The sequence below is a fragment of the Medicago truncatula genome, chromosome 6 (genome assembly GCF_003473485.1).
Source record: "Medicago truncatula cultivar Jemalong A17 chromosome 6, MtrunA17r5.0-ANR, whole genome shotgun sequence".
NCBI classification, from domain to species: domain Eukaryota; kingdom Viridiplantae; phylum Streptophyta; class Magnoliopsida; order Fabales; family Fabaceae; genus Medicago; species Medicago truncatula.
Window position 1 is genome coordinate 26,915,963 of NC_053047.1, and position 72,089 is coordinate 26,988,051.

Below are 72,089 nucleotides of genomic sequence, written 5' to 3' on the forward strand. Positions count from 1 at the left end.
GGAATTGTGGAATTTGGCTTAAGAATGGTATTTTAGTCATTTTAGACTCAAGGGTATTTTGATCATTTAGTGAGTAAGGGTAAATTAGTCATTTTTATTACGAGTAATTTTTAATGTTTTAAGTGGGAATGATTATTTTTACTAAGTTACTAATTAGTTTGGGTAACTATTTAAGAGACGGCAATTATTCGTTATTTTGATGGTTTAAGTGTGTAGTAACTTTGGTGAATTAGTTGGTAAGAATATTGAGCCCATTAAGACAACTAGAGACTAAGCCCATTTGTGTAGTGACTATATAAACACTTGTTTTGTGAGAATATTAGGTTATTACATTCATTCACTCGTTTTTACAAAACATTTTGAGATATAGGTAGAGAGAGAAATGGGATCTAAAGGAGAAAAGAAAAGCTAGAGAGAGAGAGCTTGGGATTGGAGGCTATGATCTAAATGGAAGCTAGGATTTGGGTTCTTGAAGATTAGGGGTAAGGGGGATAATCTCTTTTCACTAATTAAGCTATAATCTCTTAATTTCACTTATGGGTTTAAGTGCTTTTGTGATAATTGTGACTTTTTGTGTTTTTGAATGATGAAATTCATGCTCTTAGTTCATGTTAATTTAAGGGTTTGATAAACTTCATAAAATTGATGTATTATGTGCTTAAAACTCATGGGTAAAGAATGAATTTTTGGATAAATTTGGCCTCATTGGTCATGAACTTGTATTGGGCTCGGTACTCTCGCCCGGCCTCACTAACATTGTAGTTAAAACCCTCCAACAAGAGAAATCGTCTGATCTCTTCATGGGGAACCGGAGGGGTAAAGTGACCACTATTTTGTTTATCATGAAAGTCATCAAGGTCATCTGGTTGGTCTAACTCAAAAGGATTGCCAAGGTAGGTATTAAATGTGTCACACTCAAAACGGATAGTCTGACCACGAACAAAAGTCTCAAAGGTGACGGGACCGGTGTGTGGGTTTTCAAGGAGGGCATTAGCGTAAAACTCACACACAAGCTCAACATTGATATCGGTTAGAGGGCTGAGGAGCCGTCCCCACCCTTGATCGAGTAAAAGTTTGGCTAAATCCTTGAATGGTCCCTCAGGGCTGATGTTGAAAACTCTCTCGCACCACATGGACTGGTTAAGCAATTCAATATATCTATCCTAATAGTATTGAGACCTAAATCTCTCCCTTTCAAAGGTTTGGCTTCTAGGTGGAGGTCGGGGTGCGGATGTTTCTCCTTTCTTGCGTTTACCGGTGTTGACGGGTTTCTTTGAAGCCATACCTGCAAAACAGCCAGGAAATACCATACACAACAAAATAAACAATTAAATATTAGTATGGAAATAATAAAGAGCAATTGGAGTGTCAGAGGCTTGATTCACGAAAATTGTTTCAGGTTCTGGTGCCACTCGCCTCGCGAGCAGTTTTACTCGCAATGGCGAGTTGAGATAAATTTCTAGTTTTCCAGATGAACACTCGCCATGGCGAGTGATGAATCTCGCAGTGGCGAGTTGCTCAAAAATTTGCAAAAATCCACTCATTTTTAGAATTTCTTCAGTTTTATGATTTCCTAACCCTAAAGATAGTATTTTCGACCCTGGTAATGATACAGAGATGAACTAAATCATGCATTTGCTTTAAAAACTTTGAATTTGTTCCACAAACCCATTTTATTTGAAAATTGTTCAAAAAAGGGTTAAACAAAAGATGTGGATTGGAATGAAAAGGGCCACGAAATTGTGCATGATTCTGTTTCATCTCAATCATATGGATGTCATTTCCACAGATTAAGAATTTACTATCTACTACCCTAGGGTTTACATGCATTTATGAATTAAAGTTTAAGCAGGAAAACAACAAACCTGAATTGAAAGAAATACAAGTGCAGATATGATATGATTTCCTACTTTGAAACTGGACTTGAGTTTGACTTGATTTGTGTTGAGGATTTTTGTTTTAGGGTTAGAGTTTGTGTTTGAGAGAAAAAAATGTGATATGGTTGACGAGAGAGAAATGAAAAACCGAAAATAATGAGTAAAGGGTTGGTAATGAGTGGTTGAGGGAAGTTAATGAGGGAATTAGTGGCTTTGGAATTTGTAACTGTCAGAACTGTTGTTACTCGCCTCGCGAGCATATTTACTCGCAGTGGCGAGTTCTTTGGTGGTCAACGCAGTCAAATTCCAATTGACTCGCCATGGTGAATGGTTGTACTCGCCTCGCGAGTAATGACAGTTCAGACTTTGCTTTCTTTTGGCTTCTGATTTTTGAATGGTTTTGGTACGCACATGACTCCTACACCTAATATGCATTAAAACTGTAATTATACTTACAAAATTGGGGTGCCTCCCAACAAGCGCTAGGTTATCGTCATTAGCTCGACGCCTTTTTAATTAAGTTCACGGATTGTCAAGTGAAATTGTCGACCTAAGCCGATCAATCTCACCTCCAAAATAGGGCTTGAGCCTCTGCCCATTCACAATCCAACTAGCTTTAGTAATTGGATCTTCAAGCTCCACTGCACCATATGGTTTAACCTCTTTAACCATGAAAGGTCCGGACCATTTAGACTTTAACTTGCCCGGAAAGAGCCTCGATCTTGATTGAATAGCAGCACCATCTGTCCAGGCTTAAAGTTTCTCTGCACAATCTTTTTATCATGGTACTTCTTGACCTTTTATTTATACAACCTTGAGGATTCATAGGCTTGGTTTCTCATCTCCTTGATGCATTTGAATATTCCGTCTTTCACCGGCTTTCTCTTAATCAAAATTCAGAAACTTGAGTGCCCAAAAAGCTTTATGTTCGAGCTCTACCGGTAAATGACATGATTTCCCATAAACCATTTGAAATGGTGTGAGACCTATAAGAGACTTGTATGCTGTCTTATAAGCCCACAAGGATTCATCAAGCTTCGCCGACCAATCCTTCCGAGATGTTGAGACTGTTTTCTCCATAATTCTTTTAATTTCTCGGTTTGAGACCTCGGCTTGACCGTTGGTTTGAGGATGGTACGGTGATGCTACCTTGTGTTTCACACCATAATGATCTAATGCCTTAGCAAGCTGTGTGTTGTAGAAATGTGAGCCTCCATCACTTATCAAAACTCTTGGTGTTCCGAACCGGGTGAAGATATTCTTTTTAAGGAACTTTACCACCGTCTTGTTGTCGGCTTTTGGCGACGCGACGGCTTCCACCCACTTTGAGACATAATCTACGGCTACCAAGATGTATTCATTTGAGTACGATGATGGAAAGGGGCCAACAAAATCAATACCCCAGCAATCAAACACTTATACTTCAAGAATACTTTGTAGAGGCATTTCATTCCGCTTTGACATTGATCCAATTCTTTAACATTCATCACAAAACTTGGAATGAGTGTAAGCATCTTTGAAAAGTGTTGGCCAATAGAAACCGGATTGGAGTACTTTTGCGGCGGTTCTTTGTCCATTAAAGTGACCTCCATAGGGGGAATTGTGGCATTGCCACAATATTTTCTTTGCCTCTTCATTATCAACACACCTACGCAAGAGGTTATCCGCTCCAATTTTAAACAAGTATGATTCATCGCATACATAGTGATTAGCTTCATGGAGAAATTTCTTGCGTTGTTGCCAAGTATAATCTTCAGGATTGAATTTTGTTGCTTTATAGTTTGCCATGTCGGCAAACCATGGTCTTTCTTTGATAGCTAGCAACTTTTCATCCGGGAATTCTTCAAGAACTTCCGGTTCATTCTTGGTTACCTCTTTGTTCATGAGCCTTGAGAGATGATCAACTACAAGATTCTCTGTTCCTTTTTTATCTTTTATCTCTAAGTCAAACTCTTGTAGTAGCAACATCCATCGGATGAGCCTTGGTTTTGAGTCGGACTTAGTGAGAAGATACTTGATAGCTGCATGGTCAGTGTAAACAACAATTTTGGAACCTACGAGGTATGAACAAAACTTTTCCAATGCATATACTATTGCGAGCAACTCTTTTTCAGTGGTAGCATAATTAATTTGTGCTTCATTTAAAACATTACTCGGATAATGTTTAGCATGGAAAATTTTGTTCTTGCGTTGACCTAGCACGGCACCAACAACATAATTGTAACACCTCGTTAACACAAAACAATTAATAATAAATAAAATAATCATAGTTCATCAAACAACGGGCATGTCACACTGCTTTTCAAAATTTCTTAAATAGAATATATAACTATTTAATAAACATCATCCTTTATAAAACATCAATAATTTTATTAAATATTTTTCAATAGGTAATCCTGGCATAAAAGCCTCATCAAAATAATTCAAACAACAATAAGGGCTACATCAGCATGTTCCAAAATATGATACATAAGGAATGAAAATAAACAACTAATTCCCATCCCGTTACGTATCAGAGCCCTAGACACTTGAGCCACCATCTACTACTCAGGATCAACTGCAAGTTACTCATAGGAAGGGCAACATTTCCAAGCAGAAGGGGTGAGATTCACAACAATAATAATAGATATATAATTCATCAATTGAATCTAACACCCTAAAATAACAATAATTATTCAATATACATATATATTTCGTAATTAACAACATCATCAATATATGGCAATTTCAACCAACAACAACGACTCATGTAACTACACGACAACACCACTAAGACTCCTCAACAATGCGACTATGCACATGCATGCGGATCTCTTTTACAGGGCAGAAGCCCTCACCGAATTTTGAATGGTTAAAGCATTCTCAGGGCATAAGCCCTCACCAATTTGAACAACAAGGTGTTCCAGGACATGAGCCCTCCCGCTTTGAACGACAAGGTGTTCCAGAGCATGAGCCCTCACCGCTTTATGTTTATGCAATGGACTCAACAATGCATATATATAATATGACTTACAACCCAACAATTTAACAACATGTATGATTTAATTCGATATAAACATACATCACAGTCATCAACAAATCATCATAATTAATCCAACAATTCCAGAAAATACAAATTAATCATAATCATGCTCCTACATCAAGTTCATTCATTTCTATTCAATTAAAGAACAAACATCTTCAGGTACTGGGCAACTCGCCTCGCGAGCTCATCTGCTCGCTATGGCGAACTCAGGAAATGGGTTACTCGCCGTGGCGAGTACGAGGCAAACGAGAAAAAGGGTGCTCTCGGGAGTTTTGACATTTTTATCACTAAATCCTCATTTTTAAGCTCCCTATTCATCTTTTTAATCTAAAAATTGTCCTAGTCCTCTCTAAAAACATTCAGGCACTCAAAACTAACCATCTTATACCTTATAACAACAATCTGAAAATCATGATCTCTCACTCACTTACTCGCCATGGCGAGTGGTTCTGCTTGCGAGGCGAGCTATGAAGATTGCTCACTCGCGAGGTGAGACAGGCTACTCGCCGGGGCGAGCGATGAAGGTCTGTACGGGCAGAATGCAGGTTTTTCTCAAAAATCCCAATTTCCTCAATTTCACTCCCCAAATCAGTTTACAGATGTGTAATGAAATGTTGTATGCAACCAAAACCTATTTCTAACACGAAAACAATGATTCCTACACTCAATTCACCCAAAAACCAAAGAATCAAACCTAAACTCAAAATCCCCAATTTCTACCATAAACCTGTTAAACCAAAATCAGAATTATAATCTACACTATTGAAAGCAAACCTCACCCTCACCTTAAATCGAATGAACAATCTCTACGAATTCTGGTTCTCTTGGCTCTTCTCCCTTGTTCTTGGTTTTTCTCCCAAAACTTGTTTGTACGTAAAAGCAGTTCTGACTTCTCCCTTTTCCTAACTCCCAAACTTAACTCCCCTTTATTTCATTTAACTCCCTCTTAATTCTATTAATTCTAATTTAATACCCAAACTCCAAAATAATAATAATTCCCACTTATTCTAATTAATACTACAATAAACCATATAATAAAATATAACACACCACATAATCAACAATAATTATTTAAAATCATATAAAAGACTCTAAATAAATCATAAATAAATAAAATAACGACTAGGGCGTTACAATAATCACTAGCATAACACATTAATTCAAAGTTTATATTCCAATTTGGAGCTGTTATTATTGGTGCGGAGGTCAATCGCTCCTTCAAAGTTTCAAATGCATTCAAACAATCATTATCAAAGAGAAAAGACTTATCTTTGTTGAGCAAATTGCTCAATGGCTTTGCTATCTTTGAGAAATCTTTGATAAATATCCGGTAAAACCCGGCATGACCAAGAAAGCTACGGACCCCTTTGACATTCACCGGTGGTGGGAGCTTTCCGATTACATCAATCTTCGCCTTGTCAACTTCAATGCCTCTTGATGAAATCTTGTGACCAAGAACAATGCCCTCGGTCACCATGAAATGGCATTTTTCCCAATTAAGTACAAGATTGGTTTCTTTACACCGCTTCAGCACGGTGTCCAAGTTGTTCAAGCGAACATCATAGGATGATCCAAAAACAGAGAAATCATCCATGAATACCTCAATACTCTTCTCAATCAAGTCGGAGAATATCGCTTGCATACATCGTTGGAATGTTGCAGGCGCATTGCATAAACCGAACGACATTATTCTATATGCAAAGATTCCAAAAGGACATGTAAAAGCCGTCTTCTCATGATCCTCCGGATTGACTCTGATTTGGTTGTAGCCCAAATAGCCATCAAGGAAACAATAATAAGCTTGACCGGAAAGGCGTTCAAGCATTTGGTCCATGAAAGGCAATGGGAAATGATCTTTTCTTGTAGCTTGGTTAAGTCTTCGGTAATCAATACACATCCGCCACCCGGTGACGGTTCTTGTAGGAATGAGCTCATTCTTCTCATTTTTGACTACCGTCATGCCACCCTTCTTCGGCACTACTTGCACGGGACTTACCCATGCACTATCCGAGATTGAATAGATCATGCCGACTTCAAGCAACTTAACCACCTCCTTGCGGACTACCTCTTTCATTGTTGGATTTAACCGGCGTTGAGGTTGGGCCACCGGTTTGAAGTTCTCTTCCATGTTGATCTTATGCATACAATAGGAGGGACTTATGCCTTTGAGATCCGACAACTTCCAACCTATCGCTTCTTTATTTTACTTAAGAACTTCAATCAACTTGTCTTCTTCATTGCTTGATAGAGAGTTGCTAATAATGACCGGTTTAGTGTCGTCTTCTTCAAGGAACACATATTTAAGATGTGACGGCAAGACTTTAAATTCATTCTTTGATTCTTCAACCTTTTCTTTCTCTTTTAACTCCTCCACTTTTGCTTTCTTTGGAGGAATCTCCTTCAAGGTTTCCAACTCTTTCAAGCATTCTTCTATCTCCTTTTCGTCATCCGCACTAAGGACACTAAGTGCGTCGATGAGCACTCTTTCAAGGGCTGTAGGTTTATGCAATTGTTTCCTTGTGTCCATGATAACTTCATGCATTGCATCCACCTTAAAACAAGCTCCTTTGTCTTTGGAGTGCTTCATTGCACTATGGAGATTGGAATTGATCTCTTCATCGTCAAGCCGCACCTTCATCAATCCATCATCATAGTCTATCATCATTCGTGCGGCGAGCATGAATGTTCTACCAAGAATTAGCGGCATTTCATCTTCCTCTTCTATGTCCATGACCACAAAGTCAACGGGAAACACAAATTTATCCACTTTAACTAAGACATCTTCGGCAATTCCCATTGGTCGTGCCACAGACTTGTCGGCTAGTTGTAGAGTCATCCTTGTTAACTTCATTTCTAGGCCACCGACTCGTTTGACAACCGAGTATGAAATAAGATTAATATTTGAGCCTAGATCAATTAAATCTTTACCGACATTGACGTTTCCAATAGCTACCGGCAATGTTACTCTTCCGGGATTTTTTTCTTTCTTTGGCAAATGTCTTTGGATGATTGCGCTACAATTTGCATCTAGTTGAATTGTTTCATCATCTTTGTAGCGACGCTTCTTAGACAAGATCTCCTTCAAGAACTTGGCATAAGTTGGCAATTGTTCAAGAGCTTCGGAAAAAGGAAGTTTGATCTCCAATCGCTTGAAAATATCAAGGAATCTCTTGAAATGTTTTTCCAAGTCCTTCTTCGATTGAGCTTTAGGATATGGAAGCTTATGAGCCAGCACATTCTTGTCCTTCTCCACATCCTTTTCAACTAGAACTTCTTTCTTTTTTTGATTTTTTTCTTCTATTTCATTTTTTTATATTTTTCGACTACACCTCTATTATTTACATCTTCCTCATTACTATGTACATCTTCCTCTTCCTTCTCACTCTCCACCTCCTCTTCATTGTCAACAATATGTCTCTCCACCTCCAAATTATTTCCAATCCCTTGCCCAATCACCTTGCCGCTTCTTGTGGTAATGGCTTTACATTGTTCATTCTTGCCATTGTTGGGATTGTAACGCCCTAGTCGTTATTTTATTCTTTTTAGAATTAGTTAGAGTCTTTTGTGTGTTTTTAATTAATATATGTGATATATGTGGTGTGTAGTATTTATTTATATAATTTATTTAATATAAATAGAATAATATGAATAATGGAATTATTTAGGAGGTTGGGGAGTAATTAGAAATTAATAGTAATAAGGGAGGTTTTAATGAAAAAGGAGAAGTTATAGTTTTGGGGAGTTAAGAAAGAAAGTCAGAAAAACAGTTTAACGTAAAAACAAGTTGGAGAGGAGAAAAGCTAAGGCAAGAAGAGAAGACCAAGAGAGAAGAACTTAGGAACTGATTTGCTGTGCTTTTTGTCTTTGCAATTCTAAGGTAAGGGTGGGATTATCTTTCAATAGTCATAATATATAATTTCTGAAAATTATTCAATTGAACTGTTCTTAAGGTAAAATTGGGAAATTTAGGGTTAAGGATGATTTTGAAAGAAAAGGTATAGGGATCAGGTTTATATTGTTGTACTTTGATGTATAGTATGATTTCTTAATCTATGTTGTTGATGCTGATCGTAATTGGAATGAAAATAGAATATGATGGATGAATTTTTGGAAGCTTTGCATGAATGCTTGAATGAACTGAATTGATGTTGTTGATGTTTAGTTTTTCCGTTCCTTGATGTCTGGTTGTGTATAGGACTCGTAAACATTTCAGGAAAACGTTTTGGGTGATCAGGGGATTAAAATTGGGTTTTTGGAGTGAGGAGAAGTCTGAAAATCGTAGCTTTTACCCTGCCCAGATGATTGGTCGCTTAAGCGAAGCATCCGTCGCTTAAGCGAACATTCACGTGAACTACCCAGAATGTGATTTTACCCGTTCGCTTAAGCGAACAGTGAGCGAACTGGTAAGCGAAAATTAAGTTTGATTCTGCCAAGAATTCGCTTAAGCGAGCCGTGAGCGACTCGTAAGCGAACTGAACCCAGACCTACTGTAAGCTGGTCGCTTAAGCGAACTAGACGTCGCTTAAGCGAACTGAGTGTTAGACAGCCTTTTCTGAATCTTGCTTCGTACACTAGGGGACCCTTTTGAGTACTTCTAGGTGTTTCTCTTAGCTTGTGTAACTTTGTATAGACATGAAATCCTACTTAAAATTCACGATGTTAATTAGTTGGGTATTTTTTATGAATTTGAAGATGTTGATGTATTTGAATCCAGTGAATGTACATGTTGCATGAAAAAGGTGGTGAGTCATATAAGTACATATGCATTTGTCGTTGAGTTGTATGCAGATATACACAAGTGGAGTCAGTTGCATAAGCATAAAAACGATGAGGACTTCGGTCCTGGAACGCTTTGTCGTTCAAAACGATGGAACACTATGTTGTTCAAAACGATGTTAACGATGAGGACTCATGTCCTGATAAAAGAATGCTTTAACCATTCTATAACGATGAGGGCTTCGGCTCTGTTGTGGTACCACATGCATAGTTGCATTTGTTGAGGAGTCTTAGTGGAGTTGTCATGTCCTGCATGAGTCTTAGAGGTGGAGTCGGGTTGTTGCATGAGTCGTTTGTTTACTGTTTTTATTACTGTTGGATGTTGAAGTTGCTAATGATGCTATACTATATTTGATGAATGATTAAGATGATAGGGTGTTAGATTCATTTGTGTTATTATATATTATTATTATTGTTTGAGAATCTCACCCCTTCTGCTTGAAAATGTTGCCCTTCCTATGGGTAACTTGCAGGTGATCCTGAGTAGTAGGTGGTGGCTCACAGTGTCTAGGGCTCTGATACGTGGGATGGGATTTTTTTGTTTGAATTCTTTCCTATGTATCAATTTTGAAATATTGCTGATGTAGCCCTTTGGTGATTAAATTTTATGTTGAAATGGCTCTTATGCCAAGAATATTTATTGGAGACTTATTGATGTTGCAAATAAATCCGCTGCGAGTTTAATGACAATTTTATGAATGACGTTTGATTAAATAGATTTTTATATACACTCTATTTAGAAAATTTTAAATGAAGAAATGTGGCATGCCCGTTGTGATTACTCTGATTATTGATGTATTATTATTATTATTATTTTAATTGATTTTGGGGAACGGGGTGTTACAATTGGTATCAGAGCAGGTTGGTCCGTCCGACCGTGTAGTAGAGTCGTGTTGAGCCACCTAGGATAGAGTGTTAACTCTAAAGTTGTCTTTGTTGTTTTCTGATTGGTATTTCTTATGTAGAACCTTGAGATGGCCGGTCGTAACGATGCTGCTATCGCTGCTGCACTTGAGGCTGTTGCTCAAGTTGTTGGACAGCAACCAGCTGCTGCTAACGGTGAAGTTAGAATGCTGGAGACTTTCCTGAGAAACCATCCACCAGCATTCAAGGGAAGGTATGACCCCGATGGAGCCCAGACATGGCTGAAGGAAGTAGAGAGGATCTTCAGAGTCATGCAGTGCTCTGAGGTGCAAAAGGTGCGGTTCGGGACACACATGCTGGCTGAGGAGGCAGATGATTGGTGGGTAGGCCTTTTACCTATGTTGGAACAAGACGGAGCGGTGGTGACATGGACTGTATTCAGGAGGGAATTCCTGAATAGATACTTTCCGGAAGATGTCCGAGGGAAGAAAGAAATAGAATTTCTGGAGTTGAAGCAGGGTGACATGTCTGTCACAGAGTATGCTGCCAAGTTCACGGAACTTGCAAAGTTTTATCCTCACTACACTGCGGAGACAGCTGAGTTCTCCAAATGTATTAAATTTGAAAATGGTTTGAGAGCTGACATCAAGAGAGCCATTGGATATCAGAAGATCAGAATTTTCTCAGAATTGGTGAGTAGCTGTAGAATTTATAAGGAGGATACAAAGGTTCATTATAAGGTGATGAGCGAGAAAAGGTGAAAGAGTGGTCTTAGGACCAGAGATTGTTCAGCAAACTACTGAGAAAGTTCAGATGATCCAAGAGAGAATGAAAGCGTCGCAGAGTCGACAAAAGAGTTATCATGATAAGCGTAGGAAAGATCTTGAGTTCCAAGAAGGAGACCACGTGTTTTTGAGAGTCACTCCTATGATTGGTGTAGGACGTGCTTTGAAGTCAAAGAAGTTGACCCCGAAGTTCATTGGTCCATATCAGATATTGGAAAGAGTTGGAACGGTGGCTTACCGAGTGGGTTTACCGCCGCATCTTTCGAATTTGCACAACGTTTTCCATGTGTCGCAACTTCGAAAGTATGTTCCGGATCCATCTCATGTAATCCAAAGTGACGATGTGCAAGTTAGAGACAACCTTACGGTAGAAACTTTACCGGTGAGGATTGATGATCGTAAAGTGAAGACGTTGAGAGGCAAGGAGATACCTCTCGTGAGAGTCGTTTGGATGGGAACGACTGGTGAAAGCTTGACGTGGGAGCTTGAGAGTAAGATGCTGGAGTCTTATCCAGAGTTGTTTGCTTGAGGTAAATTTTCGAGGACGAAAATCTTTTAAGAGGGGGAGAGTTGTAACGCCCACTTTCGTTTAATCGTTTATTTAATCGAGTTTAGGTGATTATATTATATTTATATAATATATGCATGATTTTGGTATGTCTTGATGATTTATGATGATTTGATTGATGACGTGTTAAGTTATGAGATTTGGAAGATTTGATAAGAATAGGAGAATTATTTTATTGTTAAATAAAATAAAGATTTGAAAATAATATAAAATATTTAGTTAAGGGTTGTTTTGATATTTTAGATAGTTTTGGGGGAGAAAGTGAGATAAGATAAGTTATTAGAAAGAGGTATAAATAGGGAAGACCTAATATCTTTAGAAAACTATTGTACGTGAAAACTTTTGGAAAAAGGGAGAAAAGCTTAGAGAGGAGCAACAGACCAAGAGTGCTGCGATTTTCTTCAAACAAGGTAAGGGTGAGACTAATGATTCAATAGCATTGATCGTTGTAATTCTGATGATTAATTGACAAAGTTAGGATTGATTTAGAAAAGTTTTGGAATTAGGTCAAAACCCTAAAAAATTGATGATCAAACGGTAAAACTTGTTTAGATTGATGTAGAAACCGTCCTTTAACCTTAGAACATGTTTAGGATGGATTATGGAATCAAAATTAGGCTTTGAACCATGTTGTGTGATGGATTTTTGAGAAAAACCCTAGTCTGCCCGTGCTTCTGTTCATCGCTCGCCACGGCGAGGGATGATCCTCGCCTCGCGAGTGATGAACTTCATCGCTCGCCACGCGAGCCTCTTCCCTTCTCCTTGCGAGTTGTTTGGTGCAACTCGCCATGGCGAGAAACCCTTCCTCGCCTCGCGAGCTTAGGCAGAGTGCATGTCATATTTTGTGTTTCGACATTTTTAGTTGGACCTTGGCTGCCATAGAATGCCTGAACATACCTAGTATTGATTAGGAATGAATGTAGGATCAGAGGGAACCCAGAACAACATTAGTTTGGGAGATGAGTGGTACTCGCCATGGCGAGTAAGAACTCTCGCCTCGCGAGTACAACCAGGATGAACTTGTTTATGTGTTTATGCGATCTGTGTCGCACTTGTTGATCAAGAGTGAACCCCTAACTGGTAATGAGACCTAGTGATGTCGTTTAATGCAGACTATAGAGTTGTTTAAGTTATATTAATATTAATTGGATATGAACTATTGTATTGTATATTCATGCAAGATAAGAAGATGTGATAATGATACAAATTATGTGTTTTGATATAATGATATCATCTTGTTATGTGACCTGTTTATGCTGCTTTCGTTATTTAACTAAGTGCATAAGTTTATGATGAAGTTAGCTCCAAATTATTGGATGCATGTTGATATGTTGATTACGATGTTTTGGTTCATAAGTGTCCATGCATAGCATCTCATTGAGCTTAGTCCTCACCACGAATAATAGGAGCTTTGTCCTCCGCACGTTTTATAGGAGCTTTGTCCTCCGCACGAATAAAGTATATTAATACTTATGATGACGATTGGTACCACATGCATATAGGGAGTCTAAGAGCATTGTCACATTGTCATGATTAAGATGCCTTGTTGATGATGATTGAATACGTGATTACGTGATAAGTGTTTACCAATTATGTGATTTTGTTCATGATAATTGGATGTATGATTATGTGTAACTGTTTAGCAATTATGCAATGTTATTTAAGGAATGATTATGATGTTAATTTATAATTCGCAATTACATTGATTAATGTTATTTGATTATGAAATCTCACCCCTTCTGCTTGAAAATGTTGCCCTTCGTATGGGTAACTTGCAGGTGATCGTGCTTAGTGTGCAGTTTGCTTTCTTGAGTTGGCCTTGCCTTCACTGTGTCGTCTAGGTCGCTCTGATACGTAACGGGATGGGGTTTATGTTTATGCATGCTTCATTCTCTTACGTGACTATTATGTTATTTTATTATGTTATGGATTACGATTATGAACTATTTGATGGGGCCTGCGTGCCAAAACGTTTTATGAATTATGATTATGATTTTCCGCTGCAATGTTTAAGATATTGGTTAAATTGTTATTTAACTGTTGGATTACGTTATATGTGATATCCCGTTGTTTGATGTTTACTCTGATAAATGTTATGTTTTAAGAATTTTTAAATATTGGGAAAACGGGGTGTTACAATTGGTATCAGAGCAGGTCGATCCGTTCAGTCAATTAGAGAGTCGTGTCGAGTCTTAGTAATATTTATATTACTATCTTATGTTGTTGTTGCTACTTTTGTAGAATCTCGGAAATGGCTGGAAGAAACGATGTTGCGTTAGCTGCTGCTCTACAAGCTGTTGCCCAAGCTGTGGGACAACAACCTAACGCAAATGCTGGTGCGAACGCTGAAGCTAGGATGTTGGAGACGTTCATGAAGAAGAACCCTCCAACTTTCAAAGGAGGTTATGACCCTGATGGAGCCCAGACGTGGCTTAAGGAGATTGAGAGGATTTTCCGGGTTATGCAGTGCACTGAAGATCAGAAGGTGCGGTTTGGTACTCATCAGCTAGCCGAGGAAGCTGATGACTGGTGGGTTGCTCTTCTGCCTACCCTTGGGCAGGAGGGAGCTGTTGTGACTTGGGCTGTTTTCAGGAGAGAGTTCCTGAGAAGATACTTTCCGGAAGATGTTCGCGGGAAGAAGGAGATGGAGTTCCTTGAGTTGAAGCAAGGAAACATGTCTGTGACAGAGTATGCTGCCAAGTTCGTGGAACTGTCAAAGTTCTTCCCGCACTATACTGCTGAGAATGCTGAGTTCTCGAGATGCATCAAGTTCGAGAACGGTTTGAGGCCCGACATCAAGAGGGCGATTGGGTATCAACAGCTGAGAGTTTTTCAGGATTTGGTTAATAGCTGCAGGATCTACGAAGAGGATACGAAGGCTCACTACAAGGTAGTGAATGAGAGAAAGGGCAAGGGACAGCAGAGTCGTCCTAAGCCGTACAGTGCCCCTGCTGATAAAGGGAAACAGAAGATGGTCGATGTTAGGCGGCCTAAGAAGAAGGATGCTGCAGAGATTGTGTGTTTCAATTGTGGTGAGAAAGGCCACAAAAGCAACGTCTGCCCTGAGGAAATCAAGAAGTGTGTCCGGTGTGGCAAGAAAGGTCATGTTGTAGCTGATTGCAATCGTACGGACGTTGTGTGCTTTAATTGCAATGGAGAGGGTCATATTAGTTCACAGTGTACTCAGCCTAAGAGGGCGCCGACTACTGGTAGAGTCTTTGCTTTGACTGGTACTCAGACAGAGAACGAGGATCGTTTGATCAGAGGTACTTGCTATATTAATAATACTCCTTTAGTTGCTATTATTGATACTGGTGCTACGCATTGTTTTATTGCTTTCGATTGTGTTTCTGCTTTGGGTCTTGATTTGTCTGATATGAATGGAGAGATGGTTGTCGAAACTCCGGCTAAGGGTTCGGTGACTACTTCTCTCGTATGTTTGAAATGTCCTTTGTCTATGTTTGGTCGTGATTTCGAAATGGATTTAGTTTGTCTACCTTTGAGCGGTATGGATGTGATTCTGGGTATGAACTGGTTAGAGTACAACCACGTTCTTATTAATTGTTTTAGCAAGTCAGTGCATTTCTCTTCCGTCGAAGAGGAAAGTGGTGCGGAGTTTTTATCTACTAAGCAGCTGAAGCAACTGGAACGCGACGGTATCTTGATGTTTTCGTTAATGGCTACTTTATCTATTGAGAATCAAGCAGTGATTGATAGGTTACCGGTGGTGTGTGAATTTCCTGAAGTTTTTCCAGATGAGATTCCTGATGTGCCTCCTGAGAGAGAGGTTGAGTTTTCTATTGATCTTGTCCCTGGAACGAAGCCGGTCTCGATGGCACCTTATCGTATGTCTGCTTCTGAGTTATCTGAGTTGAAGAAACAGTTGGAAGATTTGCTTGAGAAGAAGTTTGTTAGACCAAGTGTTTCACCTTGGGGAGCGCCGGTTTTGTTAGTAAGGAAGAAAGATGGTAGTATGCGGTTATGTATTGATTATCGGCAGTTGAACAAGGTAACTATCAAGAATAGGTATCCACTTTCGAGAATTGATGATTTGATGGATCAGTTAGTCGGTGCACGTGTTTTTAGCAAGATTGATTTGAGGTCAGGTTATCACCAGATTAAAGTAAAGGATGAAGATATGCAGAAGACAGTTTTCAGAACGCGTTATGGTCACTATGAATATAAAGTTATGCCTTTTGGTGTTACCAATGCACCTGGAGTGTTTATGGAGTATATGAATCGCATCTTCCATGCATTTTTGGATCGGTTTGTGGTTGTGTTTATCGACGATATTTTGATTTACTCCAAGACTGAAGAGGAACATGCTGAGCATTTGAAGATTGTTTTGCAAGTGTTGAAAGAGAAGAAGCTTTATGCTAAATTGTCTAAGTGTGAATTCTGGTTGAAAGAAGTGAGTTTTCTAGGCCATGTTATCTCTGGTGATGGAATTGCAGTGGATCCGTCTAAAGTTGAAGCGGTATCACAGTGGGAGACTCCTAAGTCCGTTACAGAGATTAGAAGTTTCTTGGGTTTAGCTGGTTACTATAGAAGGTTTATTGAAGGATGTTCTAAGTTAGCTCTTCCGCTAACGCAGTTGACTTGTAAAGGTAAAACTTTTGTGTGGGACGTCCATTGTGAGAAAAGTTTCGGTGAATTGAAGAAGCGTTTGACGACTGCTCCAGTGTTAATTTTTCCGAAGTCAGATGAACCTTTTGTGGTTTATTGTGATGCGTCCAAGTTGGGTTTAGGAGGTGTACTTATGCAAGAAGGTAAAGTGGTAGCTTATGCTTCAAGACAGTTGAGAATTCATGAGAAGAATTATCCTACGCATGATCTCGAGTTGGCGGCCGTAGTCTTTGTATTGAAGATATGGAGACATTACTTGTATGGTTCGAGATTTGAGGTGTTTAGTGATCACAAGAGTTTGAAGTATTTGTTCGATCAGAAAGAATTGAATATGAGACAGCGAAGATGGCTTGAATTGTTGAAAGATTATGACTTTAGTTTGAATTATCATTCAGGTAAAGCTAATGTTGTTACAGATGCCTTGAGTAGGAAGACATTGCATATGTCCGCTATGATGGTCAGAGAGTTCGAATTGCTTGAACAGTTTAGAGATATGAGTTTGGTTTGCGAATGGTCACCTGAGAGTGTGAAACTGGGTATGCTGAAGATTGATAGTGAATTCCTGAAAAGTATCAAGGAAGCGCAGAAAGTTAATGTCAAGTTTGTGGACTTGTTGGTTGCTAGAGATCAGACTGAAGACAGTGATTTTAAAATCGACAATCAAGGTGTGTTAAGATTCCGAGGAAGAATTTGTATCCCAGACAATGAAGAGATTAAGAAGATGATTCTTGAAGAGAGTCATAGAAGTAGCTTGAGTATTCATCCGGGAGCTACGAAGATGTATCATGATTTAAAGAAGATTTTCTGGTGGTCTGGTTTTAAACGAGATGTGGCACAGTTTGTGTATTCCTGTTTAGTCTGTCAGAAGTCGAAAGTTGAGCATCAGAAACCTGCTGGAATGATGGTACCTTTAGACGTGCCAGAATGGAAATGGGATAGTATATCCATGGATTTTGTGACGAGTTTGCCAAATACTCCTAGAGGGAACGACGCAATTTGGGTTATTATTGATAGATTGACGAAGTCGGCTCATTTTCTACTGATTAATATTAGTTTCCCCGTTGCCCAGTTGGCAGAGATTTATATCAAGGAGATTGTGAAGTTGCATGGTGTTCCTTCGAGCATTGTGTCAGATAGAGATCCAAGATTTACTTCTAGATTTTGGAAAAGTTTGCAAGAGGCTTTGGGTTCGAAGTTGAGGTTGAGTTCGGCGTATCATCCACAAACAGATGGTTAGTCGGAGAGGACAATTCAGTCGCTAGAGGATTTGTTGACAATTTGTGTTCTTGAGCAAGGAGGAACTTGGGATAGTCATCTTCCGTTGATCGAGTTCACATACAATAATAGTTATCATTCAAGTATTGGAATGGCACCTTTCGAGGCTTTATATGGTCGGAGATGCAGAACTCCGTTGTGCTGGTTTGAGTCAGGTGAAAGAGTGGTCTTAGGACCAGAGATTGTTCAGCAAACTACTGAGAAAGTTCAGATGATCCAAGAGAGAATGAAAGCGTCGCAGAGTCGACAAAAGAGTTATCATGATAAGCGTAGGAAAGATCTTGAGTTCCAAGAAGGAGACCACGTGTTTTTGAGAGTCACTCCTATGATTGGTGTAGGACGTGCTTTGAAGTCAAAGAAGTTGACCCCAAAGTTCATTGGTCCGTATCAGATATTGGAAAGAGTTGGAACGGTGGCTTACCGAGTGGGTTTACCGCCGCATCTTTCGAATTTGCACAACGTTTTCCATGTGTCGCAACTTCGAAAGTATGTTCCGGATCCATCTCATGTAATCCAAAGTGACGATGTGCAAGTTAGAGACAACCTTACGGTAGAAACTTTACCGGTGAGGATTGATGATCGTAAAGTGAAGACGTTGAGAGGCAAGGAGATACCTCTCGTGAGAGTCGTTTGGACGGGAACGACTGGTGAAAGCTTGACGTGGGAGCTTGAGAGTAAGATGCTGGAGTCTTATCCAGAGTTGTTTGCTTGAGGTAAATTTTCGAGGACGAAAATCTTTTAAGAGGGGGAGAGTTGTAACGCCCAATTTCGTTTAATCGTTTATTTAATCGAGTTTAGGTGATTATATTATATTTATATAATATATGCATGATTTTGGTATGTCTTGATGATTTATGATGATTTGATTGATGACGTGTTAAGTTATGAGATTTGGAAGATTTGATAAGAATAGGAGAATTATTTTATTGTTAAATAAAATAAAGATTTGAAAATAATATAAAATATTTAGTTAAGGGTTGTTTTGATATTTTAGATAGTTTTTGGGGAGAAAGTGAGATAAGATAAGTTATTAGAAAGAGGTATAAATAGGGAAGACCTAATATCTTTAGAAAACTATTGTACGTGAAAACTTTTGGAAAAAGGGAGAAAAGCTTAGAGAGGAGCAAGAGACCAAGAGTGCTGCGATTTTCTTCAAACAAGGTAAGGGTGAGACTAATGATTCAATAGCATTGATCGTTGTAATTCTGATGATTAATTGACAAAGTTAGGATTGATTTAGAAAAGTTTTGGAATTAGGTCAAAATCCTAAAAAATTGATGATCAAACGGTAAAACTTGTTTAGATTGATGTAGAAACCGTCCTTTAACCTTAGAACATGTTTAGGATGGATTATGGAATCAAAATTAGGCTTTGAACCATGTTGTGTGATGGATTTTTGAGAAAAACCCTAGTCTGCCCGTGCTTCTGTTCATCGCTCGCCACGGCGAGGGATGATCCTCGCCTCGCGAGTGATGAACTTCATCGCTCGCCACGCGAGCCCCTTCCCTTCGCCTCGCGAGTTGTTTGGTGCAACTCGCCATGGCGAGCAACCCTTCCTCGCCTCGCGAGCTTAGGCAGAGTGCATGTCATATTTTGTGTTTCGACATTTTTAGTTGGACCTTGGCTGCCATAGAATGCCTGAACATACCTAGTATTGATTAGGAATGAATGTAGGATCAGAGGGAACCCAGAACAACATTAGTTTGGGAGATGAGTGGTACTCGCCATGGCGAGTAAGAACTCTCGCCTCGCGAGTACAACCAGGATGAACTTGTTTATGTGTTTATGCGATCTGTGTCGCACTTGTTGATCAAGAGTGAACCCCTAACTGGTAATGAGACCTAGTGATGTCGTTTAATGCAGACTATAGAGTTGTTTAAGTTATATTAATATTAATTGGATATGAACTATTGTATTGTATATTCATGCAAGATAAGAAGATATGATAATGATACAAATTATGTGCTTTGATATAATGATATCATCTTGTTATGTGACCTGTTTATGCTGCTTTCGTTATTTAACTAAGTGCATAAGTTTATGATGAAGTTAGCTCCAAATTATTGGATGCATGTTGATATGTTGATTACGATGTTTTGGTTCATAAGTGTCCATGCATAGCATCTCATTGAGCTTAGTCCTCACCACGAATAATAGGAGCTTTGTCCTCCGCACGTTTTATAGGAGCTTTGTCCTCCGCACGAATAAAGTATATTAATACTTATGATGACGATTGGTACCACATGCATATAGGGAGTCTAAGAGCATTGTCACATTGTCATGATTAAGATGCCTTGTTGATGATGATTGAATACGTGATTACGTGATAAGTGTTTACCAATTATGTGATTTTGTTCATGATAATTGGATGTATGATTATGTGTAACTGTTTAGCAATTATGCAATGTTATTTAAGGAATGATTATGATGTTAATTTATAATTCGCAATTACATTGATTAATGTTATTTGATTATGAAATCTCACCCCTTCTGCTTGAAAATGTTGCCCTTCGTATGGGTAACTTGCAGGTGATCGTGCTTAGTGTGCAGTTTGCTTTCTTGAGTTGGCCTTGCCTTCACTGTGTCGTCTAGGTCGCTCTGATACGTAACGGGATGGGGTTTATGTTTATGCATGCTTCATTCTCTTACGTGACTATTATGTTATTTTATTATGTTATGGATTACGATTATGAACTATTTGATGGGGCCTGCGTGCCAAAACGTTTTATGAATTATGATTATGATTTTCCGCTGCAATGTTTAAGATATTGGTTAAATTGTTATTTAACTGTTGGATTACGTTATATGTGATATCCCGTTGTTTGATGTTTACTCTGATAAATGTTATGTTTTAAGAATTTTTAAATATTGGGAAAACGGGGTGTTACACAACCTAAGAAGGTCAGAACTGGAGGGAAGGTATTCGCTTTGACTGGTACTCAGACTACCAACGAGGATCGACTTATCAGAGGTACTTGTTTCTTTAATAGTACTCCTTTAATTGCTATTATAGACACGGGTGCTACACATTGTTTCATTGCTTTAGAATGTGCATATAAGTTGGGCCTAATTGTATCTGATATGAAAGGGGAAATGGTTGTTGAAACTCCAGCCAAGGGTTCAGTAACTACTTCTCTTGTATGTTTAAGGTGTCCGTTGTCTATGTTTGGTAGAGATTTTGAGGTCGACTTAGTGTGTCTACCGTTGTTGGGAATGGATGTTATTTTCGGGATGAATTGGTTAGAGTATAACCGAGTCTGTATAAATTGTTTTAACAAGACGGTGCACTTTTCTTTTGCGGAAGAGGAGAGGGGAGCAGAGTTTCCAACTACTAAACAGTTGAAGCAGTTGGAACTGGATGGAATTCTTATGTTTTCTTTGATGGCATCTTTGTCGTTAGAGAATCAAGCTGTAATTGACAGGCTACTAGTGGTGAATGAATTCCCTGAAGTTTTTCCAGATGAGATCCCTGATGTGCCACCAGAAAGAGAAGTTGAGTTCTCGATTGATCTTGTTCCGGGAACGAAACCAGTGTCGATGGCACCGTATCATATGTCCGCTTCTGAACTAGCCGAGTTGAAGAAACAGTTGGAGGACTTGCTTGATAAGAAGTTTGTAAGACCCAGTGTTTCGCCGTGGGGAGCGCCTGTGTTATTGGTGAAGAAGAAGGATGGTAGTATGAGGTTGTGCATTGACTATCGTCAGTTGAACAAAGTTACAATAAAGAATAGATATCCACTTCCGCGGATTGATGACTTGATGGACCAGTTGGTAGGTGCTAAAGTTTTTAGTAAGATTGACCTGAGGTCGGGTTACCATCAAATTAAAGTGAAGGATGAAGATATGCAGAAGACGGCCTTTAGGACACGATATGGTCATTACGAATACAAAGTGATGCCTTTCGGTGTTACTAACGCGCCTGGTGTGTTCATGGAGTATATGAACCGAATTTTCCATGCTTTTCTGGATAAATTTGTGGTGGTATTTATAGATGATATTTTGATTTATTCTAAAACTGAAGAGGAGCATGCAGAACACCTGAAGATTGTGTTGCAGATTTTGAAGGAGAGAAAGTTGTATGCCAAGTTGTCGAAGTGCGAGTTCTGGTTAAGTGAAGTGAGTTTTCTAGGCCACGTTATTTCTGGTGATGGTATCGCAGTTGATCCTTCGAAAGTTGATGCAGTATCTCAATGGGAAACTCCGAAGTCGGTGACTGAGATCAGAAGTTTCTTGGGTTTGGCTGGTTATTACCGTAGGTTCATAGAAGGATTTTCAAAGTTGGCACTTCCGTTGACTCAGTTGACTTGTAAAGGGAAATCTTTTGTATGGGATGCTCAGTGTGAGAGTAGTTTCAATGAGTTGAAGCAAAGATTGACAACTGCTCCTATTTTAATTTTGCCAAAGCCGGAAGAACCTTTTGTAGTTTATTGTGATGCTTCCAAGTTTGGTTTAGGAGGTGTGTTGATGCAAGATGGAAAGGTGGTAGCTTATGCTTCTAGGCAGTTGAGGGTTCATGAAAAGAATTATCCTACGCATGATTTGGAGCTGGATGCGGTGGTGTTTGTTTTGAAGATTTGGAGACACTATTTGTATGGTTCAAGATTTGAAGTGTTTAGTGACCACAAAAGTTTGAAATATCTGTTTGACCAAAAAGAATTGAACATGAGGCAGAGGAGATGACTTGACTTATTAAAATATTATGATTTTGGCTTGAATTACCATCCGGGTAAAGCTAATGTAGTTGCAGATGCGTTGAGTAGGAAGACGCTGCACATGTCGGCCTTAATGGTAAAGGAGTTTGAATTGCTCGAACAGTTTAGGGATTTAAGTCTCGTGTGTGAATTGTCATCTCAAAGTGTGCAGTTGGGTATGCTGAAGATCAATAGTGATTTCTTGAATAGTATCAGAGAAGCACAACAAGTTGATGTTAAGTTTGTGGATTTAATGGTTGCTAGTAATCAAGCAGAGAATAGTGATTTCAAGGTTGGTGAACAAGGTGTGTTGAGATTTAGAGGCAGAATTTGTATTCCTGACAATGAAGAATTGAAGAAGTTTATTTTGGAAGAAAGTCATAAGAGCAACTTGAGTATTCATCCGGGAGCTAAAAAAATGTATCATGACTTGAAGAAGCTGTTTTGGTGGTCTGGTTTGAAGAAGGATGTCGCTCGGTTTGTGTATGCGTGTTTGACTTGTCAGAAGTCTAAGGTGGAACATTAGAGGCCTGCAGGTTTGTTGACACCGTTGGATGTACCAGAGTGGAAATGGGATAGCATTTCTATGGATTTTGTGACAAGTTTACCTAATACTCCGAGAGGGCATGATTCGATATGGGTTGTGGTAGACAGGTTGACGAAGTCGGCGCACTTCATTCCGATTAATATCAGTTATCCAGTAGCTCAGTTGGCGGAGATCTACATTCAGAATATTGTTAAGTTGCATGGGGTTCCGTCAAGTATAGTGTCAGATAGAGACCCAAGGTTTACTTCAAGATTTTGGAAGAGTTTACAAGATGCGTTGGGTTCGAAATTGAAATTGAGTTCGGCTTATCATCCGCAGACAGATGGTCATTCGGAAAGGACGATCCAATCATTAGAGGATTTACTAAGAATATGTGTACTTGAGCAGGGTGGAGCTTGGGACAGTCACCTACCATTGATAGAATTTACATACAACAATAGTTACCATTCGAGTATTGGTATGGCACCGTTCGAAGCTTTGTTTGGTCGGAGGTGCAGGACTCCTTTATGCTGGTTCGAGTCGGGAGAAAGTGTTGTGTTGGGGCCGGAATTGGTTCATGAAACTACGGAGAAAGTCAAGATGATTAGGGAGAAGATGAAAGCGTCGTAGAGTCGACAAAAGAGCTATCATGACAAGCGTAGGAAAGACCTTGAGTTTCAGGAAGGTGACCATGTTTTTCTGAGGGTTACTCCTATGACGGGTGTGGGACGTGCATTGAAGTCGAGGAAGTTGACTCCAAAGTTCATTGGTCCTTACCAGATTTCAGAAAGAGTTGGAACTGTGGCGTATAGAGTTGGTTTGCCACCTCATCTTTCGAATTTGCATGACGTATTTCATGTGTCACAATTGCGGAAGTATGTACCAGATCCTTCGCATGTTATTCCAAGAGACGATGTGCAAGTTAGAGATAACCTGGCGGTGGAGACCTTACCTTTGAGGATTGATGATCGAAAGGTGAAGTCTTTGAGGGGTAAAGAGATACCTCTTGTAAGAGTTGTTTGGGGTGGAGCAACTGGTGAAAGTTTGATTTGGGAATTGGAAAGTAAGATGCAAGAATCGTATCCTGAGTTGTTTGTTTGAGGTAAGATTTCGAGGACGAAATTCTCTAAGTTGGGGAGAGTTGTAACGCCCTAGTCGTTATTTTATTATTTTTAGAATTAGTTAGAGTCTTTTGTGTGTTTTTAATTAATATATGTGATATATGTGGTGTGTAGTATTTATTTATATAATTTATTTAATATAAATAGAATAATATGAATAATGGAATTATTTAGGAGGTTGGGGAGTAATTAGAAATTAAAAGTAATAAGGGAGGTTTTAATGAAAAAGGAGAAGTTATAGTTTTGGGGAGTTAAGAAAGAAAGTCAGAAAAACAGTTTAACGTAAAAACAAGTTGGAGAGGAGAAAAGCTAAGGCAAGAAGAGAAGACCAAGAGAGAAGAACTTAGGAACTGATTTGCTGTGTTTTTTGTCTTTGCAATTCTAAGGTAAGGGTGGGATTATCTTTCAATAGTCATAATATATAATTTCTGAAAATTATTCAATTGAACTGATCTTAAGGTAAAATTGGGAAATTTAGGGTTAAGGATGATTTTGAAAGAAAAGGTATAGGGATAAGGTTTATATTGTTGTACTTTGATGTTTAGTATGATTTCTTAATCTATGTTGTTGATGCTGATCGTAATTGGAATGAAAATAGAATATGATGGATGAATTTTTGGAAGCTTTGCATGAATGCTTGAATGAACTGAATTGATGTTGTTGATGTTTAGTTTTTCCGTTCCTTGATGTCTGGTTGTGTATAGGACTCGTAAACATTTCAGGAAAACGTTTTGGGTGATCAGGGGATTAAAATTGGGTTTTTGGAGTGAGGAGAAGTCTGAAAATCGTAGCTTTTACCCTGCCCAGATGATTGGTCGCTTAAGCGAAGCATCCGTCGCTTAAGCGAACATTCACGTGAACTGCCCAGAATGTGATTTTACCCATTCACTTAAGCGAACAGTGAGCGAACTGGTAAGCGAAAATTAAGTTTGATTCCGCCAAGAATTCGCTTAAGCGAGCCGTGAGCGACCCGTAAGCGAACTGAACCCAGACCTACTGTAAGCTGGTCGCTTAAGCGAACTAGACGTCGCTTAAGCGAACTGAGTGTTAGACAGCCTTTTCTGAATCTTGCTTCGTACACTAGGGGACCCTTTTGAGTACTTCTAGGTGTTTCTCTTAGCTTGTGTAACTTTGTATAGACATGAAATCCTACTTAAAATTCACGATGTTAATTAGTTGGGTATTTTTTATGAATTTGAAGATGTTGATGTATTTGAATCCAGTGAATGTACATGTTGCATGAAAAAGGTGGTGAGTCATATAAGTACATATGCATTTGTCGTTGAGTTGTATGCAGATATACACAAGTGGAGTCAATTGCATAAGCATAAAAACGATGAGGACTTCGGTCCTGGAACGCTTTGTCGTTCAAAACGATGGAACACTATGTTGTTCAAAACGATGTTAACGATGATGACTCATGTCCTGATAAAAGAATGCTTTAACCATTCTATAACGATGAGGGCTTCAGCTCTGTTATGGTCCCACATGCATAGTTGCATTTGTTGAGGAGTCTTAGTGGAGTTGTCATGTCCTGCATGAGTCTTAGAGGTGGAGTCGGGTTGTTGCATGAGTCGTTTGTTTACTGTTTTTATTACTGTTGGATGTTGAAGTTGCTAATGATGCTATACTATATTTGATGAATGATTAAGATGATAGGGTGTTAGATTCATTTGTGTTATTATATATTATTATTATTGTTTGAGAATCTCACCCCTTCTGCTTGAAAATGTTGCCCTTCCTATGGGTAACTTGCAGGTGATCCTGAGTAGTAGGTGGTGGCTCACAATGTCTAGGGCTCTGATACGTGGGATGGGATTTTATTGTTTGAATTCTTTCCTATGTATCAATTTTGAAATATTGCTGATGTAGCCCTTTGGTGATTGAATTTTATGTTGAAATGGCTCTTATGCCAAGAATATTTATTGGAGACTTATTGATGTTGCAAATAAATCCGCTGCGAGTTTAATGACAATTTTATGAATGACGTTTGATTAAATAGATTTTTATATACACTCTATTTAGAAAATTTTAAATGAAGAAATGTGGCATGCCCGTTGTGATTACTCTGATTATTGATGTATTATTATTATTATTATTATTTTAATTGATTTTGGGGAACGGGGTGTTACAGGGATTGTTTTGAGTATTTGCTGTGACGTTCCCTCCTTGTTGGTTGGCCAATATTTGTGAAATTTGACTCAAATGTTGAGCTTGTTGGCCCATTTGAGTCTCAAGATTCTTTATGGATGCGGTGTTGTTTTGTTGGTTGGCCATGGTTAGTTGCATGAATTGGTTGAGGGTGTCTTCAATCTTTTGTGTTCGGTCTTGTTGAGGCGGGTATTGTTGGAAGTTGTTGTTAAATGGCTGTTGATTTGAAGGTCCGACATTAGATTTCCACGGTTGTCCGAAGTTGTTACCTCTTTGAAAGTTGTTATTGTTTGGAAACCGTTGTTGATTTGCATTTCTCGAATATTGACCCTGAAATTGTCCCTGCCTTTGTTGATTGCCCACATAGTTTACTTCTTCTTCGAGATGTGGTGGACAATAACCTGTTGGATGAACTCCGGAACACATTTCACAAAAATGGACTTGTTGATGCCGTTGTTCTTTTTGAATTTATTCTTTGACAAGTTTGGGCATCTTCTTCATTTGCTTCATTATTTCTTCCATTTGTTGAGTCAATAGCTTGGTTTGAGCAAGATTTGCATCATTTGAACCTAGCTTGAGAATTCCGGACTTTCTTTGTCTACCGCTTTGGTTGTGTTTGGCTGCTCGGTCGTTGAGTGACATTTTGTTGATGATGTCTACGGCTTCTCTAGGACTCAAAGCCATCAATGAACCATGTGCAGCTGCATCTAGAATTAGTTTCGGCTACAGTTGTAACCCTCCACGGAATATATGGATTTGAGTTGCATCGTCAAATCCATGCTTTGGACATTTCCTCAATAATGACTTGTAATACTCTCATGCATCACTTAAAGATTCATCGGCACCTTGAGCGAACATGGCAATTGCGGTTTTAGTGTCCATATGTTTATGATCGGGAAAGAATCTCTCTTGAAACGCTTTCTCCAATGCATTCCAATCTTTCAAAATGTCCGGTGGTTGGACAAGATACCACTCTCGAGCTTTGCCCATGAGTGAGTGTTGGAACAACCTTAAGAACCCTGCTTCTTCTTCATCTTCGGATGCACCAAGACTATTTGCGAGAGCATAGAACACCGAGAGATGTTGATAAGGATCTTCATGATCTAGCCCGGCAAAAGGATGATTTGAAACAAGTTGTATAGTTCCGGATTTTAGTTCTACTTGTTTCTCTTTTTCCTTTCCAAGATGTGCTAAACGTCTTGGACTTGTCCAGCAAGGCATCACACTTTGATTACCTTCCGGAGTGTCTTGATTGTTTCCATTTGCAGCCATTGTTTCTTCTTCAAGTATGGTGATTAGTGAAGGATTGAAGGTTGAGGTTCCTTCTTGTTGTGCCTGTCTGGCTTATCTCTTCTCCCTTCTTGTTTTACTATTGTTTTTACGGGTCATTCTTTCGATCTCAGGATCGTATCTCAAATCTTTTGCTGGAACTGTACCTCGCATACAAGGGTTCAAAGATCAAACCAGAGAAAGTTAGCAACAAAAAGGATAATAAATGAATGATATATACAAAATGAATAAGTGCAAAATTGTCTTAAAACGATAAAATAGTCGCAATGTCTACGATATCTAAACGCCAGTCCCCGGCAGCGGCGCCATTTTTATGTAGTATTTTTGCATCAAACAATAGTAAGTATTTCTATCGTCTCCTCAGGGACTAGTGCGATACCACAGACCGTTCGACACCAAATATCATTCTAAGTTAAACGATAATTTGTTGTTTGTTTGAATAACTAAGCTGCAAATGATAAAGTTGAGATTAATAAGGCGTGAAACTTGTTAGGATTAGAGTTCCTTGATCAAGCGTCACACGTAACCTAATGATCATACATGGATTATAGCTTTTCTTTGATATTATCATGTATCCCTCGACAACACCATTCGTATCCAAACAATATTGTGAAATCAATTGTATCATTCAATCGTCGATGTCTCAAACTATTGAATGATTCAAGAGTCGGTCTTATCATTTAATCAATGATTTCTCAATCTATTGAATGATAAGAAAGCTTTAAGTTTGGATACAAAAAGTGATTATCAAAACATCAATTCCATGTCTAGAACCTATGTTTTGATAGATGATTATTCTAAACCTAGATTCAAAAGTATTTCTCAATCACAATTAAATCAAACATAAGCATTAAAGTGCAAGAATAACATCAATATCAAATCAAATACTAGAACCATATATTTTTAGATCAAAAGATTACATGTTAAGCTAAGATCAAGTACCTCTAATCCCAACAAAGGAGATTTAACTACTCATTGTCATGGAAGCCTTGCAAGAATGAATTGAAAGAGAAGGATCCATTACACACTTGTGATCTCTTAACAAAATGATGTAGAATCCACTTTCTATCACTTTCACTCTATCAAGAACAAGCCCTATCTCTCTCTCTCTCTCTCTCTAAGAATGTTACAAAATGAAAACTATGAAAAACTAAGGATCCCTAATGAATTGATTGAATGAACTATTTATAGAATTCTAATTCTATATCAACTCGCCTCGCGAGCTCCTTCATTCGCCAGGGCTCCTTCATTCGCCAGGGCGAGTGAAGTTCCTTCACCATTGGGTTTGTGCCACGTCAGCTGTGAGAAGCCTAAGCCGCCCTAACTCGCCTCGCGGGTACATTCCCTCGCCATGGTGAGTTGCTCATTCTTTCATTCGCCGTTGCGAGTTGAAGGCGAGTGAAACATCGATGCTCTCTGGAATTGCTCGCCTTTGAAGTTCGCCTTGATCTCGCCATGGCGAATGTACTCGCCTTCTACTCGCCATTGCGAGTTGGTGGCATGTGATCTCTGTTGGTTACTAGAATTGCTCGCCTTTGACTGGCCAAGGCGAATTGGTGGTGACTAAATTGGTTCTGCTCACCTTTGCTACTCGCCATGGCGAGTTGGAGGCGAGTGACTTCATTTTCTGCCTCTTTGTACTTTTCTCCATGTTTTCTCTTTGCTTGATGTCTTGAGTTCCAATCCTGCACAAATGGGCGAAGTAAGATAGATAAAGGGTAAAAGGGAAATAATCACCTATCTCTCGGCTTTTCCCTCAATAACTTGCAAAACAAGTAATAAAAGTGCTTTGAATATTAATTTAAAATACAACTTTCTAGCACTTATCAGTAACCATTAATGGGATCTAGCAGCCACCTCCACCCGTCAAATATCTGGTCCTGCAAAATAATATCATGTAGCAAAGTAGCACACTCCGAAACACTCTCCTCCTCCCTAGCTAAAATGCGCCTCCTCCACTCCCAAACGGTACCCCCTAAAAGGAAGAGAATTTAATTAGGAAAATCAGTCGATTGCTTACATATTCTTGCCTTAATTCTAAAGGAACATAGTTATAGAAAACAAAGTTGTTTAAAGCTAAACAACACATCTATTTCCTTCTCTATTTATGTTTGAAACAATGTGTTTCTTTGATCTCTTATTTCCTGAGGCACCAGACATTTGAAAGCATGAAGAAACATCGTGGAAGCAGTTTCTAACTAAATGTTCTTCAAATTCTTATCTCTAGCAATATCAATAGCTCTCATTGCACCAGACAACTCAACAATGACATTAAAAACTTAAAATAAAAATAAAAAGAAAAAATAGAGAAGAAGGCTCGAAATCGGAATAAAAATGAGATATTTTAAAATATATGTCTGCCGAAATTGCCTTTGAAAAGTCAAAGACTATTCAGGGTCAAACGACGTATGAATGTAGGATGTTAGGTCAAAAATTGGGGTATGACACTCTCATTGCACCAGACAACTCAACAATGACATAGCTTGAGATGCCTAGACCTTCTGCAAAACAACCAATGGAATGAGCATGAGGGCAATCAGTATTTTAAACTTGCAAACTAAGGGCAATTTGCAGCCTGTCTCTTTTAACTTGTCATCAGCAGAGAATTTATCATTTTTTCATGCATTAATCTCGAAACTAGCAATGACTTTGAAGAAGGTATGTTTGGACACCAAATTAACTAGCAATGGGATTTGAAGATAAACGCATCTTTGAAGGACAAAGTTCCAGAAGAGGTGTGCTTCCAAATTAATTCATCTGACTTTTTCTCTTTTGGGATTGTTTCTTGCAGCACAATTTGTGTCAGATTAGGAAAAGCTTGAGCCATTTCATTAGGAAAATAGGACTCACCATCAAATAGGAATTCATTTACTTTGGCTTGTAAATTCACCCACGCTCTAGCTTATCGTTGTTCTCATCATATAATGTCCAACATTATTTACCTCCTGGCTGAACTTCGCATTACCAATGCCCATTTCTCCCGAGAATCGGAGGATTAAGACTAGAAAAAGAATAATGTAATTGTCTAAAATCAAAGGTGCGAAGGAAGTCCTCCCCTTACGTAAGGAAATTAGTTGTTAGTGTATTTAATGTATGTGTTTTCTGTGTTCATGTGAAAAGTGTAAAATGTAGCATTAAGTGCCTATTTGAAATGAAATAAATTTTACCACTTCATTTCGAGTCACTAGGTATTTGTAAACCTTTATATTTTCTCATTTTATTGACATTGGGGGTGGTGGCGGTGGTTAGGGTGCCACACTATCATATTTCATCCATGTATCGGGAGTCAGTTCTTTGACTCAGGTTGGTTTTTGGGCTTTGTTTTTGTGCTCTTTCGGTAGATCGGAGGTCGCAAGGTTTGTGATAGCTACTTGATCCTTCGGTTAGGTGCTCTTCGTAATGTGGCTCAGCTTGGGTGTTGGGATCTGGGAGTTTTATTTTGAGGGTGTTTTTTGTGGGTGAGTAGTGATGATGGGAGGTGGTGGATACCATGTTTACGGTGCTTGTTTTTTTGAAGTCTTTTTAGGTGGTGATGTGTTTTTGTGGGGTTTATCTTCAGAGGTGTTTTTAGGTGGTTATGATGTAACGTCTATATACGGCACCATTTGTATCTTGTCTCGTTCATATCTTGCGTCTTGCGGGGATGACGTTTAATAATATTTGATAATTCAAAAAAAATAAATATTATCAATAAAAAATGAGAAAATATTCCGAAAAACCTTGAGCAAGATTCATCAATTTTATCCTTTTCTCTATCTCTTAATCTTTTAAGGAAAATGCTATCGAATATCTTAAGGTAGATAATAAATTTTTATATAAATTTGTGCATTCAATGCATCCAAAATTGAAACTTGTATATTCATAAAATCTTACTATTTTAAACTTGGGTCTTACTACTATTAACGAGTGTCATCAAGTCAAATGTTTCGATTTTCAATGCATTGCACATTTTTTTTATATAAATAGTTACTACTTATGATCTTTACAGAGTGTCTCGGAGGCACTCGTTAATATTTCTCTTTAAATTTTTAAAAAGTGCTCTTAAAGTACTCGTTAACATTTTCATGTAATTATTAATTATCAACCGAAGAGATTAAGGAAGCAACCACCTCAGAAATTAGTATATGAATTTTTTGTTTAAGAATTCAGCATAGGAATTTTTGGCATTCATTAGTTTAGTTGAGTTCAGAAATGTCAACTGAATATATGCATTGTACTTGAGAGGTGGTGAAATAAATAGAGAAGTACCTGGTTCTTTATGACGAAAATCTTGAGGTATGTGATGCCAAACAACCAAGAGACATATTTTGCCATTATTAGGTATAAATGAAAGCAAGACTAAAGTTGGACTTTGAACATGAGATGGTTATGTGGTGAGTGACATAGAGAACTTCATTTGAAGGACACATGGGTTTCGGACCTTTCGCCATATGACATACTCTGTTTCACAATACTTGTCGTTTTTGGAGAATAATTTTGTTTCATATTATTTGTCCGTTTAAGTTTCAATGCAACATTAATTATTGACGTGTCAATAATACTCTTACTTATTTATTGTAGAGAGAAAAATAATATAATAAAATAATAATTAATTAAGTGTATTATAGAAAAAACAATAACAAAATTTATGTGATTTTTTGATGTGTTAATTTCTCAAAAGCAATATGTATTATAAAACGAAGGGAATACCATTTCTATGCTTAGAGGAGAGTTTCAAAGACCATAGATAATATCTTCATCAAATTAAGTGCAGTTAACCAATTTTATCAATGAATTGGGGACAATTCACCTTAATTTAGTCAAAATTATGAACGGTAGATTAATTCCACCAATCAGAAAGCTCCATGTTCATGAGTAGAAACCTCTTGTTTGGCCGTCCCTAATTATTAGACTATTTATAAAAAAAAATATTGTCCTTAAATATAAACATTACTACAAATTACTACTCCCTTTTTAATTGTCATTTTTAGAGAAATTTTTTGTTCCTATTTAACTGTCACTTTCAAAGTTCAATGCATCATTAAATGTTATTTTATCAATATTACCCTTAGATATTTATTGCGGGGAGAGAAACATACGAAATGAAATCTTAAATTAACAAGGTCATTATAGTAAAAGTAATAACAATTGTATCAAAAGTAGTAATATTTATTGATTGTCTTGATTTGTGTAAAATATCAAAAAGTGACAATTAAAAAGGAACGAAGGTAGTAGATGCATTTATTATTATTTTTTCAAATACTTCACCTCTTATTAAATTTATGAATTTATCTTGGAATATCAAAAGTAACTTTGAATGCATTTATATATGAAATGTAATTTAGTAATAATTTTAGACAAATTTATCACTCTAAAAACCTTTCTTAATATCCATGATTTTTTGCGATGTGTTCTTATAAAAGGGACGGAGGGAGTATCATTTTGGTGTCGACACACATGAAAAAAAAATAGAAGATGAACTAATTAAAAGAATTTTTTTAAAATTTATTAGTGCATTTTGCATAGGCTTGTTGGTTAATAATATTTTGCCGATTTAAAAATAAATAAATTAAAAGAACTGTTTTTAGTAAACTAAAATTATGTGTATTTTATTTTGTAAAGACCGGGTTTCTTTTTCACAAACTCTATAGAATTGTAAAAAGTATACATGTTGATTGAAAAATAGAGATTGTTGTTGTTGACGAAAATATACACACATTAAAGAAGTTATACATTGTCTCGTGAACATAACTCAGTTGATAGCAGTGGCGGATCTTGAACTTTTTTTCTAGGGGTGCCAAATATTTTTTGAATATATATATATCAGTTTTAAAATATTAATGAAATAATGAATTAGCCTAGTGGTTTATTTTCCTGGAACAACTATAGGGAAGGTGGTTTGATTCCCATTAGGACCTCTTTTTTTGAGTAAAGTATTAATAATACAATTGAAAATATAAAAAAAACAGCTAACGAGGGTTGAACCCACGCAGCAGGGGGGTTTCAAAACTCACCAATCCACTGCAACAACAATGCCCCGTTTGAGTTATCATGCATAATATGATAATTATAGTAAAGTTAGGGGATGCAGTGGCACCTGCAGGTCCCCACCAAGATCCGCCACTAGTTGATAGGACAATGCATTATTATATGTAGGGGTTGGGGTTCGAACCCCGAACACCCTACTTATTCACCTTATAATGTGAATTCTAACCACTAAATTATCTGATAAAAAAAAAAAAAAAAAAGTTATACATTGTTTTGAATTGTAAAGAGATAGAACCGAACTATATACATAGACTATATTTATTTGTTAGAAGATGCACGGGTCATAAATACTTAAGTGCTTATATCTGTATTCTTTCTTTCTCACTTCTCTTTTTCTCTTATAGTCTTGTGAAGGATATTTTAGACATTTTGTGATAAATTTTTGATAAATTTCTCTATCATACTTACTTGTGCTTTTACTTTCTCTCTCTATTGCTATGATTTTTGTGTCAATACTCATATTTCTTTGTATATTTTGGTTGTCCCGCAAGTTGTCAACAAATATATTTGTTCAAATAACACTCTTCATTTTCGTCAATAGTGTTATTCTCTGGTTGTTATTAAACAACCTTCTTGGTTTTTTCTTCACTTTAGAGTTTTCACGTTATATTCTTGTGTTAAAATCGTGTTCTTTTATTTTTCTCCATGTCTTTTTCTCCAACAATTGGTATTAGTAGCTTTGGTTCCATGAGCTATAAAACTCTTAGGGTCTTTTTGGTAAGCCCACTAAATGAGCTTATAGCTTATACCTTATAAGCTCGTTTGACAAAAAAAACTCTGTTTGTTAATGGTCTCTTACCACGAGCTCATAGCTTATTTCACGAGCTTATAAACTATTTTTCAGAAGCTATTTCAAGTAGTGTTTGAGCTTATAGCTTATCATTTTTTCTTCCATCTTTACCCTTGCAATTTTCTCTAAAAACCAATTCTACCCCTATAGTTTTAAATAAAATATCTATGTTTTAAATGCTCACAAGTGAAAGATCCTTTTTTTTGAAAAAAATATTCGTTTTTACTGTTACATTTTATTTTACATTTTTCTAAGGACATTTAATTGTATATAATTATGTTAATTTTTTTTTAAGGACGTAATTTTTTTGTTGTTTGGTTAAATTCTTTGCACATAAACTGTGCCCATTATTTTAAACTTGTTCGCATCTAATTTTATTGTTTTTTCTTCAGAAAGACTCAAGTCTAGGTTAATTGTTTTTTTCTTTACAAATAGTTTTATTGTTATTTTTTACGTTTATATAATTTACTTTTTTGTTATATTTTATCATTATATTTATTTTTTTACAAAGTATACTGAAATGAAAATAAATACTAAAATATAAAATAAAGATATATTAAATTAATAATTTAAATTAGCAAATTTTAAATACTTAAATATTAATGGATGCTAATTTTATTATAAATTAAGAATGTCTTTTTATGTCATTTTACACTTATCAGTTAATTGAACAACTAATTTTACCAAACACTTCAATTAGCTTATTAGCTATAAGTCATCAGTCATCAGCTAACAACTATAAGCTATCAGCTATCAGTCATGAGCTATAAGCTATAAGCTATCGGCTAACTTATCAGCTATCCGCTATTTTTATCAAAACAAAGCCTTAGTATGCTCATTGAGTAAATAGTCAATTTCTCCCCTGAAATTGTAAGTTTCATCAATTACCTCCCTGAAATTAACAAAACTTCAATTACCCCCCTGAAATTTCACAACGTTAGTCAATTTACCTCCTCCGTCAAATTTTTTTGTTAGTGAACATGACGTTTTGCAAATACCCCCCTGAAGTTTTGCACTTATGTGCAAAATGCCCCCAAACTTAAACATTTATATTATTTTTTTCTTAAAAACAAACAATTAATAGTTAAATATTAAAGCTAACTATTAATTTTGGAGTTTGGAAAAACTACATACATATATACATCAAAATAGGGAAAAATGTGTATTTTTAAAGTGACAATAATGGTTATTTCTAATAGACAAATTATTATTTTTAGAGGTTTATAAACAAATTAATAATCAGATTTAAATTTATATTTTCTACTACACCATCTTAGTCTTTTAACTCCTCCAACTCCTTCAACTATTTGCTCAAACTATTTAAACTACACAACCCCCAATATTAATCCACAAATCATCCTATTATTGTCACTTTAAAAAATACATATTTTCCCCCATTTTGGAGCCTATTTTGATGTATATATGCATGTAGTTTTCCCAATTGCAAAATTATTAGTTAGTTTTAATATTTAACTATTAATTGTTTGTTTTTAAGAAAAAAATAATATAAATTTTTATGTTTGGGGGTATTTTACATATAAGTGCAAAACTTCAGGGGAGTATTTGCAAAACGTCATGTTCACTAACAGAAAAATTTGACGGAGGGGGTAAATTGACTAACGTTGTGAAATTTCAGGGGTGTAATTGAAGTTTTGTTAATTTCAGAGAATTAATTGATGAAACTTACAATTTCAGGAAGGAAATTGACTATTTACTCTATGCTCATTGGTTGCAACATTGTATGATGTTCCACATCATAAAAGTGTTTTTATGATGCAGAAGTGTTGTTTAGAAAAGCTATGGCTTGCTGCAATGTCTTTCATGTGCCGTTAAGCTTGACATAGAGAAATTTGATTTAAGAATCAATTTTGGCTTGTGGTAAATACAAGTCAAAGATGTGTTGATACGTTTAGGATTACACAAGGCACTAAAATAAAAACATTTTCAACATGGAAAACAAGAAGTGGGAGGAACTAGATTTTAGAGCTTCAAGTACAATCCACATGTCTTTGGCTAAAAATATTCTTGTGAATGTTCTTGCTACGTTGTCAGCCAAAGAGCTTTGGGAGAAACTTGAAGGGTTATATTAAGAAAAGGGTATCTCAATTATAAAGAAAAGGGTATCTTAAAGTGTATTGTCTTTAAATTATAAATTATGGAGTTAAAATTAAAGACGAAGATAAAGAATTGCGACCCATATGGTACATTCCATCTTTCCATGAGCATATAAAACTTGTTTTGATATATGGGAATAAAACTTTGAGTTTTGAAGAAGTTGCAATCAAAACTATTGCTGAAGAAATACGATTGAAAAATGAAGATGACACTTCATTACCCCAGTGTTAGTAGCTATAGGTGGACCTTACGTAAAGAAAAACAATGGAATGGTTTTGAAATGTGGAAATTATGTGCATTAAAGAATAAGTGTCCTGGTTGAGCAACATCAGAAAAAGGCTCTAAGTCAAACGATAGCAATGTCTCTCTTGCTATGGGAGATGATGAGTATTGCTAGTTAGTTAATACATATGAAGTGGTTGACATTGATGTCAAGTGTGCTCTGAGATATGTCCATGGTTGAAGAGCTTTCGAGCAACATGAAAGTTTCACCATAAGTTTTCATCCAGATTTTCGACATTTGGAAAATCTTGGAGTGGATTTAGCTTCAAGTGAATGATACTTTTACGGTGGAGTATGATACTCTTTTTGAACTTTAATTTTCAATAAAGACAATGTGAAATTTTTTGGAGTGGTTTATCTTTAAGTGATTATTCTTTTTGTCGTGGAGTACGAAAGTTCTTTTGAACTATATTTGTCGGTGATAACAATGGAAGAGGATGTATTGTTCTCAATCAAGATGGAGATTGTTGGTATTGATTAAAAATATACATGTTGAAGAAGTCTCACATTGTTTGGAACGAAAAAGTAAGAGGTATAACAATGGATAATACTTGGGTGACATTGTAGTTGGTGACATTGATGACATTCGCCAACCATAATATTGTGAAAGAGAAAGAAGAAGGACACTTGTGACATTGTGGTTGGTCAATGTCACAATGTCAGCCCACAATGTCACCCAAGTGCTACCCGTATAACAATACCATATATATAGGCTTTATTTCTTTGTTACAAGATGCACCAGTTGAAGGTGAAAAAAACATAAAAAGTGGAGTTGAATTTTGTTGGTCTCTTTTTAATCTCTTTTTATGATACATGAAAACACATAACATTGGAAAATAAAGAGATAAGGGATAAGAGCTGACACAAATAATTTATCTTGGTTCACCCCACAGCCCGTGATTATGTTCAGTACCCTTGCACTTTCATGAGATTTCATTCATTATAATCAATACATGAATACAACAACTACACCAAGACGGACTAGTCCTATATTTCCTTGCCCCAACCTAGAAGACTTCCTAATCTCAATCTAGAGATTTACAACAAGTTGTTTACGAAATCATTGTGTTTACACAAACTTTAGGAGTAGGAAACAAATGTGAAGCATAATATACTTAGAGTATATCTCTTATGAATTTTATTTTGAGTGTTTCTAGACAAGGTATTCACTATAAACAAGTATGTATATAATTACAATAGTATATGAACATATTAAACTCTATTTATGTACACGAAGTTGCTCAAGTGTCGTCATCTTCAAAAAAAAAAATTGGTCCTTTAAGTATAGTTGAAGCTTGATGACCACTGCTAATGAATCCATTTTCTTTGAATGTCTGAATAATTGTTGAGATATCCTTGATTAAACTTAGTCAGCGTGGGTCTTACTATCTCAAAGGTGATTGAAACAAAAGAAATAAAATATACCTAGAGACTAAGGTTGAGGAGAGAGACTCCTCCCTTAAAAGCTTCTAGAGCTTGCCTTTGTTTTGAACCGCTTCGTTTTGAATGAATATTTGTGAATGAGATGAGTTATAATTATAGGTTGATTTCCAAGTGGGTTTAGGCTGAACAACTGAGCTTTTTCCACGCTTAGGAGAAAATCAGGAAAAAGTTTTCATAACCTCCCTTGTGGCTAGACACTCAGGAGTGTGCTAGTGCATTTTTTCACACCAGTGACGTGCAACAGCACACATAAGGCACGTCCCCATAGCCCGACAATGCGTTTTCTCCTTTTTCTTTGTCTTTTTGAGTGTTTTATTCCATAAAACTTGTCTTAGGTCTAGGAATAGAATTTATCCTCTCTGTAATTTCTTCAAAGGCCTCTTAAATCTTTATTCACAGTCTTTCAAAATCCTCTTGAGATGCTTTGTTTTTCCGATTTGCATGATTGTGCAATGAATAACATCAAAAATCATAGACAATTGTTCTAAAACTCCTTAAAATTGGATCAAAACCTAAATAAAATGACTAAAAAACATGTTGAAAATAACGTAAGATAACATATTATCAGCACCCTCCAACTTATGAGTGGATATTGCATCATGAAGAAAATACAATTACTTAGCTTAGTCTACACAAATAATATGCGTAGCAAGTTATCGGGTCATTTAGTTAGTTCATATGTAAGTAATTAGTTCATATCACTTTATATACTTTATACCTCATGATAACTGTCATGAGGAGCCTTATTATTAAAAATAATCATGAATTATTCATTTGATTTTTTTTTAACAAGCTAAAATGGAATTAAATTACCAGAAGTAATTCGTCTCGCACAAGGTGTGTAAAATAATCACTTAAAACAATACAATGTTAGTTCACCGGTGCAACTAACACAAGCACTGAGGTTTCAAATCCAAGACAAAGAAGATTACATTAAAATACCCATACAAGATATAGGGTGTTGCCACCAGTCATGGTAACTGAAAGCAAATGATTGTAAGTTGGCATTTAACCAATGGAATGAGAGCAATTTCACGCGGTCAGCTATAGTGTTGATTGATGTCCACACACAAGCCAGCCAAACTATCTGTAAAAAGAGAATTTGAATAACGCGGTAAACCCGCCATATGTCCAAACTTAAGAAAATGGTCTCTACACCCCACCGGCGCAACGAAGGATAAACCAAGCCACTGTAAAACATGTGTCCACACTCGGCCAAAAAAGACACAACGCAGGAGAATGTGTTCGACATTCTCCGGTAAGCCGCACCCTCCCACACTAGCTATGTTATCCGAATGCAACACCTATCGACGTAAAAAATTGTCCTTCGTTGGTAACCTGTTTCGAAAAAGTCTCCAAGAGAACAACGACACCTTAAGCGGAGCTTGCTTATGCCACACCTCATCCGTCGATCCCCTTTCATTAGGCTCGTCCATCGTCGTGAGAAACTGGTAAGTTCCCTTCACTGAATAACCGTGAGCGGGATCAATAAGCCACCTCCATCTGTCATGAACAATAGCCTGCAAAACAACATCATGCAATAGAATAGAACATTCTTTAACGCTCTCCTCCTCCCAAGCATGAAGGCGCCTACACCAGCCCCACGCATCACCCCCAACCTCCCACCCGCACCTCTTCATGTCCTCCACCGTTGCCCACTTATTTTCAGCAGCCTCAAAAAGGCGGGGGAAGTGAATCCGTAATGGAACTCCACCGACCCAGTTGTCGGTCCAAAAATAAGTGTCACTTCCTCCTCCGACTACCCTGAAGTAGATAAAATAGTCACAAGGAAGGGGGGGTTTGAATTGTGACCCTTTAAATTTTATCCTGAAACTTAAAATTGATTCTCAAGTTGTTTACTTGGAATTATGTTAACTTTCTGACTTCAGAATGTTCTGAAGTTCATAAACAAAATTGTTTAATAAAGTATAAGTGTAAGTGTGTGTTGTGTATACTGTAAATAAAAGAGTATAGAGAAGAAGGAAAGAACACACAAAGAGTTATAGTGGTTCACCCAATGTGGGCTAGTCCACTCCCCACAATCCTGTGAGAGTTTCCACTAAGATGCTTGAGATAACCTCTCAAGTCCTGCACCTTACAATCTTGTTCACCTGAACAATTACACTCCTGTATTCTCTAAGCCTCAGCAGGCTTGCACCTTCTTGCTAAGTTAACCACTTAGACTTTTACAACCTTTGCTCAACCTAACACTTTAGGACCTCTAAAAGCTAGATGAGATTTTGTTACAATTTGTATGGAAGTTGGGTGTTTGTAAAAAAAACAGTGGAGGAAGAAGAAGAGGTTATCCTACAGATAACAAGAGTATTGATTTGCACTAAGTTGATGAAAGACTTAGAGATTGATCAATTTCAGTTTGCAGAAGCTTCAAACAAAATCAGAGTTGTTTTCTTGTATGCTTTGCAATGGTGCAAGTTTTGCTAATGCCTTGATCTCTATTTATAGAGTCTTTGGGCTCATATAGCCGCTGTAGGGTGTCCAATGGTGTTATGCCATGTGTCCTGGGTCCCACAAGCTTTAACTTGAAATTCTGGGCAAACATTCTGATCTCTGATGAACATCAGAATGTTGTTGTGTTCATGATGATCTTCATCTGGGTTCATCACGTTCTTCATCTGGGTTCATCATGTATGAATGAACACATGAAGTTCTGGGCTATGCATATGCCTTTCATATGAATTTCTGGACAATAACCAATGTATGGACTTTTCTTCATACATCAGAATGTTCCTTTCCCAGATTTTGTCTTGGAACCGGTGCAGGAGGATTTAGTGGGATTCTGCATCTTCATGCCCATGCTTTGAGAGATTGTGTTGTCCTTGTTCAGTACCAACTCTCAGACGTGTCTATCTCTTGTTGAAGATGACAGATTTGCTTTGCTTTTGCTTTTTGCTTTTCACCTACTGTACTGTTCATAAAGTAAGCATGAGCTGAGCTTGAACATTCTGATCATCAGAATGTTCCATCTGTTTCACTTAGGATGATTTGTAAGACTATCATTTGATGTAATCAAATCCTAATAGTGAAACAATAATGAAGAGCAGTGATAATAACATCTAGGATGATATTCCTTTGTGAAATATTCCTAGTACATCAATGTTCATAGTCTTAAATGAACATTGAATGCCTTCTTTGACATAACCCTTGTATATGCCTTTATTGCTTGATTGATCCATGCAAATGTACTCTTCTGGACGTATACCCATGTCACATGTGCCTTGCATGACCTTTGATCAAAGTTCTTGAGACTCTTGGCTTGTTTAAGAACAACCTTCTGATCTCTGCTTGAACATTCTGATCTTCAAGCAACGTTGTGATCTAACTTTCTGACCTCAGTGTTAGATCATTAATTCAAATGTCCTTTGATTTCTTGATTCTTGGTATGATTCAAAACTTGTTCCTGTCTTAGTAAAACACTCAAGAGCACAAGTTAAATACCAAGGAATTAATCAAAGTCCATTAATTCTTTAATCATATTGGTTTATTATCTTTAAAATTAATTAGGGATTTTGCCTCAACAATCTCCCCCTTTTTGAAGATGATAAACTTATGATTTAGGATTAAGGATTTTGATTATATATATGAAAAATAACAGAGCTTAAAAATTTATTTTAATGCTCCCCCTCATTTTTATAATCCATTATGCAGAGTTTTTAAGAACTTTAAAAAGCTCCCCCTCAATTTCATAATATATTGCATAATATAAAAAATGCAAGATTGAACCAAAATCAATATTCATTCATTGATATAAGACATGAAGTACATTATATGATACATTTGGTTCAAAAACAAAAAAGAAAATCAAAGTGCATGTGATCAAGCAAAAGCAAAAGATGGAGTTTGTAAACCCCAATAACAATTGATCACCTAGACCTACTTAGGGCCTATAACTAAAGAAAAACTTAAAGACTTTGAATCCTAAAGCTTCTCCCCCTTTTGTCATCTGCAAAAAGGATAGGGAGAAATGCTGAAAAGATTCATGGAGTGGAGTCTCCAGAATCAGAAGATGGTTCTGCTTCAAAAATGGATGGGTCATCAAAAACAGGAGGTGAAATGGCCAAACCAGGAGCATGAACTTTGACAGTCCAGTCAGCTAGAGCACACACAATTTTGTGTGTTTTGGTGGAAACCCTGAGAGCCCTAGAGGCTAACTTCTCAGCTCTTGAGGTTTTGGCAGGAGGAGCAACACCAGAAGGTTCATCTTTCTCTCTGTTTGCAGTAACAAAAGTATTCAGAGAGTCAAACAGTGCAGACATGTTTGGAAGCTTGCTTGTGTTGGTGGTTTTCATTGGTGGTGGTGGAGGAGTATATGAGGGGATGGTGTTTGGAGTGGGAAGATTAGAAACCAAGAAATTGCTTGCTTCAGCAACAGAACCCATGGTGGATGAAGAAAGATTAACATTCTGACCAGTTTGAGCCATGAGCTGTACCTCCACAGAGGGCAAAGATCCTAAGGCCAGAGGCGCTGGATCTGCTGACAGCTGACCACTTTGAAGGGGTTCATTTGAAGCATGCTGATCATCAAATGCTTGATCATCTTGATTAGCCATAACTTGAACTTCTTCAACATTCTGAGCTTCAGAGACTTCAACATTCTGAGTTGGAGGAACTTCAACATTCTGAGCTTCAGTTGTTTTCTGAACATACTGAGCTGTTTCTTGGCCATCTTGAAACACTTCATTGTTGAAGTCAGTGTTGATATCTTCAACATTTAGATCAATCCCAGTTGAGAAATCCATGTGTTCAACTTGAACTTCTTCTTCATCAATACTCATGTTTGAGGCTAGTAATTCAGCTACCTCTTGAGTTGTATCATCAACAATCTGAGCATCAAACTCAGTATTTTCTTCAACTCTCTGATTCTGATCAAGGGAGTTTTCCTTAGCATCTTGAGGTATACTTTCATGAACTTCAGTGGCCTGCTTAGCATTCTCAGCTTCTTCTTGAAGAGATGCATCATTGTCCTTCTGAGCATCATCTTCTCCAAGCAGGACTTTGAACTGAGAGCTTCCTTCTTTAACAATCTCCTTAGCAAGTTTGGAAACTTGAGAGAATAGCTCCAAAGCTGATGGAGAGGGAGGTCTGGCACCTACATTCTCAGAAGATTCATTTCTGATTTCCTCTAGCTTTCTTTTCTTCCTTGTCTTCTGAACATTCTGGTTGGAAAGTCTCTTAACAGACCCAGAAGTTCCAGAGGCTGTGGAAGATGGCATGTTGGATGTAGTGATGTGGAGTTGACCTAGAGTTTTGGAAGAAAAAGTCATGAAGTCTAGCTTGCGTTTTTCTTCTTCAAGAGGCACATTTGCCTTTTTGAAAATGGAAGTTAGATGCATTCCATATGGCAATCCAGCAGATGTTTGTTTTGTTGCTAAACAAGAGTCAATCATGTGTTGAATGATGATAAAACAGAGGTTTAACCTAATCTTCTTCATGAGATGGTAGATGAAGCAAAGGTCTATGTCTGAGATAACTTCAAATGATCCACATCTAGGCAAAAGGGAGTGCCTAATCATGTTGTGAAGAATTTTGGGAGTATCTTCTAAGTTTGTGGAGTTGAAGGTGTGGTTAGCTATGATGTATTTGATTATGAGTTTGTTACGGTTGACTCTATAATCATCAAACTAAGAACTAGAGTACAGTTTGTTACCTTCATTGGGAATCTTCAAGGCTTCAGAGAGAAATTCCTGAGTTACCTTAATCTTTACACCTTTAACAGAAGAAATGAGAAACTTTTCATTCACATTCTTCTTCTCCTTAACTGACAAGTTGGTGTAGAATTCTCTGACCAGATTTTCATAGGTATGCTCTTGGAGAGTTACAAAATCTGTCCATCCTTGAGGTTCTGTAAACTCCTTCAGATTCCATGCCTTTGTCTCTAAGCTTTCAAGGTTGAAGTACTTGGTTCTACTCATTGGTCTGAGAGCAATCTTTTCTGTCCTTGAAGCTTTTAAGGTAGCAGCAAGTTTGGTAATATCTTTACCTTTCCCATGCTTCTTAGAAGAGCCTTTCTCTTCTTCTTTTTCAGCCTTTTCTTCAGATTCTTCCTCTTCACTTTCTTCTTCATCTTCAGAGGTCTTTTCCTCAGATAAGGGCATAGCTTCAGCAGCAATCTCCTTCCTCCTTTGAAGTATTTTCTTTGTAAGTTCCTTATCCCTTTTTGAGGAAGCTTTTACTGATTTCATTGCGTCAGAAAGAGTTTGTTCAGAGTCTTCATCCTCTTCTTCTGGATCTTCCTCTGTTTCATCCTCAGAGTCTTCATCATCACTTGAATCTTCTTTTTCTTCGTCAGAATCTAGATTCACGTGAGATACCTTTGGTTTCTTCAAAGGTTTCTTCATCCTTGTTGATCGTCTGGTAGGTATTGGTCTGGGTTTGATGATGGGTTTCTTAGAGGATCTGGTTTTGGAAGATTTGGGATTTTCAGAAGCAGGAATGATTACGTCCTGAAGAATGGTGCGTACAGGGGTTTCACTCAAAAGTTGTTGATCAGAGGTTTGATCAGCAGCGGCGTTTGGTTGTGGAGGTTGAGATTGTTCCACTTGATTGGTCTCATTATCAGAAGATTTTGAAATGGTTTTTGTTCTGGCCATTTTCTTCGTAAAAGCAAAAAAAAGAACAGAGTGTTTTTTGGATTTTTGGTGGAGAGATGAAGAGTGAAAATTTTGGATTAGAGATGAATGTGAAATAATCAGGAGTGGTTGCTGATTATATGGAGCAAGCGTGCAGAAGAGAAAAAGAATAGTAGTGATATGATGACAGTTAGCATTGGGAAGGATGAAAAACTGTCAAAAAGCAACGCCTAGGAGAGAGAAAGGAAAAAGTAGCCGTTTGGGAAGATGAATGGATTTTGGATGATTTGATGGTTAAGTCATTACATGGTGGTTAAACTGTAAACATGACTTCTTATAACCAAGCATTAAATGCTTAAGATTATGGAGGGATTTTTTGAACAAGTCAAAACAAGATCTTACGCATGAGATTGTTTGACCCAGAATTTAGGTTCAGAAGAAAAAAGTTTCAAGAACATCATGAATGGATAAACTCAGATGAACATTCTTGTGAATGTTCTGATCGTATGAATATTGCAATAAACATTCTGATCATTTGAACATTCTGACCTGATGAACATTCTGAACTCAGGAACATTCTGATGAGTGTGAGATTGAGATGGATCTATCTGATTTGTATCAGATGACATCAAGGGGTTTAGTTTAAGGCCCTTAGTGATCAGTAATCAATCTTTATTGGGATTTTTCATGATTAACAATTTTTCTTTGAGAAAATTGAATCTATCCTCAACAAGGGGTTTTGTGAAAATGTCAGCCAATTGATTTTCAGTATCAACAAAGCTTAATGCAATATTCTTTTTCTGAACATGGTCTCTAATGAAATGATGTTTTATTTCAATATGTTTAGACCTAGAATGCTGAATAGGATTCTTAGAAAGATTAATTGCACTTGTATTATCACAATAAATAGGAACACTTGTGTACCTTAGAGAGTAATCTTCCAGCTGATTTCTTACCCATAAAATTTGAGAGCAGCAACTAGCTGCAGATACATACTCAGCTTCAGTTGTGGAGAGTGCAATGGTGTTTTGCTTTCTGCAAGACCATCTAATCAATGCTTGTCCCAAGAATTGACAGGATCCACTTGTGCTCTTCCTTTCAACTTTGTCTCCATCATAATCAGCATCACAATAGGCTACAAGATCAAAACTAGAACCTTTTCTATACCAAAGGCCAAGATCAGTAGTACCTACTAGATATCTAAATATTCTTTTAACTGCAGTTAAGTGAGATTCTTTTGCACATGTTTGAAATCTAGCACATAATCCAACTGCAAACACTATATCAGGTCTGCTAGCAGTCAAATATAATAATGAACCTATCATGCCTCTATATTCTTTTTCAGAAATAGATTTTCCACTATCATCCTTATCTAAACTTGAAGATGGATGCATAGGGGTGCTCATGATTTTTGCCTCATTCATTTTATATTTCTTAAGAATGTCTTTGACATACTTTTCTTGACTTATGAAAATTCCATTTGAATGTTGTTTGATTTGTAAACCAAGAAAAAAAAACCAAGTTCACCCATCATGCTCATCTCAAATTCACTTTGCATAAGGTTGGAAAATTCTTCACACATTTTTATTTTAGTAGCACCAAAAATGATGTCATCCACATATACTTGAACAATAAGCAAGTCAGTATTATGTGTTTTTCTAAAAAGTGTGGTATCAATTTTTCCTCTTGAAAAACCATTTTCAATTAAAAATGTGCTAAGTCTGTCATACCAAGCTCTAGGAGCTTGTTTAAGACCATAAAGAGCTTTTGTTAATTTGAAAACATGATTTGGTTTTTCTTTGTTTATGAATCCAGGTGGTTGACTTACATAAACTTCTTCATTTAGAAAACCATTTAAAAATGCACTTTTCACATCCATTTGAAAAAGTTTAATGTTTTTATGTGCAGCATAAGCAAGAAGAATTCTGATGGCTTCTAACCTTGCAACTGGTGCAAAGGTCTCATCATAGTCAATACCTTCTTGTTGGTTGTAACCTTGAGCAACTAACCTTGCTTTGTTTCTGACAACCTTACCTTCTTCATCAAGCTTGTTTCTGAAAACCCATCTTGTTCCAATGATGGTTTTATCTTGATTATTTGGAACCAAGTTCCAAACTTTGTTTCTTTCAAACTGAGAAAGTTCTTCCTTCATGGCCTCAATCCAAGAGTCATCAATAATGGCTTCATTGATTGACTTGGGTTCCATTTGAGAGATCATTGCCATGTTGTTATCTTGAAAGGACAATCTGGTTCTTACACCATCAGTTGTGCTTCCAATGATTTGATCAGTAGGATGATCCCCTACCATTCTCCAGCTTCTAGGTGGACTTTGAAGAGATTGATCCTGAACATTCTGATCATCTTCTTTCTCTACTGTGTTCTCAGTATTTTGAACTGGAACATTCTGAAGTGTTGGTACTTCAGTGTCTTCATTCTCTTTAGGTTTAGAATGTTCATCATATTCATCAAATATGATATGCATACTAATTTCAACTGTCTGGGTTTTTAGATTGTACACTCTATAACCTTTAGAAGTTGTAGAGTATCCTAAAAAGATAGCTTTATCTGATTTAGGATCAAACTTACCCAATTTTTCTTTATTGTTCAGTATGTAACAATAGCAGCAAAAAATGTGAAAGTAAGATATGCTAGGTTTAATATTTTTCCAGAGTTCATATGGGGTTTTGTTAAGAACCTTTCTTATAGAAACTCTATTCAAAATGTAACAAGATGTGTTAATGGCTTCTGCCCAAAAGTAATTTTCAACATTTGATTCATTTAACATTGTTCTTGCCATTTCTTGCAAGGTTCTATTTTTTCTTTCAACAACTCCATTTTGTTGTGGAGTTCTTGCACAAGAAAAATTATGTTTAATACCATTTTCATCAAAGAATGTTTTGAAGGATGCATTTTCAAATTCTCCTCCATGATCACTCCTAACTGTGATGATATTATAACCTTTTTCATTTTGAACTCTTTTGCAAAAGTTTTGAAATGCTTCAAAAGATTCATCTTTATGTTTTAAAAATAGCACCCATGTAAATCTGGAGAAATCATCAACAATAACAAATCCATATCTTTTGCCAGTTAGACTTGCAGTTTGAACAGGACCAAACAGATCAATATGAAGAAGCTCTAAAGGTTTCTGAGTTGAGATAAACTCAATAGTTTTAAAACTACTTTTTACTTGTTTACCTTTAACACATGCTTCACAGATTCTGTCCTTTTCAAAGCTAATCTTAGGCAAACCTCTAACTAGATCAAGTTGAGAAAGTTTAGCAATGGTTTTCATGCTTATATGACCAGCCCTTTTGTGCCAGATCCATTTGTCTTTTTCAAGCGACATAAAACAAGATTCAGCAGGCATATCATTTAGTTCTAAAACATATAAGTTCTTTCTTCTTGAACCAGAGAAAAACAATTTGTTAGAGGAGGTTTGTCTGACTTCACATATGTTAGGTTTAAAGATAACTTCAAATCCACTATCACACAATTGACTTATGCTAAGTAGATTATGTTTTAAACCTTCCACATACTGAACATTTTCTATTTTAGCAGAGTTAAGATTACCTATAGTACCTTTACCTCTGATTTTACCTTTGTCATTGTTTCTAAATGTCACTAGTCCTCCATCCTTCTTTTCAAAAGTTAGAAAACAATTCCTGTCACCTGTCATGTGCCTAGAACAACCACTATCCAGGTACCATGGTTTTGTTCTTGCACCCTGAGGCAGGACCTCTTCCTCATCATCTGACTGAGCCATCAGTCCCATGTCTGTATCTGCATCTTCTTGAGAATTTGATTCTTCCATGTCATCCCAAGTGATCATTGCTTTCTTCTTGAAATGAGGTTTTCTTTGAACCTTTTTGATGTCAGGACATTCATTTTTGAAATGTCCAGTTTTGTTGCATCCATAGCAAGTGACTTGACTTTTGTCAGCTTCAGTTTTGATGCTGATGTTGGTCTTTGGAAACTTCTTTCTAATCTGATTTCTTCTCAACATCATCCTTTGAATTCTTTTAGAGATTAGTGCAAGTTCATCTTCAGCTTCTTCTTCATGAACTTCTTCTAATTCTTGTGGTTCTTGCACATCTTCATCAGCAACTGATGGGGTTTGCTGAGATGCTTTCAAGGCAAGTGTTTTTACCTTCTTCACTGGTTTGTCTCCTTGAAGTACAACTTCATGAGCTCTTAGTGAACCAATGAGATCTTCCAGGTTCATAGATTTTAAATCTTTGGCCTGAGTGATTGCAGTGACCATAGGTCTCCACACACTTGGAAGACATCTCAGAATTTTTCTAATTCTATCATGAGTGGAATATGCCTTCCCAAGAGATCTCATTTCATTTACTATTGTAGTAAATCTGGCATACATCTCATCAATGGTTTCATTTTCACTCATTTCAAAGACTTCAAATTTTCTGACTCCAATGTCAATTCTAGTTTCTTTGACATGAGATGTACCCTCATGATGTATTTTCAGAGTATCCCATACTTCTTTAGCATTTGTACATTCATTCACTCTTTCACTTTCTTCCATGGTTAGTGCACATGATAGAAAGAGTCTAGCTTTAGAGTTTAGTAATACCTGAGCTTTTTCATCTGTTGACCATGCACTTTTTGCTTTGACAGCTCCTTCTTTGGTTGTTGGAACAAAGTCTCCATCTGTGATGACTGCCCACATATCGTTGTCTTGAGATCTGAGAAAGAGTTCCATTTTGCCTTTCCAGAAGTAGTAGTTTGATCCATCAAAGAGTGGTGGTCTATTTGAAGATCCTCCTTCAGCTACGTACTTGACTTTAGACATACTTCCTGAATCTTTTCTCTAACACTTGTTTAAGTGTTCAAACCCTTAGAGCCTGGCTCTGATACCAATTGAAGTAGATAAAATAGTCACAAGGAAGGGGGGGTTTGAATTGTGACCCTTTAAATTTTATCCTGAAACTTAAAATTGATTCTCAAGTTGTTTACTTGGAATTATGTTAACTTTCTGACTTCAGAATGTTCTGAAGTTCATAAACAAAATTGTTTAATAAAGTATAAGTGTAAGTGTGTGTTGTGTATACTGTAAATAAAAGAGTATAGAGAAGAAGGAAAGAACACACAAAGAGTTATAGTGGTTCACCCAATGTGGGCTAGTCCACTCCCCACAATCCTGTGAGAGTTTCCACTAAGATGCTTGAGATAACCTCTCAAGTCCTGCACCTTACAATCTTGTTCACCTGAACAATTACACTCCTGTATTCTCTAAGCCTCAGCAGGCTTGCACCTTCTTGCTAAGTTAACCACTTAGACTTTTACAACCTTTGCTCAACCTAACACTTTAGGACCTCTAAAAGCTAGATGAGATTTTGTTACAATTTGTATGGAAGTTGGGTGTTTGTAAAACAAACAGTGGAGGAAGAAGAAGAGGTTATCCTACAGATAACAAGAGTATTGATTTGCACTAAGTTGATGAAAGACTTAGAGATTGATCAATTTCAGTTTGCAGAAGCTTCAAACAAAATCAGAGTTGTTTTCTTGTATGCTTTGCAATGGTGCAAGTTTTGCTAATGCCTTGATCTCTATTTATAGAGTCTTTGGGCTCATATAGCCGCTGTAGGGTGTCCAATGGTGTTATGCCATGTGTCCTGGGTCCCACAAGCTTTAACTTGAAATTCTGGGCAAACATTCTGATCTCTGATGAACATCAGAATGTTGTTGTGTTCATGATGATCTTCATCTGGGTTCATCACGTTCTTCATCTGGGTTCATCATGTATGAATGAACACATGAAGTTCTGGGCTATGCATATGCCTTTCATATGAATTTCTGGACAATAACCAATGTATGGACTTTTCTTCATACATCAGAATGTTCCTTTCCCAGATTTTGTCTTGGAACCGGTGCAGGAGGATTTAGTGGGATTCTGCATCTTCATGCCCATGCTTTGAGAGATTGTGTTGTCCTTGTTCAGTACCAACTCTCAGACGTGTCTATCTCTTGTTGAAGATGACAGATTTGCTTTGCTTTTGCTTTTTGCTTTTCACCTACTGTACTGTTCATAAAGTAAGCATGAGCTGAGCTTGAACATTCTGATCATCAGAATGTTCCATCTGTTTCACTTAGGATGATTTGTAAGACTATCATTTGATGTAATCAAATCCTAATAGTGAAACAATAATGAAGAGCAGTGATAATAACATCTAGGATGATATTCCTTTGTGAAATATTCCTAGTACATCAATGTTCATAGTCTTAAATGAACATTGAATGCCTTCTTTGACATAACCCTTGTATATGCCTTTATTGCTTGATTGATCCATGCAAATGTACTCTTCTGGACGTATACCCATGTCACATGTGCCTTGCATGACCTTTGATCAAAGTTCTTGAGACTCTTGGCTTGTTTAAGAACAACCTTCTGATCTCTGCTTGAACATTCTGATCTTCAAGCAACGTTGTGATCTAACTTTCTGACCTCAGTGTTAGATCATTAATTCAAATGTCCTTTGATTTCTTGATTCTTGGTATGATTCAAAACTTGTTCCTGTCTTAGTAAAACACTCAAGAGCACAAGTTAAATACCAAGGAATTAATCAAAGTCCATTAATTCTTTAATCATATTGGTTTATTATCTTTAAAATTAATTAGGGATTTTGCCTCAACATACCCTACAAACATTATCTTCAAACAATCTCTCCACACCCAGACCGACACCATTGCGGATACCACACATCTTCCGCCACCACCAAGAACTATGCCTACTACCCTCCTTCAAATGCCCTCCATCCGCCCCAATTATTCATATGAAACTAATGGAGAATTCTTCTTTCATTCACTATCGTGAATCTCATAATACAAAGGTCTTCTGGACTGTGCGCGTAGTAAGTGTTCCTTTGTTTCAGATTATGTTTATTATTACCTTCGTTCCTTTTTAATTGTCACTTTTTGACATTTTACACAAACCAAGACATTAAATAAATGTTACTACTTTTGATACAATAATATATACTTTTACTATAATAACCTTATTCATTTAATATTTCATTTCATATATTTCTCTCTCCACAATAAATGAGCAAGGATAATATTGGTAAAACAACATTTAATGTTGCATTGAACTTCGAAAGTGATAGTTAAATAGGAACAAAAAATTTCTCCAAAATTGACACTTAAAAAGGAACGGAGGGAGTACTTGTTTAGAATGGTTATATTTGACATTAGGGTTGACACAACATGTAATGTCCATTAGGGTTGTCTAACACTTTTTGTGTGGAGTTTCTGGGACAGGTCCTATACATCACGACTCTTTGTATTTTTTTAATCTATTATTTCTTTCGCTTTAAAAGATTATTTCAAAAACGACCAGAAGATGATTTTTTTTTTGGTGTATGCGGTTCGAATCTTGGACCTTGCATATATTATACATTATTCTTATCAACTAAGGTAAATACACGGGGCCAAAATATGATTCTTTGGAAGTTCTAGATGCAGTTTCATATTTTCCATTTTCATTGTGTGATTAGTTTAGAATAAACTAAAATAAAAATGTCTAAAAATGTTCAAACAAATAAAATTTGTCATTGCAAAATGAATGAGGGTCACACTTCAATACCATTAGTTGGTCTTGTTTAACATACACACGCAAATTACTCTTGCACTATGCATAAATCTAATTTTTATTATTGAATCAATAAATCATATCATATTTAATTTAATTTATTGATGAGGTTTTGTAACATCCCAGACTGCTTTCAGGATTGCCGACTGACTCCACAAACCAACACGAATCTTTTCAGCGTGTTTTGTCGTCACTCGCACGTTTACTAGGAAACTTCCCAGTAGGTCATCCATCCCAAAATTGCTCCAAGTCAAGTACGCTTAATGTGAAGTTCTTATGAAATGAGCTACCGAAAAGAAGATGCATCTTGTTGATATAGGTAGTACCAGACGATTCTTATAAGTCTTCCTTCAACCATGTAGTCCCATACCTACAAGGCCTCAGGATACCTCTCATTCCGGCGTGATTCAGTTCCTCTAGAAGCTGTCGGAAGCCGCTCATTGTCGTACCTTGTACATCGGCGACCACTCTCCATCCTCGTCAGCTTTCGGTGTTACTGGTTTATTGATCTATTGATAGAAACAAATTTGTGCATGCACAAATGCAAAAGCGTATGAACATTAAAAAGTAAGGGCGTGCAGATGCACACTGAAAGGAACCTTATTTTATTATGGACCGTATGTACTCAAAATTCGGCCGCAACAAAATAAAAATGAGATCTTCATTACGTGTATAGTACTATATTATATAGACTGTTAGTCAAGAAATCAAAATTGCCTTTATATTAAAAATGATTACTTTTTAAAATTTATATATTAGTTTATGAAATAGAGAATCGTCATTTCTATTTGAGAAATCGACATTTTCAACTTTGAAATTAAAGAAATCTATCAATGATAAGAAAAATGATATTTATACAATTATTTTGTGATAATTTTTAAGATAATTCTCTTTTTTTATACTTTTATTGTGTTCTTATTTACTCTTTACTAGTTGAATTTTCGTATCAATACCATTTTTGCTTTTGTATATCTGTGATTGTCGTATAAATTGCTTTTCAAATAACATGCATCTAATGATAATTTAATGGTTGTTAAGAGTCCCATGTTGATCGTGAATCTAAAAAAATGGTCATTATTGTATTTAAGCCATGTGTTTAAACTCACCCAATAGATTAGTGCTTAATGTGGATGAGTTTTGTGACTTAAGTACATTATTAGACATAGCGCTCGAGTAGAGTCAAACACAAAAGACTAGGGCATTAGGTGAGAGAGACTCATGATTTAAGTAGCACATAAAGTATTTTTATCTATTTAATGTGAGACTTGTAATATTGTCACATCTTTTAAGAGCTGACGTCCACGACGACTTTTACTATGTCGACACTAATTCTATGGTAACCCTTTTTTGTTTGCGGTTTCACTCACCTATCAATCTAGTATATAGATAACCCTTTTGTTACATGCTCTCAATGAAAGTACAAATTATTAGAACTTAAGCACATGAAAAAAGACCGACTTAAATGACTAATCATCAAATGGAAGAGCCTCAATTAAGTACTACATTGAACATTTTTAACTACTAACAATTGTTTTGTCAATAAAATCAATCAATTCAATAAAAAAATTTTAAAAGAAAGATGCTTATATCATTTCATTAATAATAAGAGTGTAATACAATTTGGTACATAAAAATAGGTAGTGGAACTAGCTGAAAATGCGGTCTATCCTATGAGAATATAAACTACTTCGTTTGTGAAACTCAACCCGAGAGTTTGAAAAAATATTGGTAAAAAGCGTCTTACAAGTTGTGATAACATGGCCAAATTATATGACATCAATTCGATTATTGTGGAAAGCATCCGCCGTTGTTTTGAGATTTGTCACAAAATCCACATTGTCAAACTGCATGTCATTCATCAATTTTAAAGCATGTAAAGACCAAAAGCATCCCCCCTCTCGAGACGGAGCACAAGGGGAACAAGCTCATTGTTTTCACCAAAAGAAAAGCTCGATCATTATCTCTTAAACATATTTCAATGCCTGTATATACAAATAAAAAAAGACGCATCAACATTACATTTAAGTCACACCCAAGTGGTCTTTGGCAACAAATTTGTGCTGCTGTACCTGAAGTAGACGCAGTCCCTGTCAAGTGAGACGTGGGCTGAGCATGCGTGCATGTTAGAGTGGGCAGGTGTACGCTCACTTTGATTTTGGTCCTTACATTTTTCTTCCCAGCAATTTTAACCCATTATGTTTTATCTCTACGTGACTTGGTAGTTCTTATTCCAGTTTCATTCAAATATATGTTTGTGGTATTTAAAGGGTCAAAAGTATAATTAATTGTCATACTCAACAATTTTTCCTCCAATTTTTCTCCAAAACCACGTGAAAGTAAAAAACTATACAATGGTGATTCTTAAAAGGTCAAAATACAATTATGCCTATTTTTATAAACATTTTCCATGAATATTTTTACTAACTTTTTTACTTAGGTGTAAAAATAGTAGTTGATCAGGGAATTTTTTTTTATAATTTACTCATATTTTAATAGGTGTATAACAATAGTACCCATAATATTTCAAAAAAAAAAAATGCATATACCTTACTTATACTGACCCATTAACTAAATATTTGAGTTCCCTAAAACAAAAACAAAAACTCTTTTTCAGTTTTTAAAAACTTTTTTGGTAAATTATTTTTTAAAATTACAGTTTTGGAAACTGTTTTGAATTTTTTAATTTTGGGGATTAAAACTAAAACATATAAAAGGATAACTATTATGAGAAGAGAACTTGTATATTTCAAAAATTAAAAATAAAAACTATTTCAAACAGACCTTAAATATTTTGAGTTTCCACGCTGCTTTTATTGAATAAAACACTTTCCCATGAACATTATTGGCTCTATCCTCTTGGCAGTTACTAAACTATGTTCCTATATTTGTCCCCTTTCTTTGATCTTTGTAGATATTTTGTCAACCGAATGATTTGGAAAAGCATGCTTTCGGTGCTATCCCTTTTGAAGATTTGGAAAATTTATCAATAATTTTTCGAAGAGACAAAGGCCTTAACTAGGACTTTAGCCCCAAAGTTTGAACAATACTACCCTCAATAGAGGATCAAGAAAAAGTGATTGTGAATTGATAGAGACAGGGATGAATGAGGATGAAACATACAAGATACTTCTACCACGGTTTCTAATTATAAAAATATATTTGAAGCATTTGTTTGTTCTTTATTATAAACACCTTGCAAATTTTTGGATGCTTTTATTACTTTATTTTAAATATATCCATTATTAATATTTAATGTTACAAATTTGTCTTAAAACAGAAAAATGAATATCTATTTTATTTATTTTTTAAATAATTGGGGAAGGATATATTTTAATGAGGAGGAAGAAAATATGCATGTTATAGGATTTGATTGGGGTTTCACCACTTGTGGGATTGGAGACCAAGGTTTTTATGGTGGGACATGCAACCCTCAAAGTTACGTCAAACAAATATGAGAAAGAATGTTCTGACAATCAACTTGTATACCATTTATATTTGACACTCTTGATTTTCTAGCACCAAATATTTTTTACCTTCTACGTAGAGTTTAAATGGTCATACATAACAATATTAATCTCTTAGGTCCTTAAATGTTGTGTTTACGAGGATAAATTTTGTCTAAAAAAAGCTTACTTGTTGATTCATTGTCTTGTGAATATGTGTGTGTGATATATATTACATTGAAGGATTTCTTGATATGTTTGTTGTTTTACCAATCATTTCAAAATTGCCGCAATAGAAGTTATATTAATGATTATTTTACAATCTTCTTTAAGGGGTATTTTCTACTTTTGATGTTATAAGACTAAACTCAAGTGTGGAAAAAATATGAATGAACGTTTTCTATGGACTCTTAAACTGTGAAAAAACAAATCAAGTATATAAAAATAGGAAATGATCAAGTTTTTAAATATGAAACATGAATGAACGTTTGTGTATTAATTTTAGCAATAGAGTTCTTTATAAAGTTTTGTCCATAGATTTGAAGCACGCTACATCACTTTCTATGGTATTATTACCTACTTTGTCTTAGTCTCGATTTTCAAAGAATATTGCACGTTTTCCATTGTATCTATCTCCCAAATAGGAGAACAATAGTTTCCAGTCAAGATAGGGGATTTAAGGGTATACTAAACAATGTGTGTGGCTTAGGTCCATCTTGGTGTCAATGTTCCTATCCCAAGTTCATTGCAAAAAATAACTTTTCACTTTTTAAAAAGAAGTATTTTAATGGACACACTTGTGTTACTTGAGAATTGAAAAAAAAAAATCATAAACTCTCAAATTAGATATAGGCTTTAGTTTATACAATTTATAAGATCTCTAACTATAATTAAATTCAAAAAAACATCATTCAATACTTGATAGCGGCAAATACATATATATTATCTAAAATAAAAGTGAATTGAGGTCTCTCAAATTTAGGCTTTTAACTGTAATAAAAAAATACATTCATGGTATGCTAGTTGTGGTAGACAAAGAATTAAAATAGGCTTAAAAGTGCAAAATATGTAGGTAAATAAGGTCACTTTGATTTTAGCCCATGTAAAAAGTTTTTCTTTTAACTAGACAAAAATAATTCTGGTAGGATTTAAGCTTGATATTCTTGATTGGTTCCAAACTACACAAAAATATGTGTTGCAAAAAGGTAATAATAAAATAAATTTTATACTTGACCTAGCTTTCATACACTTACATGAAATGGGGGTTTTCCATAAGGTTTCTTGCAAAATAAGTTAATAAATACCCTAAAATGTATAGGTAAAAATTACATCATTTTGACCCTTATCATCGAACCATGTTCTTATAAAGTCGTGTAAATTTCCGAGAAAGCCATGATGACAACTTTCCTAGTATGAATATCTCAAAATATAAAGGTGCAAATCCATTTATGAATATAATTTCCGGCTATTTCAATATATAAAGTTGGAACTTTTGCATATTTAAACCTAAAAACGTTTTAACATAGATGTATTGTTGCTCTCAAAAAAAAAACATAGATGTATTGTTAGTGGATTGAGTCTGAAGTCTATTGGGCTGAGTTAAAATGCATATTGAATTAGTTGGGGTAATCGCATTAATGGATAAATTCCCATACCTGTGATTAACACCCATATCTTTGAGTATTATGTGACTCCTTCAATTTGTCACTATGAAATATGGACACTCTTCAGGTTAGACGTGTCTCTGTGTCGGACACATGTCGTGTCCGACACCGACATTTGTAATTACACTGAAGTATATAATTTTTTAAATTATTAACTGTGTCGGCGTGTCCGTGTCCGTGTCATGTCTAATATCCGTGTTCACTTCATACTCTTTTAGTTATAAAGTGTCTCCGTTGATTTTGAATAGCAAGTGTGTCAAAGTCAGTAGTGCAATGTAGGAATTTGTTGTGTACTGAAAAACAAAGAAATTCAGATTAAAATATGAAAACGAGAAACCATGCAAAAGAAGCATGACGCTGCATGCACGACATGCTATATGGCACACTTACAAAATTATTAAGATACAGAAAGTATCATGCGCTAACTGTAAAAAAACAAAATTCAACGTTGAAAGAGTAGAAACAAACAAATTGGATGCATGCATCACGAACCTTCTACGTACATGCATGCATTGATACAAAAATATTAGGGTAAAACGTAGAGCCAACTCTACTAAATCGTCGTCAATAATAAATTTTTTTCTTTTTCGGTTAGGTAGTCTAGTGGCAAGAATTCACCTTATAGAGTGAATAAATGGGGTGTCCGGAGTTCGAACCCCTTCCCCTGCATATAATAATGCATTGTCCTACCAATTGAGCTATGCTTAAAGCTCGTATTTATAAAAATTGTTTCAATTGCTACTTAAACATTTGATCGTACAAGGTTATAAAAATTAGGGGGTATGCATCGTATATATTTGAACGGAAATATGATGATAATATATTACTTTGATAAAAATACTCAAGATCTAAAGATGATTTGGTCTTACAAATTCTTCATTTCTCGTTATTCAATAATTAGGGGTGTATATATGTTCGGTCAACCTGAAAATCGGGTCAAACTTATCTAAAAAACTTAAAAAAGTGAGTTGGATTGGGTAACTGGGTGAATATGCTTTTAAAAATGAAAAACTCATAAAAGTAGCTAATTTTGGGTAAACCAATACAAACCCAATAAACTCACTTACCCAATAATGCCAACATTTTTATTTTTATTTTCATTGGGAAGAAGACAATACAAAAGATTTTGGTCACAAATCAAGTCTAATTTTCAAAATTGACAAAAGACACTCTATATTGAAAATCAAAACATGTTACAATTACAAATTTGGATGTTGCACTTTTTAGTTGTTTTGACGGTAATACAATTTTATACCATGTAACTTTAGTTTTTTACAAGTATTTTATGATAAAATTCATTAGGCTAAAATATGGTTTTAGTCCCTGCAAATATGCCTCGTTTTTGTGATGATTTGCATACGTGGCACGTGATGACTGAACCCATTTTGTAGTTTTTGGTCCCTGCAAAATATTTTGTTTTTTAAAAAGGTCCCTGCAAAATTTTTTGTTTTAGAAAATTGCCCCTGCAGGGACTATTTTCAAAAACAAAAAATTTTGCAAGGACCAAAAACAATTTTTTTTTTACAGGGACTAAAACCAAAACGAGACATATTTGCAGGGACTAAAACCATATTTTAGCAAATTCATTATTTGATATTATCATTTATTATTTTTTATGCTAAAATATAGTAAAAATATGTTATATAACTTTTTTTTTAGAAAATAAAAAAGTTGATTATTTTTTATGAAAAAAAATACAAGGACTCTTCATTTAGTCATTTCATATTAACAAAAAAATAATAATTTGGGTAACCCACTATCCAACCGAACTCTAACCCAAAATTAGTGGGTTTGTCGAAACCAGCATAATAATTTAACGGGTTATTTTACCTCACTCAAACCAGAGTACCCTATATGCTTTGGGTCTGGGGTTCGGCCAAACCCAACCCAAACCGACCACATACACCCCTATTAGTAATTGCATCTAGTTACTACAAATGCTTGCCTAATATTATAATGAATTAACAAAATAGTTAACATCAATGTCTTATCTCAATATTTTCTTTGATCATCGATCACACCCTTATCTTAGGAGAGTTTGTGATAATCGATGGTTTGATTGAACATTAAATCTTAACATTACAACTCAACAATACGATACGTCTACAACTAATATCGATTCAACAATTATCTTAGATTGAATTTCAAAAATTAGTTTTAACAATCATTTAATACTTAGAATCAATCATGTTTTGAACCAGCTAGAAGCCCAATAACATATTGCTCAATAAGCCAAGGCCCAAGGCATACAAGGCCGGATACGGTGGAGGAACAAAGGAAGCCATGTGCGGATTACCGTATACGAGCACGCCGTAGCCTCATCTCCACCGTCCATGTCATCTCCAACGGCTCCGTAAAAGGACCACTCCTTGTTTCACGGAGGAAGTTAGCGTTGTCTGAGCCTATATAAGGGTGACTCAGCGTCACCCTCATGGTACACTGCAGTTTTCAAAACTTTTTCTACATAACCACCTCTTTCAGATACTGACTTGAGTGTTGGAGTTATAACGTGTCTGCAAAAACCTTTCTCCTCCAATGTTCATGCTCAACCTCTGCCACACCGAGCACGGTGGACTGCTTTCTTCATCTGCGATCTTCACTGGACATATCATTTGGCCCTCGAAGGAGGGTGAATCGTTCACAGATTCCCGTCGATTCTCGAATTGGTGGATCAAGACAAGAACAACACCAAAACTTCTCCAAAGATGCCTCCACCGTCAGGACCACTGTTGCTCATTCCAACTGAAAATCGTGCTTAGGTGCCAAGACAGGATCTTCCACCGCAACCTCTAGATGCGAACGAACTCTTGACGAGCCTTATGAATATCATCCAACATCAAAATGAAAGACTCAAGCGAGTAGGGGAAAATTAAGAGAAGATTCCAAGTGAGATTGCAACACAACTCGAAGTTGCGCAGGACAACCAACAAAACGCCACTTTTGTGGTGGTAGCAGACGTTATTTACGTTCCGTCCATTTCGCGTCGAGGAAGAGGCGAACCTCGTGCAGATTGCGACGAAGGAAGTAGCAGCCGTTCTCTAAAAACACCGGTAAACATCGGCCACCATGTTTTACATAGCCCGAAGGAATAGGCAGATGCTCAGGTGGCATTAGTTTTAGGTTTATGTGGTTTTTAGTATTATTGTTGTACATTTTCAGATCATTTTGGTTTAATTTGCATATTTTTATGACATAATTATTAGTATGTAAATTAATGACATTATCACTTATTTGAATGAATATTTTTCTTGTTAAAGATTGTGATCTGGACCTGTCACAAGATCACTCACCGGTTACACATGAATTATGATACACCGCCTTAAGGCCCCACACATGAGCACGCCTCCACGCAAGGGTCACGCTACACATGTCCTATAACTGCACTAATCATACGCCGCGTCCCACGAAGACAGTTATGCTAAAGGTGCATCTGTATAAGGGTGAACTTGCTTTACCCTTGAGGTACACATCACTTTCCACAACACTTCTTACACACTATCTTTCAGTTCAATTACTGACTTGAGCATTGGAGTGCTAATATGCCTGTAAACACCCTTCGTTCCACGCCGAAGACTCATCGCCGCCGTAGTTAAAGCTGTTACCGATTCATTGGAGCATTCTATGCCAATGTTGCGATTCAACCATTCTCACCGAATAGATCATAATGAATTAATAGTTTTATAATGTATTTAAGAATGATTGAATGAATGTCATGAATATATTTAAAAAGACTAGATAAACACTAGAAACATTAATTATTTAATGTATCGAAAAACTGAAATTTTACTTATAATATTGATCGGAGAGAGTACATATTTTTTTTAATACGTGTGTAATGAACAAAAGACCCATCTACTTTGAGACGTAGGGAGTATATGATTTTAAATGAGTAAATAGTCAATTTCGGGCCTGAAATTGTAAGTTTCATCAATTACCCCCTTGAAATTAACAAAACTTCAATTACCCCCTGAAATTTCACAACGTTAGTCAATTTACCCCTTCCGTCAAATTTTTCTGTTAGTGAACATGACGTTTTGCAAATACCCCCTGAAGTTTTGCACTTATGTGCAAAATGCCCCCCAAACTTAAAAATTTATATTATTTTTTTCTTAAAAACAAACAATTAATAATTAAATATTAAAGCTAACTATTAATTTTGGAGTTTGGAAAAACTATATACATATATACATCAAAATAGGGAAAAATGTGTATTTTTAAAGTGACAATAATGATTATTTCTAATAGACAAATTATTATTTTTAGAGGTTTATAAACAAATTAATAATCAGATTTAAATTTATATTTTCTCCTTCACCATCTTAGTCTTTTAACTCCTTCAACTACTTCAACAATTTGCTCAAACCATTCAAACTACACAACCCCCAATATTAATCCACAAATCATCCCATTATTGTCACTTTAAAAAATACATATTTTTCCCCATTTTGGAGCCTATTTTGATGTATATATGCATGCAATTTTTCCAAATTCCAAAATTAATAGTTCGTTTTAATATTTAACTATTAATTATTTGTTTTTAAGAAAAAAATAATATAAATTTTTAAGTTTGGGGGGCATTTTGCACATAAGTGCAAAACTTCAGGGGAGTATTTGCAAAACGTCATGTTCACTAACAGAAAAATTTGACGGAGGGGGTAAATTGACTAACGTTGTGAAATTTCAGAGGGGTAATTGAAGTTTTATTAATTTCAGAGGGGTAATTGATGAAACTTACAATTTCAGGAGGGAAATTAACTATTTACTCGATTTTAAATTGAATATGGTAAAGAGAAAATCAGTATAAAACTAAAGAAAATATCACTAAATATGTTTTTTTTTTATGAGAATCTTAATGACAGCAACTTAAGCCGTCATCTCTTTTAAAAATGCTAATTGAAGATTTTCAACTACCAATTAGGGACAACCTCTTGTTAATTCTTGAGTTATTTAGTTGGTCCATATATGTGTGATGTGTCAACCTAATTATCCAAACTTTCGTAAAATAAAAATATATACTTATCCAACTAATTTCAAGACTTGACTTTAACTTGGTCTCACGAATGCATGCAAAGTGGAGTACCATTTATATGAAGTCAAAAAACAATAATTTTTTTTTCAAGTATTCTAACGGTCAGCAAAATTCACCTTAAAAGTGTATAAATAAGGTGTTTGAGGTTTAAACTCCGATTCTACATATATATTATACATTATCTCTTACCAAATGAACTAAACTCATCGGTACATAAACTGTTATATAAATTAAAAGATATATATATCCATAGATCTATCTTACATCATGAGATAAGCTTCATAAACTACTTGATCGTTTGCAAATTGGTTTACTTTAATTTTTCAGAAGGAAAAGGATTCAAACATGGTTTTGCTTTATCAATTTTGTGTCACAAATTCATTGGTCAATAAAAACCAAAAGATGTAACCAAAGATATCACTTCAAAAACTTTCTTGACTATTTGCTACTTCGTTAGTCATTTCTCATGCCACTTTGTTGTTAATAAAGTCATTAGGATTAGGATTAGGATGTTACTAAAAGAAATTCATCATGCGGTAAAGAGTAATGTTAACATCAATCACTCTTACATTCTCTGCTACTAAAGTCCTAATGCTAGGCCCATCCACAAATGTTTATTTTTGGTTAGTTTTTTATAAACAAAAATGATCTCATATATAGAAGAAAAACAAAACGAGTAAACCACTAAGTTGATCATTGTCTTCGTAAGTCACTCGCAAATTAGTCATGATTACTTTATTAATATTTTAAACTAATCTCTAACTCTGTCAAAAATTTCTCAATTAAGTCCCTTATCATGTGACAAAAACATAAAGACAATGACCTAATTGAAAAACTTCTGACCAAATCAGATATTAGTTTTAAAGATTAAGGTTAGAGAATAATTTTAAATTGACTTACAAAGACAACTACAAATTTGGTGGTTTACTAAAAAAACACAATTTTATAATTTGAATCTCTTGTTGTACCTTAGAATCTTCTTGCGCACTCTAATAATAAGTTTTCCCTTAAAGTGGGAAAAAACTCATTCTATTTAAAAAAAATACAATAGAATGTTTAGGTTTTATAAAAACAAACTATTATTTTTATAAGAGAAATGCAAGACATTTGTTAAAAAATTAAAATAAAAATTTGATATTTTTTTTTTTGAAGGAATAGAAATTTGATCTTGATACTTGTGCATTCAACATATTAAAACAATCAAAAACAACTTTAGTATTTAAATTTCTTAAATCATCTCTAATTTTGAATCTTTAATAAATATTATCAAAACATTTATTAGCACGATCCTTTTTATAAATGAACTTATAACTAAAGACGGATAGTATGCATTACTCATGATTTGTCTATTTGGAGACATGGACCATGAAACAAATAGCAAAGTTTTGAACTATCATGAAGTACAAAGGACGCAGCAGAAATATGCAATGCTAGTAAATCGAAACGTGTTACATATAGTAACGTACTAAACGTACAAAGCCAGAGAAAGTAGAAACACACGAGGGTGACCTAAATGTTAGTGTACGTACTTATCGTAAGGGACATGGAACATAGCATTACGGTTTAGACACGTGTCCGGTGGATCTGGGTCAACAGAGTTTCTCGAGTCTGTGTGGGAAATGTGGTCCACCTCATCGTTGTTTCCTTTCATAGGGCACCCTTGATGTAGCTGCATGAGTTAGAGGACCATGTACACTTTATAATCATTCCACCAATAGGAATCAATATATTAACATGCAAACCCACTTATGATGCAGTTTGGTTTGGTTCGGTTGGTAAATAAAAATCATAAATCAAACTAAATCATGCGGTTGAGCAAGAAAATGATCTGATTACATCGGAATCAAATGCAGTTTTTTGCGGTTTTGGTTTGGGTTGGTTCGGTTTGCAGTTTTTCTATTGTATTGGTTCGGTTTTGAACACCCCTAATCTCGAGCTTCATAAAAATCACGGTAGTTGAATATTGGGACGAGATATTTGTGCCCCCACCACCAAATCATATAGTAACTTAAATTTGTGCAATGTTGTTGATTTGAAACCTTGAAGTGTGCTCTTTTTAAAGTTTTAGGTTTTATGATCTTTAGTGCAAATTCGATGGACTAGTTTGCATTCTTAGAAAAATATATTACCAAGCAAATACATATTACAATCTTAGCACGTTTCTGAATACACTTTTGGTACTAATTTAAATTGAGATATAGCTCAAAGTAAGAAAGGAAGGAATTGAACTGTGTACACCTCAATGGGGTATATATGATATATCTTGAGAAAAAGATAAAAAAAAGAATGATGTGATAAATATGATAAATTTTGATGTTATATGAAGAGTGATAGAGATAAAATTTGGTGTTCGATGATTGTAGTTTAATTGCATCAAAGCTTTCCACATATATAATCCTATTCACATTTGCAAGTTTGCAACATTGATATTGTGTTCTCTATTATGAGTTTTCTTTTCTTCTATGATTTAAGTATCATTGTTCATTCATGAGTATTTTACTTTTCCAAATTAGAATATAAAATTCCAATTGCTTTAGATACACACTATGTTATTCTGATGTGTTATTGTTTGTTATTGTATCATTCTAAGTAGAAATTCTTATTAGTAGCATCATTTTTTATATCTTAATCTGTTTCCAATTTTTTTTTTATATTTGGATATTGTTAGATATTTCGAATAATTCCTACCCCAAAACATAATTAGCTCGTGTGTTGCATGGGGAAAAGATCTAGTTCAAATAAAAATAATTTTTTTAGAGAAGTCCGTGCTCCGCCTCTAGTCGGATCTCCATTGTCGAGACATCTCTAGTCACTGAAACTCCTCTACCAAACACGTTCCTCCACCAAACACATAAAATAACTACCTAATTGACAGGGTTGGCCCTAGGCATAGGTTGGGGGTGCGATAGCTTAGGTCCCAGTCCTTTAGGGGGCCAAAAACATTTGTATGATGGGGGTGTATATAGCAGAGCTTCATTTTAATTAGGTATATATAGTAAAACGTACAAAAAAGGCCCATCAGCCCTTCACTTTTTTCTTGCAAAACTTCTTCAAAAGGCCCAAACACAAACAATCCTTCAACTTTTTTTCTTGGAATTTCTTTTGTCACCCCACTCACTTCTCAAGAACCCTCCAAATTGATCATTTTATCATGTTCAAATTTTATGATTCGAAGAGTATTTTGGATTTTATAATCTGAATTGTGATTAACTATTTTTTTCAATACAGTTACATAAATTATTAAATTGACATAAATGAAAGTGACAATTTAAAGAGACATAATACAAGTTGCCAAAAATTGAACACATTTTATTATTTGATTGAGAATTCATAATACTTTAACATCTATACTATATATAAAGAATTGATATGATCGTTTATCTGTGTCAAGGGGAACCTTTATCCTCAACGAGGCCTCTGTCAAGGGGACCCCTTATCTCCTTACCCATTTATCTTATGTGCTGAGATTTTTTCTAGTCTTCTAAATAAGGATCTAGCAGAAAAGGGTCTTCTCTTCAACATTGGTCCGGAGAATAGTAAGCAAATCACCATATCGGAGTCGGAAACCTGTTTGATTCTTAACCTTGAGTGCCAATTCTCTCAAACTAACCAAGTCAACCTCCTTGAACTTGTAGGATTTAGTCTTCTTCATACCTGTAATGTTTACAAAGTTTTTAATTTGCCTAGTCCTTCGATGAATGCATGAAAAAAAAAATTATGCATGAATGCATGTATGCATGATTGTTTTTCAATTATGGGGAAAACAAGGTGGGTTGAGACTCAAAATCATGGGGCCATAGGTGGACACGGTGTCCGGTAAAACTAAGGCTTTGGATAATAGTAACCAAGGTTTTAATAAAGTTCCCAAACTGCAACCTCTCTTACATATATCATGGTAGCACGGGACAACGTCCGTTCCATGATTATTCGCAAGAAGGTCTAGTTTGAGTGTAGTATCGCGTGACGACTAAAACTTGAGACAACACTCAATTTAGCCACCGCACTACGTCCTAAAAAGGCCAAGGATGGGTTTGGTAACTATGGTTCATAGCGTCGTTGAACAATTGAAAGCAAATTGCCTAAGCATGACAACACACGCCGACAATATCACCTTCAAAATGCCTCAGCTATGTGAGATTGATCGCATAACCCAATACACGAGGCAACCCTCGGATCGAATTGTCGATTATATCTCTACCTATTCATAAGTTCACTCAGCCCGGGTATAGGACTTTGATATTCTCACCCCACACGTTAAATGAAAACAAACAAATATTGACATGTATAAACAATAAGGTAAAGCGTAAACATAAAACGGAAAAACTAGGTGTGACCCGCTACATTTATATCCCCAGTGAAGTCGCCATTTCTGTTATCTCGATTTTGGGGTATCAAGTCATTAATTAGGCTTGAACCTTTCAATCTTTGATATTCTCTATTTTTTCTTGGGAAGGGTAAAATTGAGAAAACCCTTAGAAACTCTAAGTTCGGGGGTCGTTTTTGTTACGGGAAGGTGTTAAGCACCCGTAACGACTATAGTATTCTATAGGAACCGCTTTCCTAGCTTTATGTCTACGCTTTACTTTTATGCTTATTTATTGAAAAAGAGAGTTTATTTAGGTTAAGGATTTGGAAAGAAAGTGTATGAGATTTCATTTTATTGGACTTGGAGAGGTTTTGACCTCTTACCTACATACCCTTTTAAGGGATCAAAATTCCATGTAGTTCTCTTCCAAAAGTATTTTTGGTGTGTTTCAATTGATTTTAGTTTTTGAAAATGGTTTTGAAGAAGAGAAAGAGGCCGTAAAGGCATGAGAGGAAAAGATAGTGAATTGTTGGTTCAATTATTAACGAAAAAAGTGTCTAAGTAGAAATTAAGATTCATTTGAATTTGATTAAGAAAATAAAGGAAAATACAATGGAGTTTTGACTCCAAGGTTTATTAGGAAAGATTTGAGTGATGGAATTAATTTGCTTTGAAAAATGAATATTTTCTAAGTATCACGTCTCCTAAACATACATCTAAAACGGTAAACATACAACGTGTGTGCGTGTCGGTGCTTGTGTCGGTGTACATCACTATAGAGAGTCCATTGTCCTTTACATTGCCCTAGTTTACATGCTATGGTCTTGTAAGGAATTAAAAGGAAATTAAACTACCTAAAATTACATGTCCATTTGACATAGAAATTGAAAAGGTAAAGTGGCTAAACTATGAGAGATGGGGATGAAATGGTAAAATGCTCAAGAAATGGATGAAAAATGAAATAAAATGGTTAGTAGTATAAGGCATAAAATGGTAAGAAAAAAGTAAGCAATTGAATATGAGATAAAACGGCAAAATGACGACAATAACCAAAATATAAAAGGAAACACATTACTTGAAACACAAGAAACTAACAAAACATATTAAAAACAGTAACACAAGCATATGATCAGTAGCATATTCATCACAAGATTGCATATTAATCACTCATACCATGGATCAAGATATTATGGACAAAAAGTGGCAAGAAATTGCACAAAATTCCACTAGAAAAGAAGAAAAAACAATCAAGAAAATACACATATATTTTTATCAATTTTTGACATGTAAAAACAACACAAAGATATCAAAAATGCATTAAAGAACACATAGGGATCTTTTAGGAATTTTATGAGAAAAATTGAACAAGCAGAGGTTCAAACAGCAAGCAAACAAGGTGTGAATAGCAAGAAAATAGCAAGAAAACAAAGAAAACCAAAGACAGAGGCCCAAGCCCAACGCCTAAAAGCCTGGATGCACAGGAACCACAGGATTGATCCAGGAAATCAAACCCTAGATCAAATGGCCAGGATTGAAGGGAAATGGACCGGTTTTGGACCGGTCCGGTTCACTGGCCTATATATATGTAAAGACACCGGTTTATTTCATTTGCAATACTCCTTTCTCTCTCTAACTCCCTCGCTCTCTCACTAGCCTCTCGTCTTCTCTCTTCTCTTCGCCGGTTTCTGGAAGGAGACGGCCGGAGAAGATGAAGATTCATCGGAACTTCATCGACTCCGCCGTGAATTCCAGATTCCGGCGAGCCCTAACCTCACCAGAAAATCATGAATCCTACATCAATCAACTCGTTTCTTCACCCTAAACATGAATCTAACGCCAGAAATCACATGCAAGGCTTGAATCTTTGTAGATCTACATTCTTTGTTACGGTTTTGAAAATTATTTTTTTTAGGTTTTCAAATTCTTTGAAAGAAACTGTTTGAAACCTTGAGGATCTACATGGATTCGTCCTTATTGATGCTTTTTAAGAAAGAACGGTGGAGTTATATGTTTACCTGTGATTTAATCGGAGATTTCGAACAAGATTTTTTAGAAATCTTCGATTTGATTCTGTTCGTTGATTTTTGACTTGAAACCGAAAATAAATCGGTGTTTCTTGCTGGTTTGATTCCTTCTTCTTCTTCACCGGATCATATTCTTCATCTTCTTTCTTTCTTCTTCTTCTTCTTCAAAAACTCTGTGATCGTGCTTGAGTTTGTCACCACTTGGTGATGAATTCGCACTTAAATTGCAGAGGAAAACGATTCAATGATGAAGATTCACCATGGATCACTGAGAATCGATGAAAATTTGATGAATTTGTTCATGAATCTGGTTCTGGAGAATTAGGGTTCTTGCTTGTTCTTGATGATTTCTGAATTTTGATCTAACTGAATGGAGAGCGAAATTGGAGTGCTGTTTGTGATGTGGCGTGAATTGAATTGCTTTTTCTGACACTGTGCACTACTTATAAGCTGCCAAGTGTGCCTTTGGATCAGTGAAATGGTGACACCTGTACTTGGACTTGAAATGGTTCGGCCTTGTACAATTTGTGACTTGGGACCTTTCTGCAAAATAAGAAACTTGAAGGACTAATCTGCAATTAAAAAAAACCTAAAAATGCAATTTTTAAAGAAATTGGGACCAAAATGCAATAAAAATAAAATTGGACTAGAAATTGGTAAATTGGACAAAACGTAAAGTGAAACCTAAAATAAAATCAACAAAAGGACTAAAATGAACCAATTACAAAAATGAGGTATTTTAATGGGAAAAAACCAAAATGCCCCTAGGGACTAAACTGACTCAGATGCAATTTTTGAAATGATTTTTTAACAAAGACTCAACAATAATTTGTAAAACAAGTTGAAAAGTGTTAGAGACAAACATAGGGACTAAAATAGGTTCCACTGCAGGAAATGACCAAAATACCCTTCTTGTACGATTTTTGCAAATATTTGAATTAAAATGCAAGAAAACAAAGCAATGATTCAGAGAGACCCTTTTCTTAATGACTTGTAACACAAGAAAAGACACTTTGGATGGTTTTAGGCAAGAAAATCACAGACAAAATATCAATTGAAAATACTTTGAGACAGAGACAGTAAAAGGTGCAGATGAAACAAAGTAAAGGTTCAGAGTAAAACAACAGTAAATTGACAATTATCAGTAGTAGAAAATAAATTTGAATGAGTATTTTTAGGTCCAAAATCTGGGTATAACAGCTGCCCCTATTTAAGTTTCTTTGTCCGGAGGATCAAGGGACGGAGTCTTTGGCTTGATGGGACGAAGACACTTAAATATCAACATTTGCACTGTTTTTGGAGGTAAAAATACGCTTGCACATTTTCAAATATCATGAATGCCATGCAACATTTGGATTATGAATGCAAGACAAACGAGAGTTGGAACTAACAAAAGATGTCGTATCCATTACGGGACTGGTAGACATTAGTAAGATAACAGATAACAGGGTAGACAGGAAACTAGAAGCAAATTGACGGGTACAAGCTGTTCTTGGATTGAACTGGGCACTTGACCGGGGATAAAGGCAAATAGACAGGTACGAGTTGTTCTTGGATCTGAACTGGTCACTCGACCAAAATCATAGACACATAGACAGGTACGAGCTGTTCTTGGATTCGAACTGGTAACTCGACCGATAACATTGAAAAGTAAACGGGTGCAAGTTGTTCTTGGATTCGAATTGGTAACTCGACCGATAACATAAGCAAATTGACAGGTACAAGCTGTTCTTGGACTTGAACTAGCCACTTGACCAAACAGAAACATATTGACAGGTACAAGCTGTTCTTGGACGTGAACTAGCCACTTGACCAAACAGAAACAAAGTTCACTAGGGATTTTAACAAAATATAGATTGAAACTGACTTGACGTTGATTCGATTTGAAAGGTAGAAATTGACCAATATCATTGGCTCACAAGATTTTGACAGAGAACCTGACATAAGTATTGAATTGAGACTGATGTTGACATTGGAAATGCAATATTCATGGATGATATAACAGTTTTATTAAACGCACGGGCACGTAATATGCATGATTATGCATGTATGAATGCTTGAAATGCATGATGGTTGGCAATTTGTAAGACGGTTTCTCAGACGAGACATTGGAGTATTGGGCACGTAGTGGCTCGTGCTATATTACACATTCCTGGAAATCCTCTTTGGAGATATCGTCGTTGGGAGACGTATCGGAACCATGGCTGAGGGTAGGTAGCTATGCAACTTACTGGGGACCAAGGTTCGGGAGATCCCTCGATCACCGTCATCACTGCTGGATGTCTCAGTGCTGGGTATACATTGGATACTGCATCTATGGTCAATGCCTTTTGCATGATTTTTTTTTAATAATTTTGTTTTGCATCCCATTTTTGCCTGGATCGCCCTTTCGGGTTTTCGATCCACCGGGGAAATAAATTCTTTTAACTGTCCCATTCTTGCCTGGATTCCCCCTTAGGGTTGTCAATCCAGCGGGGTGCTCATTTTTGCCTAAGCTGCCCCTTCGGGTTTTCAACTTAGCGAGCTTATTCATTTTTCATGCATTTTCATTTTTTTTTTTTAACTTAGCAGCCCCAGCCTTCTTAGGCTCCGTACCTTCAATATTCAAACCTTGAAAGGCAGTTCCTTCAGCAGATCCAGCTTCAATGCAAGAGAAAGATGACAGCTAGCTAACCAAATATGCCTCTTCTCCATGGACTGTAACAAGCTTCCCATTCTTTACAAACTTCAATTTCTGGTGCAGGGTAGAGGTTACCGCGCCAGCATCATGTATCCATGGTCTTCCCAGGAGACAGCTATAAGAAGCATTGATGTCCATGACCTGGAATGTGATCAGAAAATTTTCAGGATCGATAGTCATTGGCAGATCTATCTCCCCAAGAACATTCTTACGGGATCCGTCAAAGGCTTTTACCAGAAAAGTACTTCTTCTCAGAGGAGTCTCTCGATAGCTTAACTGATCCAGAGTCGATTTAGGCATCACATTCAGGGATGAGCCAGTGTCCACCAACACGTTTGATAGCATGTCAGACTTGCAATTCACAGAGATATGTAAAGCCAGATTGTGATATTTTCCTGCTTCAGGCAGCTCATCCTCACTGAACCACATGTTATTGCAAGCAGTAATGTTCCCTACTATGTCGCCGAATCGATCCACGGTGACCTCATGATCAACATAAGCTTGTTCCAACACTTTTAACA

At 36.1% G+C, this 72,089-nt stretch overlaps 3 protein-coding genes across 3 annotated transcripts; all 3 read right to left on the reverse strand.

Moving 5' to 3' along the window:
* Positions 1-7,105: 7,105 nt before the first annotated feature.
* LOC112418360 (uncharacterized) lies at positions 7,106-26,711 on the reverse strand. Its single transcript, XM_039827041.1, has 3 exons — positions 26,267-26,711; positions 8,245-8,381; positions 7,106-8,146 (listed from the first exon to the last, which is right to left on the reverse strand). Exons 1-3 carry the CDS (start codon positions 26,709-26,711, stop codon positions 7,106-7,108), a joined length of 1,623 nt encoding a protein of 540 aa, XP_039682975.1.
* Positions 26,712-42,227: 15,516 nt separating this feature from the next.
* On the reverse strand, positions 42,228-44,840 carry LOC120576072 (DNA ligase 1-like). Its single transcript, XM_039827042.1, has 2 exons — positions 43,898-44,840; positions 42,228-43,618 (listed from the first exon to the last, which is right to left on the reverse strand). Exons 1-2 carry the CDS (start codon positions 44,838-44,840, stop codon positions 42,228-42,230), a joined length of 2,334 nt encoding a protein of 777 aa, XP_039682976.1.
* Positions 44,841-45,870: 1,030 nt separating this feature from the next.
* Positions 45,871-49,626, reverse strand: LOC120576073 (uncharacterized). Its single transcript, XM_039827043.1, has 4 exons — positions 49,408-49,626; positions 48,399-49,143; positions 47,125-47,213; positions 45,871-45,954 (listed from the first exon to the last, which is right to left on the reverse strand). Exons 1-4 carry the CDS (start codon positions 49,624-49,626, stop codon positions 45,871-45,873), a joined length of 1,137 nt encoding a protein of 378 aa, XP_039682977.1.
* Positions 49,627-72,089: the final 22,463 nt, after the last annotated feature.

Bases quoted from the DNA above. Each gene is read 5' to 3' on its own strand.
- LOC112418360 (XM_039827041.1), bottom strand. From the start codon at position 26,711: ATGTGTTCCGGAGTTCATCCAACAGGTTATTGTCCACCACATCTCGAA. The intron at 8,382-26,266 runs GTAACACCCCGT...AACAATGTAAAG, and splicing joins AAATACTCAAAACAATCCCT to CCATTACCACAAGAAGCGGC. The intron at 8,147-8,244 runs GTAAATAATAGA...GATGTGGAGAAG, and splicing joins TACATAGTAATGAGGAAGAT to GACAAGAATGTGCTGGCTCA.
- LOC120576072 (XM_039827042.1), bottom strand. From the start codon at position 44,840: ATGGCCAGAACAAAAACCATTTCAAAATCTTCTGATAATGAGACCAAT. The intron at 43,619-43,897 runs GTAACAAACTGT...ACTCTTGTTTAG, and splicing joins CTTGAAGATTCCCAATGAAG to CAACAAAACAAACATCTGCT.
- LOC120576073 (XM_039827043.1), bottom strand. From the start codon at position 49,626: ATGTCTAAAGTCAAGTACGTAGCTGAAGGAGGATCTTCAAATAGACCA. The intron at 49,144-49,407 runs GTATTACTAAAC...TCTCTTGGGAAG, and splicing joins CAACAGATGAAAAAGCTCAG to GCATATTCCACTCATGATAG. The intron at 47,214-48,398 runs GTACTATAGGTA...AGAATGTTCCAG, and splicing joins AGGTAAAATCAGAGGTAAAG to TTCAAAATACTGAGAACACA.